At 43.1% G+C, this 71022-nt stretch overlaps 1 protein-coding gene across 1 annotated transcript; it reads right to left on the reverse strand.

The window, feature by feature from the left end:
• Window positions 1-50193: 50193 nt before the first annotated feature.
• On the reverse strand, window positions 50194-60673 carry LOC148019223 (L-tryptophan--pyruvate aminotransferase 1-like). The gene is made up of 5 exons (XM_087660782.1): window positions 59225-60673; window positions 58680-58980; window positions 54684-54967; window positions 51056-51405; window positions 50194-50962 (listed from the first exon to the last, which is right to left on the reverse strand). The coding sequence occupies exons 1-5, from the start codon at window positions 59719-59721 to the stop codon at window positions 50769-50771; spliced, it is 1626 nt and encodes a 541-aa protein (XP_087516908.1). The 5' UTR covers window positions 59722-60673; the 3' UTR covers window positions 50194-50768.
• Between the last annotated feature and the right edge of the window lie 10349 nt (window positions 60674-71022).

Raw genomic sequence — 71022 nt, forward strand, 5'->3', positions numbered from 1 at the left:
ATTGGCATGCTTATGCTTGAGAGGTCATCGATCTTATCCTCCAGTATGGGTTCAACGCCCTTTAGGTGTTCCTGGGCCTCCTTCACCCACTCCTTCACCTTCTTGATGGCTTGAGTTGGCGCTTCGGATTTGGGTACTCCCCGACCTTAACACTTCCCTTCTCAGCTGTCCGTAGAGCCGACATTTCTTCCTCAGCATTGATGACTTTCCTTCCAAACCGGCAGTGTTGTGGCACTTTTGGCTTTGAGGGTGACCTTAGCGTCTAGTCTTTTCTTTCTCTGTCTCCAGGTCTTCTTTCAATTGAGGTTGTGTCAAGGTTGCTAGGCCCTGGCAATGATATGCTGGCCTAGCTCGTCTGCGCATGGGTCATGACCTATAATGGGATAGGTGTTGCCTCCCCATCGGGTGACTTGACCCCGAACAACCCCAATGGAACCGATGGCTCATTCGCTAACTAGAGGAGGGCATTTGTTTAGGGAAGTCGACAAAGAGATGAGTGATTCTACACTCAGCGCATCTTAAATCAACCTTATCTCTATTCACTTGTCCAACACACGATTGGCTCTTGGGCTTGCCCTCCTAGGCCTTTGCCTCTGCCTCTCCCTCTTTCCAATGCCATCACCAATTCTGCTCGATAGTCCATGGGGATAGCATTGCCTTCCTCATCATATGACATGTATGGGTTTACATAAGGCTCATCGTTGCCAGGCTCGTCTACATAGTGGATTGGAGTATCACTCGGCGGATGGGTCACGTAGGGTCCAGGTGGTCTAGGGATACCTGTAGGATTGATTTCCATCCTAGGGATGGTCAGTTTAGCATCATTTGGTGCTGGAAGAGTCAATGGGGCTCCCCTTCCAAAGAAATTCGATGGCTTGTTCACAAGGTGGAGTTGACCATAAGTATGGGAGCCTCCGAGGTAATCAACAATGCATGGTGTCATGGCCGAACCTACCACAATTAGCAAAGGTTGTGACCTAGGGTCGTGACACTCAGTTGGCTCCCACCGCAATGCACACATTGGACATGTGGGCACGTTGGTCTTCTCATCATTTCTTGCAGTTTGGCTATGTACATCCTAATCTTTGCTAGCTCTTGTCTCGACTCAGTGCCCTTTCCTTTGTCCTGAGTGCTTGGGTCTACTCTCTTACTCGACATTGAGGTTCTCTCAGAATTCATGGTACCAGACTCTGTCTGATTGGAGCCTCTAGAGCCTCTTTCCTTGAGCTGGTCATCCACTCTAATAGATTCTTCAAAGACCCTTGCTAGTGTGTCTTGCTGCAAGCTTGAGTTGTCGGCCAAGGCTTTGTAGACCTCTTCGCCTCATATTCTATTGATGAATACCATCGATACCGCCCTTTCGGTTGGTCTCTCTCTCATGGGAATTCTCTTGAAGAGGCTTCTCACATGGGTCACATAATCTCAAATGTCCTCTCTCTCTTTTTGCTTGACGTTCATAAGTCACCACACTAACAGGTTATCAGAGTATCTTGGTTTGGAAAATCTCTTAATGAAGAGGTTTTTCAAGCCATTGAAATTGGTATGCTCCGCTATATCTAGACTTGTGTACCAAGTCCAACCCTTGTTGCCTAAGCATAGTCCAAAGGATTGGGAGAGTTGAGTAGGATCAGTGAGGCCATTGGCCTTGCAGACCTGCTCAAACTACTCCATGAAGATGTATGGGTCATCGGTAGCTTGGTATTTGTCTATCTGCTTTGCTACCATAGGGATTTTTGACTAACTCTTAGAGCCTTGGTTGACTCCCAGCCCCATCAGTAGTGATGTTGCCAATGCTGCAGGGCTTTGTTTTGTGATTGTGTTATCTAGCAGATGCTTTATCAGGAGCTCACTCAGCGTGAGATCTCCTTCTAGCACTCTCTCACTCTCTGACCGATTCCTGCCTGCTAAGGCTAGCACTCTCTGGATCTCTTGCATTTCTAAGCTCTGGCGTAAGTTCCTAGTTTGTTGATCCTCTAGGTCTCCTATGATGTCCTCTACCGGCCTATCGTGGTGTTCTAGTCAGGTTTTAGTATTGTATTGGTTCACTAAATGTTGGATAACCTTAGGAAAGTATCCTAGGTTAAGCTCCTCGTTGCGTCTATCGCATGAGCTGCCCTCTTCTATGTCTAGGACTTCTTGTTCTGCTAAGTTGTCGATCAAGTTGATAAGGCCAGGTAAATCCACTTCCACAATAGTATGCGTCTAGTTTTCAGATGTATTCCTCGCTTGGTCCTACCTTCGGGGATTTGATCGCTTGCCTGTCTTTGGGTCTTCTCCTACTAGTGGGTTCCTTCAAGTTCTTACGTCTGGGTGAGTTCCTTATTAATTACAACTAGTCCTCAACTTACCCTCACTCTGTGCATGTGTGCGTGTGTGTGCTCTTTTCCGTGCACTGTGCGAAGTCAGGCTTTTAGCTTTTCTCAATTCTGCTTAGAGGGCTGGAATTCAAAGTGAGTGAGAAAACAAGTGCCTAGATGACTCTATCAATCTCGTCATGGGTTTAGCCTAATAAGCTTGTATGTCAGCCGTCCTCGCTAGTTTATAGGGTTCTCTGCTATTCTCTCTGCTCCATCAAAATTTGATAGTGCTCTAAGATTCCACTTGCTACTACTATTGGGCTGAATCGCTAGATGGTTGACTAGCATCGCCTCTATGCTCGGGTCTCACTGATCCCTTTGTTCCTTATGCCAGGAAGGCTTCTCTAGCGTCTGTATGGTCTTCGAATGATCGAACAGTCGATGTCTAGGTGGTTTGGTCCAATGTTAAATTGTTTTTGCAAAAATTAGACTCGACTCAACATGTTCAAATTGTAGGGGCCGAATGTCTGATTCGGCCCGTTCGAATGGCTGAGGGCTGAATGAGAAAGGCCGAATGCAACTGGTTTGAGTGTCAAATTTGGCTAGTCCAAACGAGGTTGTCCGAGGGCCAAATGGCCGAACTATAGTGGGCCAAATTTACTGGGTCGAGGGCTGAGTGGACAGGGTCGAGGGCCGAATGCCAAGTTGGTCAAAGGCCGAGGGCCGAGTGGATAGGGTTAAGTGGACAGGTCTGAGACAGATGGGCCGAATGGCCAAATACAGGGTGGGCTGAGGGTCGAGTCTGGGACTCGGGCCAAAATCCTCGTCGAACGCAACGCGTTTTTACCGAGCTGACACAAAATTCACTGCGTTGAGTGATCGAGGTCTTCCCACTAGTAGTCGGACACCTCCAGATCCTAACTACACATGCATGAGGAGGTGTAGGAATACCTGTAGTGGACAATGAACTCGTCGACAATGGGATCGAAACATGTCTATGCAAAGAAGCTCTCTCTCACTCTCTCTCTCAAATAGCTAGGGTTTCAAATGAGCTCCTCCCTTGTCTCTTGCTATTCAACCACTCCTTCACAATGTTCTTGCCATGCCTACCCCCTCGCTTGTTGGTCTTGACCCCCTTCAGCTCTCCCTCCCGTTTTTCACAAATATGTGCTCTGTTTGGCTTGTTTTACAACATCCCTACACTTTTCCAACCAATTTTCTAACCTTAACCTACTCTAAATGCAACAAGAATCAAAAGCAAGGTACTGAACTAATTTCTCCTACTAAACTAACCATCAAAGATAAAAAATACTTACTTGTAGCATGGATTAAAGACCCAAAATCTCCTATCTATCTTAAGCTTCGATTCGGGGATGAAACCCTTACTTCGAAGCCCGATTTGAAGCGCTCAAGCTTGAATCCATTAGTCCCGATAATGGAACTAAAATGTAGAGGTGGGCATAAGCTCAAATGCCAAGACCCATGGACTGCTTATTGTTCAAGCGTTTCAAGCGAGCATTAATGGCTACCTCTCACATAGCCGATACGCCATCCCTTTCTACGAGTGTAGTGAGCTTACCTTGATGCCCAATTGAGTTGCTTTCTCTCTCAAGCACTTCGGTAGCTCCATGATTCTTGATGCAAGCTCAAGTATCCTCAAACCTCCATCTCCAAGCTCCATCCTCCATGGCTGCAAGCATGACAAGAGAAGACAAGAGAAGAGGAGAGAAGAAGAAGAGAGGAAATGGTGGAGAGCTTCACCTCCTTGATCCCTCACCCTCACACACTCACTCCCTCACACTCTCACACTCCCTCCCTCAAGCACACACAAGCAAGCAAAGAGAAGAGAAGGAAAGAATAGGATGAGTTCACTTTGCCACACACCAAAGAATGAGCTCTCATTCATCTTTTGAACTTTATATACAAAGCCCTAAATCACATTTGGGCAGTCATCCCCTTTTTACATGGCCGGCCATAACCTAGGTCCTTTTTTCCATTGTCCTCCTATCTTCGTAGCTTCCTTCCTACCGCTCTTACCTTTACAATTTGGCACTCTTAAAATAAATTATGGTGTGCCTTGCGCTCTTTTACAAAAGCATTGACTTGCACTTTTTCTTGTGCGCCTTTCTCCTTGATTCAGGACTTTTCTACACTTCTTGTGTTTCCATATTTCTCCTGGTATGCCTTCATCTCCTATTTCACTTTTGCCTTGGCCTTATCTTCTACTTTAGATTTTCTCGATTTTCCACCTTTTTTTTCTGAGGGTTAACAACTTTGCTAGATTTGTGGTTGGTATTGCAATGTCCTCCACCACCTAGACAATTACTAGCACGAGAGGGTATGGAGCATGAGAAAACAATTGCACCACACATCACATCCTACTACTATAGATTAGTCTTACTAGACAAAGTGTTGCCTCCAATGTGAATATCTAATATGCCACCAACTAAGCCAACAATCCATTGCTAGAATATTGCAATTCACAACTTTCCCTAAGGTGCACCAAATGCAAATGAATTGATATTGCACTATTACATCATCTTCCGTGGTTGCACACCTCCTTGTAGTGGTGATCAACCGTCGAGACCCATGGACCGCTTATTGCTTCAAGCGTTCCAAGCGGAGTACTAATGGCTACCTCTCACATAACCGACGTGCCATCCATCTCTATGAGTGTAGTGAGCTTACCTCCATGCCCAATCAAGTTACCTCTTCTCCTGAGCACTTCGGTAGCTCCACGATCCAAGTGCAAGCTTCAAGCAAGCTCCACCCTCAAGTTCCCCGCTCCAAGATCCATTACTGCAAGCAAGAGAAGAGAAGAGAAGAGAAGAGAAGAGAAGAAGAGAGGAGAAGATGGAGAGCTTCTCTTCCCAGGTCCCTCACCCTCACACACTCACTTCCTTACAACTCTCACACTCCCTCTCTCAAGCACAAGCTCAAGCAAGCAAGAAGAAGAAGAAGAAGAACAAGAGAGTCACTTTTGGCCATACACAAGAATGAGCTTCTCATTCACTTTTCAACTTTATATACAAAACCCTAAATCCCTTTTGGGCGATCATTCCCTTATTCCCTTTTTAACATGGTTGGCCGTGGCCTAGGCCCTTTTTTCCATTGTCCTTCTATCTTCCTAGCTTTCTTCCTACCACCCATCCACCTTTACAAATTGCCGGCACTCTTAAAAATAAATCATGGTGTGCCTTGCGCTTTTTTACAAAAGTATAGACTCGTTTTTTTTCTCGTGCGCCTTTTTCCTTGATTTAGGACTTTCCTGCACTTCTTGTGTTCCAGATTCTTCTTTGTCATGAAGGAAAATACAACATTAATATTTGCACCTTGGATTAATTCCAGCCTTTGTAAATTTAGCCCTAGCCTATGTGTACATGTGTGAACAGTCCTTAAGTTTGGAAGAGGGTTAGAATAAAAAGGGACTAGAGGCCAAAGGCAAGACATCTTTTGATCATTCAATAATCTGGGCTTTACCATTTTCTTGGAGTTAGCTTCTTCTTAGCTTTGAAGCACTCAGCCATGGCCGTCATGTATTCTTGAATCCCCAACCATTAATACATGATGAGGATGTCTTGGTGCAATAGATTTGTTAATTCTTTGTTGTAGCTTAGTTAATTTTTCAATTTCAGTTAGATTTCATTCCATGGTTGATTGCTTTCTTACATTGGTATCAGAGCTGTAGCTTAGATCCTTGCAGAAGTCATTTTCAAGTACTAGATTCAGTTTCCTAGGCTAGAGAGAGCAAACCATAGTTGGAAATTTGAGTGACAGGACTTGACATGACATGAAGGCTTCAAACCGGAGTTACATGTGAAGGTCAGCTACAAACGCGGATGAAGATGGTGATTCTTGGCATTACTAATGGAAGAAATGGAGGGCTCCAGCCAAAATAGCAGGATGTGATCAAGATTTGAGCCAAAAATTTGGGTAAGTGGACAAACTAATGGTTACAGGATTTAGAGGAAGGAAAAGTTAGAGTTACTTTTCATGAAACAAAGGGTTTCTTCTCTTTTCCTTCAAGCTGTCCACAAGAATCCATGGCCAAGACAACATCAAATCTTCTCCTTCTCACTTCTATCATGAGAATGTATTGGATGACCTTCTTTCCTGCTTCAAGAGCTTCAAGGGGAGTAGCTAATATAGCTACTTAGCTTCATCATGGATTTCTGGTACATGAATATGTACTCACGCTGTTTGCACCGCCTACACATACTCCATTACTGCATGGAAAAATTTCAGAGATATGATGTCTCTTAAGCATTGCTAATGATCTTCAAACCCTGGGCAAGAGATCTCTCACAAGTTTCTTCAAGGTTCTTACTATTTTGGAGTTTTCCCTCTTCTTCAAAACCCTAGCTATGGCAGTTTGGAACAGCATCAAAGATTCCTGAAATTTTTAAAGTAAATCATGGGGCTTTTGTGGGCAAAGCATCTCTGAAGCTTTCTCAACCATTTCCCCTCAAGAATCCATCAACATTGGACCGACATTGAAGGAGATTGAAGCCAATGGAGGTCTAGGTGTTCAATGGACAGCATGAAGCTTTCATGCCATTAAATTTTGGCATTCCCTCTCAAATTTCGGGATCTCTTGGACACATTGAAGCCCTCTCTATTACCTATTGCAACCTACTTCAAGTAGAGAAGGTAATTGGTCTTCATCAACCCTCATTTGGAGCATTCATGGAGTCATGGAGCTTTCATGGGATTAATGAAGCTGAAGCTTATCAAGGAAGGGATTATTCTTGAAGATTGAAGATCTCTTGGACTGATTTTAGAAGGATTATCAAGCTCAACTCACCTATGTCAAGCATTATGGATTGAAGGTCATTCCATCAACAATGCTCTTCTCCAATCAATTAAATGAGGTACTCTAATCACTCTTAATTTCTCTTTACATCCAATTGCTGATCTCATTTCCAATTGCTGAAGAGAAATAAGAGGATTAATGAAGCTTTCATTCATAGCTTAATGCATTACATGAAGCCTATAGGTTATGTCAGTCATTGTCTTTGCTAAACCTTTTCAATTTACTGAAATGGCCATCTCTAAATGTCTCAAACTCTTCCATAATGAATGAGCATTACCCATCTACTTTCATTTACTGAAATCAATAATTTCTTGAGCTTCATTACTCAATCTTTATTGCCTAACCCTGACATGAAATTGATTGCCTATTTTGCCTCTTGATCATAAGAAAATCATTACCCAATTAGTAAGTGAGAAAAACTTTGTAAGCAGTGAGTCACTGCTGAGGTAAATACCTCTCCATTTCTCATTTACATTTCAGCCTTTTCAATTCCAATCTTGCATACCATGAAAGGGCAAATGAAAGGCAATTGTATTTATTTACTATTCCGTGCAAATCATATTGATTTTTAGAGCTAGAATTCACTTGCCATGTACATGCCCACGAGGAAAAGTGGATGCCGGGCGAGTCGGTAGGACAAAAGAGAGGTGACCCTCCCCTACTGACGAGGACCCTGAAGGGGAGCACAACCTGGCTCGAGAGGGAACTTTGCAAACCCCTTGGGTCTCGGATCCCACGCATTTTCAAATTTAGGTGCAGGTACAAATCTCAAAGGCACTTGAAATCAGCCTACAGCATGAGTTTATGGGCAGTGAGTTCTTGAGATATTGGCAAATGTATGGTACTCATGAATGTATGGCAAATGTATGAAGACATATGGCTACAATAAAATGTCTGCATCCTATGGAAAAGACACTATGGTTCAGCATTAAAGTTTGGAACAGAGTATGTATACATACCCTCATTAAAGATTGCAGTCTACATTGAGTTAGACAGCCATTTTACTGGTTACAGAGGTCATTTTCAGTATGGGCAGACGTATGAGACTCTCCTACAGGGTTATGAAGTTGGTACATGCTTGGTATTGATGGTACAAGCCATTAATTGACTAGAACAGGGTATTCACTGCCTGCAGGAATTTTCAGACAGCAACAGAAAATCCCTTACAGAAATTTCTGTACTCATCCATTTTCTACACTTGATAGATCGTTGGATAGAGGGCTCTTCAAGCTTTGAACAGAGCCAAAGATCTCATAATTTGGAGCTCTAGAAGTGAAGATAATCAAGTTTTTCTATTGCAAGAAATTCAGGATAGAAATCAACCCATGGCTAGGAATAAGAAGAGAGACCCTGTTTTGGATACTATCAATGAAGAATTGAAGGAATATCAACAGGAAAGGGATGGACATCAACAGGAAAGGGGTGAACATGACACTTCTCAAGATGCCATTTACCGAATGCATTATGAGAATGAAGAGGTCGAGGCAAGTTCCACCCACTCCCCTACCAATCAACCCATAGAGACGTCTCATATCTCAATGAATTCAAACAGTTTTCAACAATTGTCAAATGACATAAAGGATATGAAATCAGGTTTCGAGGGTATGAGGTTGGGTATTGACAAGCTTGTAGCACTTCTTGGTGAGAAAATGTTGCCTACAGCTGGTCTTAAAGTCCCACATCCTCATAGGGCTGAAGAACCACCTAAACCACTTACTCCTAAGGTGGTAGGTCAATTTGAATTTGGAGAGTCATCTAAAGCTAAGGATTTTGTTCATCCCACTTCATTTCAACCACAATTCCATCAACAAAAGGGTCACTTTCAGCCACATGGGCAGGATCTTCAAGAAAGAGTGTAAATAAACTCAAAGTATGATGAAGACATCCATGGGTGCAACTCTTTCTACAAGCAATTTTACCCTCAAGCAAATGTTGGTGGCTATGAGCAAGGGCATGTTAATTCAGCCCCAAACTCTTATGGGCGGCCACATGGACATGTGAATTCAGCCCCAAATGCTTTTGGACAGCCACAACATAATTTCTCTACTCAAGTGCAGCCCAATAGGCCAAGTCCCATGTTAAATCATGGTTGGAATCAGCAAAATAATGGGCAGCAACCACCTTTCAACTCACCTATGCATGGACAACCTCCCAATGTGAGCAACACATACTTTCAGCCTCAAGGACATTGTTTCCAACCACAAAGTCATGGTATGCATTATGGACAGCAAACTCCTTATGCACAAGGGCATGGAAATAATGAATATCCTAGGCAAGGACCTTTTGGCAATTCTTTTGGGCCACAACACCATAGTGGGCAGCAGCACCCTAATGGAAAACCTCCTCATTACGAGAGAGAGTACAAGGAGAAAATAATTATCTCAAACTTCAAGGGAGAGAACCCTTCACCCAAGAGTGGTTTGACAAGTTAGAGATGTATTTTTCCCTTTACCCAAGGCCCGAGAATGCCAAAGTAAAATTTGCAGCCCTTCATCTAGAAGGCTATGCTCACACTTGGTGGAGATATATGGCGAGCATGGGACATGACTTCTTGTCTTGGAATGCATTGAAAAATGCTATGATTGAAGTCTTTGTTTCCCCTATTGAAAAAGAGCGGTTAGAGAAAAAGTGGTATGCACTTGAGCAACGTGGTCTCTTGGTTAGAGAGTACTCAAATCAGTTTTTGAACCTCTCGATGTATGTTCATGGGGTCTCCGATAGTGCCAAGTTGAATAAATACATATTTGGTTTGGAACCTATTCTTTCTTCCGAAGTTGGAGCCATGAATCCTACATCCCTACAAGCTGCCATTCAATTGGCTGAACATTATGGACAGAAATACAAGGGTTTTCAGCCAAAAACAGGGCATTCTTTTCACCCTACGCAGTTCCCAAGGACATCAGGCCATTATGGGCATGCTAAAATTGATTTTTAGCATATTGGGAAGCCATCAAATACTTTCAGCAATACCTACAGCAAGATACCCACTTTTCCTACTGTTTTTGGGTCAAAACAAAGCAATAATTTCAGACCTAATGCTGAAAATAGATTTGATGGAAAGAGAACTGATATAAGTGCCAAAACTTCAGCCCCTACTCAAGGCAAACATGTATCGAATGACAAGCTCAAAGATATGTATGCTAAAGGTCTATGCTACAAATGTGGAGAGAAATGGCCACCCGATCATAAGTCCAAAGGCAAGGCCAAAAATATGAAGATTAGCATGATCATCGAGGATGATTCCGATGTTGAATCTATTGAAGGAAGCTTGGCTCAGCTTGATGTCACAACAACTCAAGAAGAGGCGCATGAAAATGAAGAGAATGTACATGATGAGTTCTATGATCCGATGGATGGGTTTCCTTTCGACCCGGGCGGTCATTATTTGGATGATTCATGGACTGATTTACATCCATCGCTATGTGCCATATCAAGTGATACATGGAGTGGTTCAAGAGGAGATAATACCCTACGCCTTAAAGACCAAATCAAGGGAAGGACCGCTCATATACTCATAGATACGGGAAGTACACACAGCTTCATTAATGCTAAGTCACTCAATGGGCTGAAATTGAATATGCATGAAATGCCTACATCACTCAAAATCCAAGTGGCAAATGGAAATTTTGAGAAGAGCAATCAATACCGTCCAAATGTACCTAGCACGCTTTCCCCATTGTGCACTACATCGGTGAGCCTAATTGCATTAGAAATGGGTCCCATTGATATAATACTTGGCTGCAACTGGCTGAAATCTTTGGGCAGATTTACCATGGATCTCAACAACATGGAAATGGAGTTTAAATGGTGCGGACAACAAGTAACACTACATGGAGCTGAAAAGAAAAGAATGGAGATGATCAGCCCCAAGAAGGTTAAGAAAGAGATAAATGCAAAGGCATGTATGTTCACCATTCTTCTTTCCAAGATTGAAGAGGATCATCCCTCTTCTCCTACCAACAACATGGACCCATGTCTTTGTAAATTGCTGAAAGAATATGATGATATTTTTCAGCCACCTACCTCTCTTCCTCCCAAAAGAGAAGTGGATCATCCCATTGACTTGCTGCCCAATACAAAGCCCATCAACAAACCACCATATCGCCTCTCCAAAGTGGAAAGAGAAGAGGTAGAACGCCAAGTCAAAGAGCTTTTGGAAATGGGTCTCATTAAGGCAAGCCAATCACCTTTTGCTTCTCCAGTCCTTCTTGTGAAGAAGATAGATGGCTCCTTTCGAATTTGCATTGATTACCGCGATCTCAACAAGGTCACTATTAAGAATAGGTATCCAATACCTAGAATAGATGATCTCTTAGATGAATTGAAGGATGCCAAGGTGTTCTCCAAAATTGACTTGAGATCGGGATATCATCAAATATGCATGAAGGAAGGGGATGAATTCAAAACAGCCTTCAGGACGGAGAGGGGTCTTTATCAGTTTATGGTTATGTCTTTTGGGTTATCAAATGCTCCAGCCACATTCCAGTCTCTCATGAATAAGATACTTCATCCATTGCTCTTTAAAACAGTTTTGGTATTCTTTGATGACATTTTGATCTATAGCAAGAATAAAGAAGACCATTTGCAGCATGTAAAAGAGGTCTTTGACATATTGAGGATGCACAAACTGTTTGCCAAGGCCACTAAATGCTCTTTTATGACAAAGGAAGTTGAGTACTTGGGTCATATAGTGGGAGAAGATGGAATCAAAGTGGATCCTAAGAAGGTTCAGTGCGTCAAAGAATGGCCTACACCAACCAATGCCACTTCATTAAGAGGTTTCCTTGGTTTGTCATCTTTTTACCGACGGTTTATGAAGAACTATGCTCATGTTGCAGCTCCTCTTACCGATTGGCTGAAAAAAGAGGCCTTCTTTTGGGATGAGATCGCTAACAAGAGCTTTAATGAGCTAAAGCAATTGCTTGTTCCAGCATCCATACTAGTTTGCCCTGACTTCTCCAAGACTTTTACCATTTATGCAGATGCCAGTGGTAGAGGTTTGGGAGCAGTTTTGGTACAGGAGCATGGTGTCATTGCATTTGAGAGCAGAAAATTTGATGACAAAGAGAGAGAGATGCATGTTTATGAGCAGGAGATGCTTGCTATTTTACATGCAATCGGGAAATGGCACCACTACCTCTATGGGACACACTTCAAAGTCAAAAGCGATCATAGGGTCTTGAAATATTTTCTCTCGCAGCCCAATCTTTCTCCCAAGCAAAAGAGATGGTTGGCCACCTTGCAATCATATGATTTTGAAATATCATACATGGCTGGCAAGGATAATCTGGTGGCTGATGCGTTATCAAGAATGTGGGCATGCAGTCTATCTACTGTGTCTACCATCTATAAGGATTGGATTGAAGACATTCAAGAGGAATATGTGCTTGATGAGCATGCTGCCCATATTTTACAGAAATTACAGCAAGGGTGTGATGCTGAATTTCCTAATTTTAAAGTGCATAATGGCCTCTTATGGTTTAAGGGTAAAGTGTACTTGAATCCCAGCAGTAAATTCAAGCTGAAGGTGCTTCAAGAGATGCATTCATCGCCAATGGCTGGTCACTTGGGCCTTTTCAAGACATTTGATAGAGTTCATCAAAGCTTCTATTGGAAAGGTCTATGGAAAGATGTTAAAGAGTATGTATCTCAGTGTTTGGAGTGTCAGCAAAATAAGGATTCTACTCTATTACCAGCCGGCTTACTTCAGCCTTTACCCATACCTACGGGCAAATGGACAAATATTTCCATGGATTTCATAACGGGATTACCTACTACCAGTCATGGATGGAACAGTATCTATGTGGTAGTTGATAGATTGACCAAATCAGCCCACTTTATCCCAACTAAAGTCCAATATTCAGCAAGGCAAGTCGCCGAGCAATTTATGGAAGGTGTGTTCAAACTACATGGTATGCCAATGAGAATAGTATCAGACCGTGATTCGAAGTTTATGGGCAACTTCTGGAAAAGTCTATTCTCATCTATGGGTACTTTCCTCACTCCTAGCACGGCCTATCACCCTCAGACTGATGGGCAAACGGAGAGAGTCAATCATTGGGTGGAAGTGTACCTTAGGCAGTATTGTCATGACACACAAGCTTCATGGGATCGTTGGATCCACCTTGCTGAATTTTGCTATAATAACATGCATCACATGAGCATTGGGATGTCTCCGTTTGAAGCTCTTTATGGGTATAAAGTCCAACTTCCATCAGTTTTATTCCATGAAGACATCAACCCACAAGCAAAGGATGAGTTGGACAGAATGGAGTTGCTCATGAGGCAATGCAAGGACAGCATAAGGAAAGCACAAGACGTAATGAAGGTCTATGCTGATGAGAAAAGAAGACATTTAGACTTCAAGGTTGGAGATTGGGTATTTCTCAAAGTGCCCAAGACGCATTATGCTTCATTAAAGGGTGGGAACAACAAGCTTGCTCATAGGTTTTATGGGCCATACTTGATTTTGGACAAAATTGGAGAGCTTGCTTATAAACTTCAGCTACCATTTTCCACTAGAATACATGATGTATTCCATATTTCACAGCTGAAGAAGTATGTTGGGCCCGATGTACAAGTATTGGAAGAGTTACCACCATTGGATGAGGCAAGACTGATCATATATGAACCTGAAAGTATTATTGGAAAGAGAGAGAAAGTTCTCAGAAATCGTACTCTCATTGAGTATCTCATTAAGTGGAAGAATTTGCCCATTGAAGAGTCTTCTTGGCAACCATCCACTTATGTCAGTAACTTTCCTTGGTTATTACAGAATGATATATGATGCAGTATGCAGTGACTGTGCAGAGACAGCTTGCTGTATGAAATTTTTGCAGACAATAAAACTGTCCTGGCTTCATCAAAATTTGATTCTAATGTTATGGGGTGATGCTTGGGAGTGAATACTTCATTTCTACACCTCATACACCTCATTTGGACCAATATATCAAAAGTTACGGCAGTTTTAGTGAATCAGTCCTGTTTGGACAGCAGCCAGTTTTCTCACAGTTTGGCATGCAAAAAGGTCTTCTTTTCATGGACAGTGCTTTCTTATCACTTGGAAGATGAATGAGCATGATTACTATCATCCTTGACTTGGATTTAGTCCATTACTTCTTGGTTTTGAGGACAAAACCATCTTCAGGACGGGATGGTTTGTCATGAAGGAAAATACAACATTAATATTTGCACCTTGGATTAATTCCAGCCTTTGTAAATTTAGCCCTAGCCTATGTGTACATGTGTGAACAGCCCTTAAGTTTGGAAGAGGGTTAGAATAAAAAGGGACTAGAGGCCAAAGGCAAGACATCTTTTGATCATTCAATAATCTGGGCTTTACCATTTTCTTGGAGTTAGCTTCTTCTTAGCTTTGAAGCACTCAGCCATGGCCGTCATGTATTCTTGAATCCCCAACCATTAATACATGATGAGGATGTCTTGGTGCAATAGATTTGTTAATTCTTTGTTGTAGCTTAGTTAATTTTTCAATTTCAGTTAGATTTCATTCCATGGTTGATTGCTTTCTTACATTCTTGGAGCACCTTCGTCTTCTGTTTCACTTTTTCCTTGGCCTTGTCTTCTACTTTAGATTTTTCAGCTTTTCCACCTTGTTCGTTTGAGGATTTTGTTTCACTTTTGCCTTGGCCTTGTCTTCTGCTTTAGATTTTTCAACTTTTCCACCTTGTTCATTTGAGGGTTAACATTACCCCCCTCCTAGACGAGTGCCAGTCCCATGGCACTCATCATCGTAGGTAGTAGGCTTTGGCATGCACCGAATACGTGGGTGGAAGGGACAATTGTGGTTTGCCGTGGAGGATTTTTTGTGGTGGTGAATATGAAGGTGGTTAGGGGCATGTGGTTGGTGATAGGGCTAGGAGTTGCACTCAAAGGGTGGCACAAGTGTTGATATTATGGGGATTCTGTGGTGGCTGACGATTCTTGGTGGACTTGCATGATGATAAAGTATAAGAATTCAGAGTTGAGTGTTGATGAAGGGTGAATGACACTTTCGTTGGAGTCTTCAATACCTTCAATTGAAAACCTCTCATATGTGGTCTCTCCCTCGGGGTAGTGCTAGTCTTTTTATCATGCACAAGATGTAGTTTGATTAGTTTGGGAGACATGTCGAACTCTAAGCAAACTGAGATTACTGTCCTGCATTTGAGGACCCAAACTATATATATATTTCGGTGCAGATATGATGTGAGTACTCGTACATACTTAGATATTACGTAGTTAGAAGATCGTGGATCTGGTTCCTCATAACAATGTGTGGATGAAGCAAAGTTTTCCATGTTGAGTACACATGAAGGTGTATGAGACATCCTTTGCATTGTGACATCATGATGTAGCATAATTGAATACATCGACACCAAACTTTTGGTACCTGGTAGCTACTAGGCTTTGCTAGACGAGTACAGTGTACTTTTCATGGCCATTCGTGCAATGCTTACCACAATAAATTGCAATGGTATTAAGGCAGAGTGCAAAAAGGAATCGTGCAAATGGGTCAGGGTGACAGGTCTAACCATAGGTGAGACAAGCTCCCTAGGTATGTCCTGCCCTTGATGTGTCCTGAACAATTATGGGGAATGTGTAGAGAGCTAGGGGACTAGGGACGAAGCCAGCCGACCAAGGTCACTGGCGTACCTAATTTGAGGCTATTAGCCAGTCGTGTTGTGATGCTTTTTTTGAAAAATAACATGAGTACAACCATTGCAGTACCTTGAGGCTATCAGCCTTTCAATTGGATTGGAAAATGTTGAGATTCAAAGGCTGTGAAAATGGATATTACAGCGATGATTGTGTCCTAGCCTCGTTGCTAGAGGAAGAGTTGTTGAGATGGGGAGATACACTGGAGATTTTGCAAGACCTCTTTGTAACGTGCGATGTTGGTACAATTAAGGTAACAGCTGTCGTGAGTGCCAGGTGTAGAGTTTGACCGAGAAAGAGAGAGTGGCCCCATTGATCATGCTTTGGGCCATGCGATGTGGGCAATCGATAGGGGTGATTTTCACTTTTGACGGCGGTGAGGCTTTGTTATGGCTCTTTGTGAGGTTGGTGCTCTTGTGGTGACTTGGGCATTGAACACTTTCATACAAAGACCTGTGCCATCTTGCATCCACTTGATACTTCGTGAGAGTATATGCAAGTCACATGTATCAATTATAATGAATAGATGCAACACAAAAAGATATTACTTTATCAAAATCCTATGGCGCTAACTGTGATGCATGTCATCGGTGCTTGTTAAAGACGTGACATGTATTAGTAGTAGGTAAGGGAGGTTTGTACAGTTAGGAAGCTTGCCCCTTTAACCACTTAAGGACAAAAATTTATGGCAAGATGGCCTTTATTAAGCAGCTTATACAACATAGGGACTATTCTATTTGTATGAGGTGGGGTAATTTCGGGTGGTCAGGTGACTGGGGCTACCGGTGAGGGGCTTTCATCAGGCTGGGCAGGGAAGATATCGGCCAGGACCTGAATGGCGTAGTCCTTGGCCGCAGCTATTTCAAGAATGCTTTTAAATAATTCATCAAATTCCCTCTTGTTTCTAGTTGCCTTCTCCTCTTTTGAGCACTTGGTGCCCGAGCGTCTAGTAAGGGCCTGCACGGCTAGCGTTGCTACCCCCCGGGTGTTCCCTTGAGCCTTCGTTTTCATGGCCTGGGAAGTTTTTAGCCTACGTCTGGGGCGGTATCGTTTAGGGCCTCTTTTCAGTGCGTACCTCTTAAGGGTGGGCACATAGTGCTCTAGCGAAGGAGCTTGTGCCGTATGCTCCCTCTAACGGCGAATAGCGTCCTTGCAAGCCAGTTGCATTAGGTGCTCCATGACGGCTATTGTGAGGAAACCTGCAAAAAGTGAACCAAGGATTAGGGCTTGAGGCGGGATGGAATTATTTGCATGATAGGGATTAACTAGTAGATCATCAAGCGCATAGTAGTTGTTGTAGAGGGATGGCCCTCGTGATAATACTCATCCTGCTTTGACTGTGGGGCGTATTCCGACCAGTAATAGATCTTTGCTCACCCCGAATCACATGGATTGGTTATGATGAACTGGGGCAGGACTCGTCCCCGGAAGGGGAGATTAGAAGCGAAGGGAGAGCCTATAGAAAGGAACGATGCCCCGTGTACACCCTCAAGGTGTTGGTTAGGGCTTCCCATGGGAGTCATGAGGTCTACCCGCCCTGTACCCGGAGGTGAGAATGGTCACACAACTTCTAGACGTGTGGTGAGAGGAGAACCCTAGGAGCTCAGCCTGTCAAACCCAAAATTTTCTCCCTACGCTTGACTATCATTGCTTGTGTGTGTGCTCACTTGGGTATTATTTATTCACAATCACAAAACACATTGTTCTTTTATGTACAATTTATGCATCCATGTCACTTCGTGAGGACAAAAACCAGTTGTAGAACTCAGGATTATACTAGAGTGTGGTACATTCATCTAGTACTCATGGTAGCCTACTCAATAACAATAGATATTTTGCAACATCGAGTAGCATGGTACCTTGTTTGAGTCTACTCACAACATGTAGCTCCTCCTCAGTGAGAATCTTATCAACCATAGCATTTTCTTAGCTAGTTTCGGCTAAGTCCATACCCCGAATGACAGTCAGCACTCGAAAGGAAGTTGGCGCCACATTGTTGGGTCTCTTTGAGACCGCCATTTGGCCAATCGCTCCTCTGAGACTATCATAATCTGGGCTCCTAGTTTGGCCATTGTAACGCGGTTTTCAACTTCAAATTGACTTCGACCCTTTGATTATTGCTTTAGTTGCTCTATCTCCAAGAGATTTGGTTGGCATAGTACATCATTGAATGTCACAGTTAAGCATATTTCGTTGACTTCCTCATCACACAGATGAGTCATATGTGTTCATGCATGAGCCTGTCATAGTGCTCATCAAGATTTTGCGTAGGCCTCAACTTGTGCCTCTCCTTCTTTACAATCTACACATGGGGTTGTTGAGAAGGTGGACCACATTGGGCATGCTCTATGAAGTGAGTTCAGGAGGTTGGTGATGGTGAAGATAGATGAGTTGTCGACAAAGGACTTTGTAGGTGTTGGTTTGTCGCACCGCTATACAACATTCCTAAAAAAAGAGTGTACTTCTTAGGGGATTGGATCATACCTACCTTACCGTGCAATGCATTGTGCAAGTGATTATGAAACTGGGAGATGGGTCAAAGCCTAAGGTGTTGTCCCACACTTAAAGACCTAGTTTGTGTACAAGGGGAAGTGTTGTTGTGTGATTTAGGGAGATAGATCTACCATAGGTGAGTGGAAGTCCCCTAGGTGTGTCTTGCTCTTGATGTGCCCTAAGTATGTAAAGTGGGGAAAGGGGCTAGGGTGGTCTCTAGGTGCAGTGCTTGTGATGCTTGTAGAGTACAGATGGGTTGATTTCATTGTGGTGTTTCTTTTCTTTCCACTTCTCTTCTTGTTGTCCTCCTTTTTCTTTTTCTTTTCTTTTTTTTTGAATTGTAAGGGGAGCACATTAAGAAGCATCCCATTGATGAGCAGGGTCTAGGTTGCATGGCAAGTTAAGGCCATCTTCTTCCTAGTCTTGTTGAAAGCTTAACGTTGCCCTCCACCACCCTAGGAGATAATACTTTGTCCAATGTACAAGGGAAGATAAAGGAGAATTGAAAGAGGAGGCCAAGGTTTTCCCATTGCTCCCACATTGCAAGTTCCTAGCCCCAGTTATTAACAGGATCGTACTGCTCACTTTGAGGGATGGCCACTTGTGGAACTTGCAATATCTTAGCTTAAAACTTCTTGTGGGCATGTTCCACTTACTCTATGTTCTTGTGCCTTATCTCCACCATTCGTTCAGGTGGCCTAGCTTCCTACCCTTTCTCTTCTAGTTGTACTTGTAGCTACAAAGGGGGACTTGGTTCCTGCACTTATTCTCCCTCTTGTTGGTTTGGTTCAAAGTCATGCCTTTCTTCCTAGATCGACTTGAGTGGCTGCTATTGAGGTGGCTACACGTTGTTTGGGCTCTCCAAGCCCTAGTAAGGAGAGTTCATGTGTGGTTAAGCCAGTTGAGATAAGGTTAGCATGTTGCTCCTCTACTCTCAAGCTAATACTAGGCTTGGGTGTCCTAGCATGAAGTGCATGTTGCAACACCCTCCTTGTTAGTTCTAGCTTTCTTCTTAGTTTTTCCAATGTCTCTTCTTCTCTCAATTGCGTGACATTTAATATTGTGCTCAAGAATGTGTGTTGTTGCTCCAGGTTTCTCTCGACAACCACGGCTTTGCTTTCCGCTAGGAGGCATTCACTCTCAAAATGGGCTAGCTTGTAAGTTAAGTCTTTGATTTTGTTATCATTTTTAGCTGCCCATTTCTCTGTTTTTTCCTTCATCTACTCTAGCCCTTGATTTTTGTACCAGGCTAGGGTGGTAATCACCTGCTCCTGCTCCTACCACAGTGTGTGCATTTATTCTTCCTCCTAGTTTTTACATACTACATATTCTCTCGATATGGCTTGCTCATGAAGAGTTGATTGAAGCTGGTTGTCTAGCTCCATCAGCTTCTTTGTGGTCTCCTCATCTCTCTAGTTCCTTGCCACCTGCAGCTCTATCCTTGTCTCTTCTCTTTGCCTCTTCAACTCCTTTGTTTCTAGCTCTAGATGTTTGTTTTCCCTAGAGTTGAAGGCGCACATATTTTCTAGGGAGATAGAGTTCTCTCTTTCTTCATTATAGAACTCCTTTAGACTCTCTTCTCCCTCCCTTGACTTTAATGCCTCTTTTAGTGCAATCACCTCCCTGTTAATGATGGTCATCACTCTTGCTTGTTCCACCCTATAGGTTGCAAATGCAATCTCTCTTCTTCAAGCTTTGTAAGCACAACCTTTCTCTTCTCTTACCTTGTTGAGTTGGCTTACCAATTCGTCTTGATCTTTATTATTGCACATGGACGAAGGCACTGAAGTAGTTGACACTTCTAAGTAGGGGGTACCTTTGGCCCTTGGCATGATTCTGCATCGGCTGCTAGCCTCTTTGTTCCTGCACAAGGGGGCTCCTTCATTGGGTGTGCAGGTGCAATTTAATGTACTTTGTTAACTAAGTACTGCATGTAGGCCATGATGTTGCTTTCATTGGCCACCCCTTCCGCAGTTCCTTGTGTTGGGGTGATTGTTGGTGCCTCCATGATTAGTGGGATTGGGTGTACAGGGGCTTTACCGTTGCCTTCCACCACTGGTCTTGGTACTACCTCTTCAGCTATTGCACTCATGTGCCTGGCACATGCTCTAATGCTAGGCTCATCATTACGAATTCCTAAGATCGAGAGGGCTTCTCCACAGATCTCCAAATAGCCAAGGCAATCTCCTCCTCTTGTTGCCTTAATCATTCTTCCTACTCTTCTTGCACTCTTATTCTAATCTCCTCGATTCCTTCTCCACACTTTGCAAGTCCCTATTTTCCTCAAAGGTGAACCAAGTTCTTCTTATGGGCATTTTGAGGGTGATATTTTTCCTCTCCCCTTGGCTTGACAACTCTGAGCCTTATTGCTCACTTACTGTCCTCTCACTTGAGGCTTCTTGCTGCTGTTGAGAGGGTTGGTCATTCTCATTTAGCCTAGCCTTCTCTATAGGTATCTCAAGCAGTCCATGCTCTAGGACTTGGACTATGTCATCTGCCTAATACATCGTTAGATTAGCCTTGAAAAGGTCTCTCCCGCTAAGCATGCTAAACATGTGCGCATTGAGCAAGTCGTCTAAGTTGTCCTATCCAGCAACTTCTCCTATGGGTATGCAAGACATATGATCTATCATTTAATGCTGCTTACCCTTGTGTACAACCACAGAGAAGTCGAATTCTAGAAGTAGAAGTAACCACCTAGCTATGCGCCCTATAGCACAAGGTTTGTTTACTAGATAAAGCGAGGCTTGATGGTCAACGAAGAAGACAAAGGGCGTAGCCAAAAGGTAATGCCGAAATTACTTTACAGTGAGTATGGTACCATGGCTAGGCCTTTCCTCTCTATCGTGGAGTATTTTATCTTTGCATCTGTGAGTGTTTACCGCAGCACAGAGGAACGAAAAATGGAGCAGAAGTATGGGAAATCTAGAAGAAGGAGACAACCAAGAAGGCACGGGACAAAGGAAGGAAAAGGTGTCCTGGATGGAGGTCGGACCCTGAAAATTTGAATGATTTGAATGACAGTGTTGCCTTGAGGAAAGAAAAGAGTAAAAGCGCACCATTAAATATGAAGGCGCTCCTGAACCCTTGTAAAAAGAGCACTGGGCTCGCTCCTATGCAAATTGTATGCATTAGTGAGAATGGGATAAGTTAGAACGGTCGGGAATAGGAGAAAAGGGCCTAGGCTAATGGCCGGCCATGTAAAAAGTAGGGATGACTGCCCAAAAGGTAGGGCATGTATATAAAGTTCAAAAGTGAATGAGAAGCTCATTCTTGGGTGTGGCTAAAGCTTCTTCTTCTTCTTCTCTTGTCTCTTACCTTCATGCTTGTGCTTGAGTGAGAGATTGAAGGAGTGTGAGGGAGTGAGGGAGTGAGTGTGTGAGAATGAGGGATCCTGGAGAAGAAGCTCCCCATCTTCTCTCTTCATCTTCCCTTCTCTTCTTCTCTTCTCTTGTATCACGTGGCTATGGAGAATGGAGCTTAACGGAGGAGGCTTGAGGTTGCTTGAGCTTGCCACAAGGATCGTGGAGCTACTGGAGTGCAAGAGAGAGGAGGGAACTCGATCGAGCATCAAGGTAAGCTCACTACACCCGCAAGGTAGGCATTGCGCGGCGTCGACTATGTGAGAGGTAGCCATGGCGGCTTGGCTTGAAACGCTTGATCAATAAGCGGTCCGTAGGTCTCAGGGTAGAGCTCCGTAGCTTCCCTACATTTTGGTTCCATTGCCGGGACCGACAGAATCGAGCCTTGAGTGCCACACGCATCGGATCGAGCATAGCAGTAGGGTTTGCAACCTGAATTGGTGCTCGAGATAGTTAGGAAATTTAGGAGGTTTAATCCCTGGAGCAAGTAAGTATTTTGATTTGCTGTTGAATGTTAGAGTCGGAACCTCATGGGCAATCTACAGTGCAACGCGTCATGACTGAACCTACCATAGTTCGAACATGGCCTAGATCTAGGATCTTGACACTCGGCTGGGAGGTGGTTTCTACCACAGTGTATACACTGCACGACGTGAGTTCGCGTAGGCTTTCTTATTTGTTCTTGCAATCGTGCAAGCTCCATTCTCACCTTAGCCAGGTCCTGGCCTTGGTCAACACCATTTTCCTTATCCTGTATGCTAGAGTTCTCTCTCTCTCCCGATGTCGTTGCCCGCTCTGAAGCTCTCTGGCTTGTACCGTCCCGACTGGAGTTCCTCATGCTTCGCTCCCTAAGCTGATCGTCCACCCTTATTGCTTCTTCAAAAACCCTAGCTAGCACATCTCTGTGTAGGGTGGAGTTACTAGCCAAGGCCCTGTAGAGTTCCTCGCTTCGGATTCTGTTTATAAACACTGTAGACATAGCCTTCTCGCTGGGTCCCTCATTGGCCGGGATCCTCTTGAAAAGGCTATGTACATGAGTGATGTAGTCTCTTACGTCCTCCTTGTTTCTTTGACTGACATTTATCAACCGGACGATGAGGTTGTCAGAGTATCCTGCCTCAGAGAACCTCTTGATAAAATGATCTTTAAGATGGGCAAAGTTCATGCGCTCGGCTGCATCTAGACTAGTGTACCAAATCCTCCCCTTATCACCTAAGCACAACCCAAAAGCTTGGGAGTGTTGTGCAGGGTATGTGAGGCAGTTTGCTTCAAAAACTTGTTCAAATTGCTCCACAAAGCTATATGGGTCATTGCTAGGTTCATACTTGTCTAGTTGTTTTGTCACTATAGGGATCCTAGATTGCCCCTTTGCCCCTTGCGTGACCCCTAATCCCGAGAGTAATGCTATGGCTAAGGCTGCTGCGCTTTGCTCAGTGGACGTGTTGTCCATGAGCCACCTAGCTACAAGTTCACTTAATGATAAGTCAGCCGCCATTGCCTGCTCTCTCTCTGCATTTGGTCCTGCTTTGGCTGCTCCAGCCAGGGCTAGCACGTGGGCCTCGTACATATCCACATCTTGTTGGAGTTTCCTAGCCTTTTGCTCGTGGTTATAGGTGATCATGCTCTCCAGTGCCCTTCTGGTCGCCTTTCTTTCCTCTTCTAGGGTTGCTACCACTTCCTCTACTGGCCTACCGTGAACTACCATCTTAGCCAACAAGCCATACTCATTGACTAACTCCTGCACCATGACTGGGAATTCTCCCAAGTCCAGTCGGTCCTCTCCTTTTGTCCGCCTTTGTGATCCTGATATTGCTCCCACTTCCAGCTCCATAAGGTCGTCGATCAACTTGAGTAACTCCGGCAGCATCCGATCCTCTATGTTGTTGCCTTCCGGACCTTCGTGTCCTCTTAGAGCTTGCTGATGGGGTTCTCTAGTAGCTAGCTATGTTTTGGGATCTTCTCCTAGTAGTGGGTTCCTTGATGTTATTATGTTTCCTGATGAGCTCCTTGTTATTGGAAACCGTCAATCTTATCCACAACTTGTGCTTCGTGCTTTCTAGTGCTGTGTGTGAAAACAGGCTTTTCCTTTCCTTGTAGTGCACCCTAGGTGATGAAATCAAAAGGTGAGGTGAGGATGCAGGAAATGCCCAATGCAGACTCCACCCTACCCCTTACGTTCATATCTTGATGTGGCTCTAAGCGCAGGTTCTGGCCGATCTAAAGTTTTACCGAACTTCACATCCAATTCCAATTTTGGTCCAGTGTCCAGTTGTTCGGGGTGAATCTTCAATCACCCTGTCTGGCCTCTAGCTTACAAGGCTAAACTGGGTTTCCTGGGGGGTCAGAGATGTGACCAAGGTGCCGAGGACTGTGGGGCAGGTTTAAAACCCTTCTATTCAAACTGTGGTGAGTTGGTCCGATTCTGGGAATCGGACGGAATGGTCCGATTCTGGGAATCGGACTGAATGGTCCGATTTTGGGAATCGGATGGGTTAGTCTGATTATGGCGATCGGACGTGCGGGTCCAATTTTACTCAGGTCTGACTATTGTAATGGGTCGAGTGGTCCAAGTCCGGGACTAGGACACGTGGCCTGACTTTGATGGGCTAGTCCGATTATAAGAATCGGATCGGACCAATGGTCCGATTTTTGGCTGGTCCGATTATAAGAATCAGAGCAGACCAACGGTCCGTTTTTCAACTGGTTTGATTATGGGAATCGGATTGTCCGAGTCTTGAAATCAAACAATCCTATTCTGAGACTCGGACGCACTGGTCCAATGGTGCAGGCGATGGCCCGCAAGTTGCGCACGATGTGCGCAGCAATACAACCCTCCATACCTAGGCAACAGGCAATCTAGCTTCCTTGGCAGGGGAGCCCAGCTGGCGCTTCCAGCACCAAATGACTCAAGACCAGCCATCCCCAGGCTAGAGATGAACCCAACAGGCATATCCAGACCACCAGGACCCTACGTAACCCAACCACCAAGTGATGCTCCTATTCACTATGTGGAAGAACCTAGTGAAGAAGAAAGCTACGTGAACCCATACATCTCCTATGACGAGGAAGGCAATCCAGTCCTGATGGACTATCGACCAATATACCGGTGATGGCGCTGGGCAAAGGAAGAGGTAGAGGCTTTGGAGGACCAAGCTAGGATCCAATCTCATATTGGACTTGTGGTCATCCAGGCCATATCTCATCACGCTGCCCGGAAAGGGAATAGGTAAACCACGACAAGGCTGGCCTTCGATGCACCGAGTGTGGGATCACACACCTGTATCCTGACTGCCCTAGATGGAAACCATCAGCCAGTTCGGCCAACGTACCCTCCGTTTTTTGGGACTCTTTGATGTGGAGACCTTTAGCAGGGAGGACACGCCCATCCCACTACATGTCATGACGCGAGTGCAAATAAAATGAAGAGGCATCTCGCTGCCTGGGCCAAGTAACCTGGATGCAGCCTCATTGGGAAAGAAAAGCTAGAGGAGAAGGAGAAAGAGAACAGATACAAGGATCACCCTTAAGACTGAGGAAGCTACAACCTTAGTGGCAGGAAAGGGGGCCACTGATGCCGAGGCAGAGACCTCAGCTCCCAAGATGGCAGAACTAGGGAGTGCTAGGATAGGGGAATACCCTCATCCCAGATGACAACTTGATGCTATAGCCAAAGTTAAGGAGTGGGTCAAGGATGCCTAAGAACACCTTAAAGATGTAGAATCCATACTGGAGGATCCGATGGAAAACCTTTCTAGTGTGAGCACACCCGCTTCGCCATCGCGACCTCAATCGGGAAACGCGCCCACACCACGAGAGATGCCACAGAGGCAAGACCAGGGAGAAGCTTGTCAACAAGCTAACCACGGCATATGGCCAAAGAATGGCAACCAAGGAGGAAGCCAACCACCCAGCAACCTCCTCACCACCTTAGTGACCACCCCAGTAACTGTGAGCCTGGGAGATTTGCTTAGGCAGCACCCTCCATTATGGCAAGAATTAAGGCACTGGGTGGAGGGAAAGGGGGAGCATGCTGCCACTGACTTGCAAGAGCAGGACGCAGTCACGCAAATTCCAAGCCTAACGTTGCACTCAGCTCCAAGTTCACTACACATCAACGCTTTCTAGGAAGGCATGGAGATGCATGCAGTGCTACCTATCTTAGCCTTGGGAGACGCAACACGGAAAGGAATTGTAGACATCGGCGTCGGGGTCAGTGTCTTGAGCCACGTAGTTCTACAGGCTAGGGAAAACCCACCTATGGAAGCGGCTAGGTTTAATGTTACATTGGCCACAGAATGAAGGTTAGACCATTCGGGGTCTTAAAAAACTGGCCAGTGAAGGTCGCAGGAGTGCAGTTTTCCATGAACTTCATTGTCATGAAGGGTGCGGACTACGACATACTACTAGGCCAGCCCTGGATGAGAAACATGCGAGTGGTTGAAGATTGGGGAAACAACCTCATATTCTTGGGGAATAGGACGAAAGCGGTAAGGGTTGAGATGGACACATGGAAGACTACCCTAGCCAACCTCGATGCTATCTTGACCATGCTAAAAGGTGATGCCCAAGCAAGCAAGCCCTATGGGACACTGACCAAGTACATCCCCCGCCCTGAGGACGAGAGGGATTGGATGCATGTCTTGGCAACCGTTGACCTACCATTCCCAGATGAGGAAGAGTTGTATAAGCAAGCTATTAAATCACCAAGCATGCCAGCAAAGGAGCCCATGGTGCCACTCTGCATGATGGCAGGAAGCTCACGGAACCCAGGGAGACCGATCTCATTCCACATCTCCACCAACAAGCTTGAGCTTCAGGAAATCGTAGAGTTCCTGACCAATAAACTGAAAGGCAACAAGGCGGCTAATCTAAAACCCCTAAGTGATCTCTTGGCTCGGCCTAAATGGAAATGGATCAAAATTCACAATCTTAACCTATTATACAATTGGGCTTTAATCACTGACGAAGAAGAGATTGGAGAGGAAAACTTGGGGGATGATGAGCATTCGGAGGGGCAAGATTTCAATGATAAGGGGTACGAGCATTGTTGCTCTGAGACGGACGAGAGAGAAGAGGAGTTAAACACGATAGAATATGACACTGAAGGGAGAGCAATCGAACAGATCAAGGCAGACTCTAGGCCTAAAAGGGAAAGGGCAAGCATGAATGAAAAAGGAGTCATGTGGATGGAGTGTGATAGGACCTGGCTGGAGCACATGGGAGCCATGGATTATGAGCAGACAAGGGTGGCGCAATCGTTGGTAGCCCCAATACTGAAGATGGATTCACCTACTGAACTACAATCCCCTGGCGAAACTCCTTCCTTAAGCGAGGGATGTGAGTTTAACTCGAGGTCTGAAGTCAATACAGAGAGTGATCCCAAAATACCCCAACCCTCTAAGGTCAGATGCACCAAAGGGGACTTGCTAGTCCACTTAAGGCGTAGACGGATAAAGGAGGAGGCCAGGAAGAAAACTAAAGACTCAAAAGTAGAGAAGCAAAAGAAGCCGCAGGACCTCCCCAAACACTTCACAAAGTTTAAAAAGGGTGATAGAGTGGTGGTTTTGCTAGTGTGGGAGCTTTCACTCAACCGTCGAGACCCTTGGACCGCTTATCGTTTCAAGCATTCCAAGCCGAGCACTAATGGCTACCTCTCACATAGCCGACACGCAATGCCTACCTTACGGGTGTAGTGAGCTTACCTTGATGCCGTTCGAGTTACCTCCTCTCCCGCGCACTCCAGTAGCTCCACGATCCAAGTGCAAGCTTCAAGCAAGCTCCATCCTCAAGCTCCACGCTCCAAGCTCCATTGCCACGAGCAAGACAAGAGAAGAGAAGAGAAGAGAAGAAGAGAGGAGAAGATGGAAAGCTTCTCCTCCTCGGTTCCTCACCCTCACACACTCACTCCCTCACACTCTCACACTCCCTCTCTCAAGCACAAGCTCAAGCAAGCAAGAAGAAGAAGAAGAAGAAGAAGAGGAGAGCCACTTTTGGCCACACACAAGAATGAGCTTCTCATTCACTTTTCAACTTTATATACAAAACCCTAAATCCCTTTTGGGAGGTCATCCCCTTTTTCCCTTTTTTACATGGCCGGCCGTAGCTTAGGCCCTTTTTCCCATTGTCCTTCTATCTTCCTAGATTCCTTTCCACCGCCCGTCTACATTTACAAATTGCACGGGTGAGAGCCCGGCGCTCTTTTACAAGATTTCAGGGTGCGCCTTTTTATTTTAAAATGCGCCTTTCCCCTTTTGCATTTGCCTTGGACTTTTAAGGTTTCCCTTGCGCCTTTGGCCTTTCCTCCTCTTCTTTCTTTAGTCGAGCTACCTTTTTTCCACCTTTGCCATGCGTCTTTTTTATTTCCTTTTGCTTTCTTCGTGTTGGGGTTAACATTCCCCCCTCCTAGACGAGTGCCAGTCCCATGGCACTCACCGTCGTTAGGTAGCAGACTGTAGCATGCACTGAAGACGTGGGTGACAAGGACGTCTGTGATTTCCATGGAGGAGCGTTGGTGGTGGTGTGGAAGAAGGTCCTGGGGGCATGTTGGTGGCCAAGGTGGCTGGGGGAAGGTTGTTGGAGTTGGTGGTAGGGCTATTCTATGTTGGGGATTGCATTGATGGCTAGCACAAGTGTTGGTTTATTGGGGATTCTGCACATGACGATTCTTTGCGAGCTTGTCGGATGGTAAGGGATAAGCATTCAGAGTTGGGTGTTGATGAAGAGCGAACGACACTTTTGTTGGAGTCTTCAACACCTGCAATTGAAAACCTCTCATGTGGTCTCTCCCTAAGGGTAGTGCTAGTCTTCCCTATTGTGCACAAGACATAGTGCAAGTAGTTTGGGAGACAGGTCGAACTCTAAGCAAGCCTAGAGTATTGTCCTGCACTTGAGGACCCAAACTGTGATATACTTTGGTGCAGATATTATGTGAGTGCTCGTGCATATTTAGGTATTTACTTAGCTAGAAGACTGTCGGCCTGGTTCCTTGTATAGCAATGGGTCAATGAAGCAAGGGGTTAAATTGATGGAAAATTTTATCGATGAAGACACGGAGTACACTTGAAGATTGCTTGAGACATCATTATGGTCTCGTCAAGGCCACGTAGCATAATTGAGCTCCTTGATGTCTAGCTCTTTGTAGCTAGTGATTACTTGTAGTGCTTGAAAAGTATGGTGTACTTTTCCATTGTCTTTCATGCCTTGCTTACCACTATTGATTGTAATGGCATTGAGGTGAGTGCAAGAGAATTGTGCAAGTGGTTCAGGGTGACAGGTCTAACCATAGGGGAGGCGAGCTCCCGAGGTATGTCATGCCCTTGATGTGCCCTGAACAATTGTGGGGGATGTACAAAGGGCTAGGGGATTAGGGACGGAGCCAGCCGACCAAGGCCACTGGACGTACCTAATTTGAGGACCCCTAGGTGCGGTGCTGTGATCGTGTGTGCTTTTTTGCTTCTTCTTTTTTTCCTTTTCTTTTCTTCTTCTTTTTTTTCTTTTTTCCTTTTCTTTTCTTTTCTTTTCTTTCTTGCTTGCTTTCTTTCTCTCTTTTTTTTTTTTGGGTGGAAAAAAATGAATACAATCAATGCCATACATTGAGGCTATTAGCCTTTCATTTGGATTGAGAAATGTTGGAATCCACAGGCTATGAAGAATGGATATTACAGAGAGGATTGTGTCACCAGCCTTGATGCTAGAGGAACTGTTGTTGAGATGAAGAGATACACTTGAGATATTGCAAACCTCCTTACGACACATGTGATGTTGGTACAATTGAGGTAACGACTGCCGTGAGCCAACTATAGAGCTTGACCCAGAAAGAGAGCCTAGTCCATGAATATGCTTTGGGCTGTGCGATGTGGGCGGTCGACAGCGTGGCTTTGTCACGGCTCTTTGTGGGGTCGATGGTCCTGCGGTGATCGGGCATTAAACACTTTTGCACAAAGACCTGTCTCATCCTGTATCCACTTGTCACTTCATGAGAGTACATGCATGGTATATGCCGCAACTATAATAAACCAGTGCAATGCAAGGAGACATCACTTATCTGAATTCTATGGTGCTGACTTAGATATTTATCACCTATGCTTGATTAGCTTTTTCTTTTGCTAAAGACATGAAATATATTAAACGCAGATATGAAAAGTTCATATAATTCGGGGACAAAAAAAGAAATGTCAACACTTAACCATTTGAAGACAAAGAGTCCTAGCTAGGTAGCTTTTAATAAGCCTTTATACAGCATGGGGCTACTCTATTTGTACGAGGCGGGGCGAGTCTGGGTGGTCGAGCGATTGGGGCTCTGCTGGTGCGGGGCTCCCGTGGGGTTGGACAGGGAACATGTCGGCTGGGACATGAATGGTGTAGTCCTGGGCCGCGACCATTTCCAAAATGTCTTTAAACAGTTCATTAAATTCTTCCCTGTCCCAGGCCGCCTTTTCTCTTCGTGGGCACCTGGTGCCCGAGTGTATGTTGGGGGTTTGTGCCACTGGTGTTGCCACATTGTGTGTGCCTCCTTGAGCGTCCGCTCCCCTGGCCCGCAGATTCTTCAGCCTTCGTCCGGGGCGGTGTCGCTTGGGGCTGCGTTTCTTGGCGTACCTTTTAAGAGTGGGCACATAGCCCTCCGGTGGAGGGGCACGTGCCACATGCTCCCGTTGTCTGTGAAGAGCATCTTTGCATGCCAGATGTCCATGGTTCTCCATGTGTTCCATCTGGAAGCCTGCAAGATGCAATCCAAGGGTTAGACCTTGATACAGGATACAACTGTTCGCATGGAAGGGATTTTAGTGTGGTTTATCAAGCGCATATGACAAGAAGGGGAGGGGTGAGGCATGCAGTGTTTGTCGTAAAGGGATGGCCCCCATGATGATGTTCGTTTTGCCTCCAGCCATTAGCGGATATTGGCTTATGCTAAGTTGTGTGGACTGGTTGTCATGGAGTGGGATAGAGCACATCCTCGGAAGGATAGACCAAAAAGGGAAGAAGGTGTATAGAAAGGGGCTGCACCCAGTCTACACCATCAGTGTGGTCAAGGCTTCCTATGGTGGTAATGTGGGTTGCATGCCCTTCACTTGGAGGTGGGGATGGTCACACGGCTTTTAAATGTGTGATGAGAGGAGGACTTGAGGAGCTTAGCCTGTCAGACCCAACTCTTCTCCCTGCACTTGACTATCATTTCTTGTGTGTGTTGACATTGTTTATACACGGTGACACAAAAATCACTGTTTATTTATATACATATTTATGAATCCATGTCACTTCACAAGGATAAGAACAATTGTAGAACTCGGGGTTGTACTGGAGCGTGGCACACGCATCCAGCACTCATGGCAGCTTACTTAGTACTAATAGATATTTTGCTACATCGAGCAGCATGGACCCTTGTCCGAGTCTACTAGTAACATGTAACTCCTCCTCTGTGAAAACCTTATCAAACAGAGAGTTTTCTTGGCTAGGTGGTTCAGCCAAGTCCCTACCCCGAATGGCAGTCAGCACTCGTAGGGAAGTTGGTGCCACATAGGTTGGGTCTCTTTGAGACCGCCATTTGGCCAATCGCTCCTCAGAGACTGTCGTGATCAGAGCCCCTAGTTCGGCCATTGCAACGTGGCGTTCACACCAACGCTGTTCAAATTGACTTCGGCCCTCTGTTAGTCGCTTTAGTTGCTCTATGTCTATGAGATTCGGTCGGCAGAGCACTTCATTGAACGTGACGGTTAAGCGCAGTTTGTTAGCCTCCTCTTCAAAGATGAGTTGTATGCATTCATGTAAGAGCTTGTTATAGTGCTCGTCAAGATGTTCTTGCTCTTCCCAAGATAAGGGGAATGGCAAGTATTCTTCAAGCTGCTCCTTAGGGATGCGCCCATGTCCGCCAGGACGTAGATACGTGCAAACACTTTGAGCTTAGCATCCAACTCAATTAAGCATTCTGCGACACTTCTATGTTCAGCCAGGGCTTGCTCGGTTGCCATCTCATGCAAGGTTCTAGGAGTTTGCATGGGCTTTAGCATATATGGGAATTCAGGCCTGTATGAGCAAGATTGGTCAATGCCAGGATTGCTCATGCTCTTGGGGTTTCCTTGTTTCTCTAGAGGCTTCGTTGTTGCGTTATGGTTTTTCTTGGATGTGACTAGTGTGAGTTCGTCACCTTGTTGTGACCGTGTTGTATCCACTCTTGATTGGTCGATGTGGGTTCTATTGTCAGTGGATTGAGTGTTGAAAGAAGACGTTGATGGCAACGACTGCTTTGATTTTTCAGAGCACACAGATGTGTCTGAGGTTTCATCGCTATTAGGAGAGGCATTAGTGGGCTCATTGGTGGATGGACTCGATGCTTTATTCATCGGCTCTCCGGCGCTCTTGGTCTCAATGTTCTTGGGGTCCACAACCACCTGCAACTGTTGTTGTTTTCGTTGTTTCCTCCTCTTTTTCTTGGTCAGTGCAGGTGCATCTAACGTCTCAGGACCCTGGGCTACATCAGCCGTTGATGTGCTTGGCCGGGCCTCAGCATTCTCTTTCTCTAGTGTGTCCTTATGGGACATGGCCATGGCCTGCTGAATAGCCTCTCTAGGTTGTGAGAGCACAACTACCTCCCTTTTTGGAGAGTCTAGATCTTCAGCCAACTCCCTTGCGTGTAACTCCTCCAGCCTAGGCTTTAGGCACTTTGGAAGTGCTGGAGTTGTCAATGAAGTTGGTTGTGACACCTCCTCCACATGTAAACTACTAAAGACATGTTTCACAAGGGGTATTGTCACGACCAAGGGCTGTGACTGCTGTGATCCCTGATTGGAAGTAGTAGCAGCTAGTTTAGTGGGCTGGCTACCCTTGGTGGATTGCGGTGTCAAGTCCTTAGGCAGATCAGAAGTGGTCGTGCCTTTTGTTGCCCTTAGAGCATTCACTTGCATAGATCGAGTATTCGTTGATCTAGCCACGGTGGATTGCACAGGCATATCCTTAGATTGAGAGCTAAGGGTGGTGTCGTGTCCTGCCTCTTGGACATTTGGAAGCTTTGATGTAGGTAGAGATTGGGATTGAGTAGCCTCACTTGACGAGTGTTGTGCTTCACGTGTCCGTTTAGGGGAAGAGGGTGTAGAAGGCTTGGAACTCCTAAGTGGCTTTGACACTGGCTGGGAGATTTGCTCGTGGCTATTAGATGATTGTGCTATTTGCTTTGTTGAGCATTTAACCTTGCCCTAAGCAATGTTGTGCCTATGATGCTTGCTATCCTCTTGGGGAATCAAACGCTCCATGGGCACTAGCGGCTTCTGCGTATCCTCAACGATTACATCTGGCATGTGCTTGTCAAGCATGCTAGGCCGAGGATCTAGTTTTTGATAGGTCATGTCTGGTTTCTTGACTTCCATCGTGTGGGGCTCAATCACTCCCATATTTTTGGTTCGAGACTTGGATTTTCATTTAGGTTTCCTTCTACGCCTCCTTGCTTTTGACATAATTTGGGTGTCTGACAGAGGTGGTTTAGCAGGGGGTTTTGGTACCCAAATCCATCGGTTGCCTGCATAATACCCTTGAGCACGAAGCAACACCTTGGATATCCATCATGGCGTTGTGTTAGCTCTCCATCGATGCCTTCGCCTATAAGGCTTGGGCTTCTTTCGTGGTCTTCTACGATATTTGTGAGTCCAAACCCTATCCTTGGCCTTGTCTCCTAACCTTTTTGTTTCAAGCATGGCCTCACTCACTAGTTCTCGTTGCTCGACTTGTGCTTGTATCAACTCTTCCAACAAGTCCTTGCTCTTGTTAATGGGCTTGACAGCTACGTCAACACCTTCCTTGCCTTTCCCTCGAGGTTTGATGAGGTCACCCTTGCTAAAGGTTGTGACTATCCTCACACCCGGTAGTGTCAAGTGTATCCTCTGTGCCACATAGTCAGCCTCACACTTGGTCGCCCTTTTGAAGGGTCTTCTTAGGAGGGTTTCTTTCCCGTAGCTAGCACTATTTGGAGGAACATGAAATAGGATAGGCAAGCTTTCCGTTTCAATTGTCACAAGGATTTTGCACTTCCCTATGAGTGCTTGTGGGTGTCCCCCATAAGGGCTAAGAGTTGCACTAGTCAGAGTGAGCTCTGGTTGGCCTAGTAGGGTCCATGATTCATAGGTCAAGATGTTAAAATCTGCTCCTTCATCAATCAGAGCATCAATAGTATGCTCTCTTTTCGCGGTGAGTTTGACCCTAAGATAAGCAGGTGGTACTATGTCTTCATCTTCCGGGTCTTGGCTCGTAAACTTAAGCCTTCTGACAGATTCCCTTGAGTCCTCACTTGCATGACCAGAAGTGGATTCTCCACCAATGTCTTGGGTTTTCTGTGCAGTGTTGCTCAAGGTACATCTCTCATCAAGAGCGTCATGTCTAGTCATCTTGGCATTTGTAGCTTGCTGATGTTGCATTTTGCCCTGACTAGATGTGGTCTAAACACAATGTCTTTGTATTCTCGTGGTGTGGCCTTTTTGCCCTTGATGGCTAGATTGGCCCATTGATATTCTAGGGTCTCCGTTTCTCTGTATTTGGGTATGGGCTTTTGGTTGCTCTTTTGCAAGTGAGAATCCATGCTCGTATAGAGCCCTTACTCCACTAGGGTCCAATTTGGAGGACTTGTCACGGCACAGGTTTTCTCTCCAACCTACTTGGGGGAGGTGCAGAGGGGGCAGAGCCCCCTCTACGGGGGTCCGGGGGGGGGCAGTCCCCCCCGGCCCGCAGGGCCGTTACGGTAGATGCCATATGCAATTTGGAGGACCGTTTATAGCCAAATTTTGAACTACGTGCTCTAAATCTTAGCCCAGTGAGGATATGTAATGTGCCTTTAGCTCTATGCGGTCTTTGGGGTCAATCTTGGGGTTTAGATGTGTCAGAATTCGTGTTCTAGATACCTGTCCAATTTTGATAGCTTTCTGTCTGATTCTCAGATGTCCGATTTTCAGGAGTCCGATTATCAGAATCGAACGTCCGATTTTGGGTTGGTCCGATCAAACCAGTGGTCCCGATTCTGGCTGGTCCGATTTCGAACTGGTCCAAGTGTCCGAGTGTCCGAGTCGGACGGGTTGGTCCGAATCTGAGTGGTCCGAGTGCCACGTGGCACGTCCGATTGGGTTGGTCCGATTTTGGGAATCGGACCAGACTGGTCCGACTCACTCTCAGTCGGACGGTCCGATTCTGGAAGTCGAACGGTCCGACTCCAGAACTCGGGTGGTCCAATTCTGGGAATCGGACCACTACGAGTTGGTCCAACTGCGTCAGCGGCGGGCGCAATTCTCGCCCGTTTGAGCCGCGATTCCGGCGTGTTTGACCCCTCCTTATTGTCTGCTGCACACAATCACCACAGACTTCCTAGATCTGATTAGAGCACTTATTGGAAAACACCAGACTCACCTGGAGCAGCACGAATCACTGGCGCCTAGAAATCGGGGTAGCGCTTCCTCGTCCCGTGAACCAGAAGCTCTCTCTCTCTCTCTCTCTCTCTCTCTCTCTCTCTCTCTCTCTCACACAAGGCCAACCGAGGAAATGTGGTCTGTCCTGGCCTCCCAGGCCTCTTAAGGTCCTTTCCCAGCGCTGCAGAACCTTACAGCTAGTTCCCTGTCCCTATCTCACCCAGAAACTTGAATCTGGTCCCCTGTTCCCCTGTTTTAGCATGTTATACAACAACAAAAAACCCTACTGTTTGCTTGTTTTTTTCTTTGTTTTTCCTATCCTAAATGCATCCAAATCACAAAATAAATACCTACACTACTCCATTCCACAACATAAATCTCAAGAAAGCAAAAAACCTACTTGCCAAGGAGATCGAATACCCTCTTCAACCCCCTCGCTTCCTACCTATCTACCTCAAGCACCGGTTCAGGAAAAACCCTACTCCAATGCTCGATTCGAAGCGCGCAAGTGCTCAAGGTTTGAATCCGTTGGTCCCGGCAACGGAACCAAAATGTGGGAGCTTTCACTCAACCCCGAGACCCTCGGACCGCTTATTGTTTCAAGCGTTCCAAGTCGAGCACTAATGGCTACCTCTCACATAGCCGACGTGCAATGCCTACCTTACGGGTGTAGTGAGCTTACCTTGATGCCGTTCGAGTTACCTCCTCTCCTGCGCACTCCGGTAGCTCCATCATCCAAGTGCAAGCTTTAAGCAAGCTCCATCCTCAAGCTCCACGCTCCAAGCTCCATTGCCGCGAGCAAGACAAGAGAAGAGAAGAGAAGAGAAGAAGAGAGGAGAAGATGGAGAGCTTCTCCTCCTCGGTCCCTCACCCTCACACACTCACTCCCTCACACTCTCACACTCCCTCTCTCAAGCACAAGCTCAAGCAAGCAAGAAGAAGAAGAAGAAGAAGAAGAGGAGAGCCACTTTTGGCCACACACAAGAATGAGCTTCTCATTCACTTTTCAACTTTATATATAAAACCCTAAATCCCTTTTGGGCGGTCATCCCCTTTTTCCCTTTTTTACATGGCCGACCGTAGCTTAGGCCCTTTTTCCCATTGTCCTTCTATCTTCCTAGATTCCTTTCCACCGCCCGTCTACATTTACAAATTGCACAGGTGAGAGCCCGGCGCTCTTTTACAAGATTTCAGGGTGCGCCTTTTTATTTTAAAATGCGCCTTTCCCCTTTTGCATTTGCCTTGGACTTTTAAGGTTTTCCTTGTGCCTTTGGCCTTTCCTCCTCTTCTTTCTTCAGTCGAGCTACCTTTTTTCTGCCTTTGCCATGCGTCTTTTTTATTTCCTTTTGCTTTCTTCGTGTTGGGTTAACAGCTAGGAGCAAAGAGACAAGGGCAAGCCAGTGAACCAATTGAGGGACCTGCCAGGGTCAAGGAAGTCGACCTGGCAGGGGAAGGCAAGAAGCCTTGGCCTGTGTTCATTGCTCATGACCTGACCAAGGAGGAGGCGGCTAGATTGGTTGCTCTCCTGCAAGAGTATATCGATGTGTTTGCCTGGTCCTTGGAGGAACTGAAAGGATTCGATCCTAGGGTTGTGACCCATAATATTCCAATGGTTCCAAAAGCGGTGCCAACGAAGCAGCGACCTTACCCTATGAATCCCAAATACGCCCATGTAGTGAAGGAAGAAATCGATAAGCTCATGAAGGTGGGATTTATATATGAGATCGAGCACACGGATTGGGTATCGCCCATGGTGATCGTTATGAAAAAGAATGGTAAAATTCGGGTGTGCATGAATTACAAGAAGGTGAATGCCACTACGAAGAGGGATAACTGCCCCTTGCCATATACCGAGCACATGCTGGAGAGGGTGGCAGGCAAAGAAGCTTACAGCTTCTTGGATGGTTTCTCTGGCTATAATCAAGTGCAAGTGCACCTTGACGACAAGCACAAGACTACCTTCACCATAGAGTGGGGTGTGTTCGCCTACATCGTTATGCCCTTTGGGCTAATGAATGCACCTGCAACCTTCTAACGATTAATGTGCACGATCTTCAAGGATATGCTGCGACTCAAGCTAGAGGTGTTCGTAGATGACTTGTGCATACACTCTAATTGGACCGAACACTTAGAGAGGTTGAGAGCTGTCTTCGAACGATGTCGGTTATACAAACTCTTGCTGAACCCCTTGAAGTGCCAGTTCTGGGTGAAGCACGGATGCATCCTAGGCCACGTAGTGTCAAGGAATGGCATTGCCACTGACTTCTCAAAAGTCAAGGCCATTATCGACCTCCCACCACCCATCAACTACAAGGGTGTCCAATGTTTCTTAGGCCACACAGGATACTACCGACGCTTTGTACTGAACTACGCATTGATTCCTAGACCATTGCACAAGCTGCTAATTGTATTTGAGTGGACTGAGGAGTGCCAACGCGTGTATGAACAGTTAAGGAAGGCTCTCACCACTACACCAATCTTGCGAGCCCCAGACTGAAGTGTAACATTCCATGTACACATAGATGTCTCCAAGTTTGCTATTGGAGCCGTTCCATGCTACCTGGTTCAAACTACGACGCCTACGTGGCTGAGCTCCTGGCGTAGTTGGATAAAGCAAAGGAAGAGAATAAGGTGGCCATGTTGGAGCTGGAAAAGGAAAGGGAAACTTCGGCAGCCCTGAGGCTCAAAGTTTCGAGGCAAGGAGAATCGGCAAAGGGAGGTCAAGGCGCTGCAATATCAGCTGGAGGTAAAAAAGAAAGAGGCCCAAGATAACGAAAACCGCCTGAGAAAGAGGCTAGAGGATGAAGAACAAAACTTGGTGGCCGATTAGTAGAGCTTAAAGTTGCTAGTGCAGCAATATGCTGACCTAGAACAGAGAACGGCCAGACTGGAAGGGTATGGACCATTGGCAACTCAAGAGGGTGAGCCGAGCGAATGGCAGGCAATACCATGGCAAAGCTACAGTATGAATTCGAGGAACAAGATAGGCTAGAGAGAGAGATAGAGTTCCTAGCATGGGAATGGCTGGCAACCCTCGCCCGCAGAAGCATAGGAACAACAACAGGAGGCACAACGGCTGCAAGGTGCATTGGAAGTTGCCAAGGAAGACACAGAGGCCCTCATGGCCATGGCCTTCATGCGACGAAGACTGCACCTTGCGGAGATCCAGAGCCACGAGAGTAGCTAGTGCAAGAAAGGTCAGAACTAATTGCTGAGGCAGAAAAGAAATTCAGTATTGCAAATCAAGCGAAAGAAATCGCCGAAGAATAGCTAGCTTGGAAGTCCAGGGAGTGGCACCAACTTTGGGCCTTAACGAACGAACAGCACAGCAGGTGGTGACCACACTAGCAAGTGAGCTGGAAGAGGAAAGAAGAAAGATGGATGAAAGGGCCAACGCATGGGAAGCAAACAACTTTGAAAGAATCACTCGGAGCGCTTGGCAGTGGCCGAGTACGAGAGAGTGCTTGCCGAATCTAGGGCTGAAGCAGCCGATGTATGCACCAACGCATAGAGGCAATCCTTCTCAACACCGTGCTACATGTCACCTAAGCACAGGGTGATGATTCAGTGGAGAGGGTGAAAAGGAAGCTGGAGTTGACTACCCGGGCGCTAAGATATGGCCTTCAAGAATGGGAGCTCCCCAGTGGCACGGGACTCACCAAGGAGCAGTAGTTCCACTACTTGTGCCATGCCGGCCTCTCCACGTTGAGCTCAAGGAACTGGGGTTCAAAGAATAGGAGCAGCCCGCACCACCACCACCAATGACCCCAGCAGTGGCCGAACAGAATACCGAGGAGGGCCCGGACTTGGAGCAGGAGGCCGAAGAAGAACAATGAAAAATGCCCAGTCTGCCTCTACGAGACCTCCCGCCAGACAAGCCTGAAGATGCCCACATGCCTGAGCGCATCGTGGCAGCCAGAAGGAGGAAGGAGTGGTAGAGGACACACAACGTAGAGCACGGTCACTACCCAAACAATTCTCTGACAAGTCAGTACCACTACGAGGGGACCCCAACCCTATTGATTGGCCTCAGGAATTGATCATCTGGCGTGACCAGGAGTTCCAAATGAGACCATTTGAGTTGTCATTTTCCTATCCACGCTCACTGGACCGTGCATTGCCTCTCAGCATTCTATCCAAGATCAAGGACCTGGCCAATGACCTAGCGAACAGATGGATGGAAGAGAGGAGTCTTATTACAACCAGGTGGAGGCAAGAGCTCGTAGATTACTGGCAGGACAAGGTGAACCAGATTCCCAAATCCATCCAAGGCTATGAGGTGCAGCCGAAGTGGCGGAGGAGGATTTGGGACACCAATTTTGATGCCTAGACTGCCTTCTACAGCTCACTCCCCGAGGAACAAAATGACCCCACCTACATACCCTACCCCCGCCGGCATGGAGTGGATTATGACTGCACTATTCATGGGATTTTGATTTTCCTAGAATATATAATGTAAATATCCTAACTCCCGAGGAATGCCTAGTTTTTAGAGTAGAGGATATCCTTCCCTCCATCAACCGCTTTCTCGCGGACTTCTCCTCTTGCCCGAATCCCGCCTTTCTAACCACTTGCAATTATCTTAGGCTAATCAAATTCCTATTAATACAGAAGCCTACCGCTGAGGAAGCCCACCTTCCTCCCCTCTTTTTTGATATCAATCTAGGAATAGATAGTAGGGCTATAACTAGATTAATGATGAGGGCAACCCTACTTCCCTCTTTTTGCTTAGAACTCTTAGAAAATATGAATGACACCCGCTTCAAGAGGTGTAACTATCCCTTTTTGTCATCCACACCTCTGAAGACCCGGGCTGCTATTAAAGAATACCTCCAAAGCCGTGCCTTTCTATCCCAATGCCTACGACCACCCCGCGCTACGGCTGAAGGTGATCGGCACTAGCCAAAATAACTTCTATGTATATAGTCTTCCAAAAAAAAAAAGAACAACAACAACAAAAAAGATAAGAAAAGGAAAGGAAAGAAAGGAAAGAAAACAAAGCAAGACAAAGGCACAAAGCCTCACTTTGCTCACTGCACCTAGGGTTCACCCTTAGCCCCTCTCCCCACTTCATGCTTAGGACACATTAAGGGCAGGACTTCTAGACCTGTCACCCTAAGCTCTGCACTGCACCTACAACGACACATGAACTGGGTCCTCAAGTGTGAGACATTACCGAGGGCTTGCCCAAGGTTAGACCCATCTCCCAATTCTGCTACACGTGCACTTACACCTCACCGGGAGACAGACACACCCCTTAGGGAGTGCACAACTTTCTCTTGCAGGCTGTTCGTAACTCAGTCGGGGCCCGCCATTGGCATAGATCTTGGAACCACGTACTCTTCAACGGCTTATGGAGCCCCGGTTTTGATAGTCATCACCGACGACAAATTCCAACTATGTAACAAAGGCCGAGAACCTTCATGCAGATCAAAGCAAGCCAGAATCTCTCCAAATCATCAAGAATCCAGACCCCATCATGTCTCTCTCACAGCACCACCTTTTTTATTGTGGTCATCTACCCGCCAATTCCACTTAGCACCAATCTCAACTTCCCTGCTGCTCCCCACCCCAGCGCCATGGGACTGGCACTCCGCTAGGAGGGGGGCAATGTTTATCGCAGCACAGAGGAATAGAAAATGGATCAGAAGTGCGGAAAATCTGGAAGAAGGAGACAACCAAGAAGGCACGGGACAAAGAAAGGAAAAGGTGTCCTGGATGGAGGTCGGACCTTGAAAATTTGAAAGATTCGAATGACGGTGTCGCCTCAAGGAAAGGAAAGAGTAAAAGCGTGCCATTAAATATGAAGGCGCTCCCGAACCCTTGTAAAAAGAGTGCTAGGCTCACTCCTGTGCAAAATTGTATACATTAGTGGGAACGGGATAAGTTAGAACGGTGGGGAATAGGAGAAAAGGGCCTAGGCTAATAGTCGGCCATGTAAAAAGTGGGAATGACCGCCCAAAAGGTAGGGCATGTATATAAAGTTCAAAAGTGAATGAGAAGCTCATTCTTGGGTGTGGCTAAAGCTTCTTCTTCTTCTTCTCTTGTCTCTTACCTTCATGCTTGTGCTTGAGTGAAGGATTGAAGGAGTGTGAGGGAGTGAGGGAGTGAGTGTGTGAGAGTGAGGGATCATGGAGAAGAAGCTCCCCATCTTCTCTCTTCATCTTCCCTTCCCTTCTTCTCTTCTCTTGTCTCGTGCGGCTATGGAGAATGGAGCTTGATGGAGGGGGCTTGAGCTTGCTTGAGCTTGCCACAAGGATCGTGGAGCTACTGGAGTGAAAGAGAGAGGAGGGAACTCAATCGAGCATCAAGGTAAGCTCACTACATCCGCAAGGTAGGCATTGCGCGTCGGCTATGTGAGAGGTAGCCATGGCTGCTCGGCTTGAAACGCTTGATCAATAAGTGATCCGTAGGTCTCGGGGTAGAGCTCCGTAGCTCCCCTACAGTGATTTTTTTGCTAGCAAAGCTCACAGGATAATTGAGATTTTATTCACCAGGTTGACACAAAACGGCTCCCACATCTAACTTCGAGGCATCAATGTGCATGTCAAATGTTGTGTTCCAATCTAGAGCTCAGAATCAGTGCGGTCATGAGAGCCTTTAGTTCCTCGTAGGTGCATTGGCATTCCTCGATCCACTCAAATACGATCAACAATTTGTAAAGGGGCCTAGCGATCAATACATAGTTCAAAATGAATCGTCGATAGTATCCTATGTATCCCAGGAAGCATTGAATTCCCTTATAGTTTTTGGGTGGTGGTAAATCGACAGTGACTCTGACTTTGGAGAAGTCAATGGCAATGCCATTCTTAGACACCACGTGCCCTATGATACGTCCATGCTTTACCCAGAACTAGCACTTCAAGGGGGGGAGGACCGGGGGGGGTTCAAGGAGAGGTTATACAACCTACACCACTCAAAGACTACACAAAGTTTGTCTAGGTGTTCTCTCCAACTGGAGCAAATGTATAAATCGTCAACAAACACCTCCAATTCTCACCTAAGCATGTCTTTGAAGATAGTACACATGAGGCGCTAAAAGGTAGCTGGTGCATTCATCAACCCAAATGGCATGATGATATAGGCAAACACGCCCCATTCCATTACAAACGATGTTTTATGCCTATTGTCAGGGTGCACCTGCACCTTGTTATAACCTGAGAAGCTGTCTAGGAAATTGTAGGCCTCTCTTCTTGCTGCTCTCTCGAGCATGTGCCCAGTGTAGGGTAGTGGATAATTCTCTCTCTTTGTTGCAGCATTGACTTTTTTATAGTTTACGCATACTCAAAATTTTCCATTCTTCTTCAAGACAATCACTATAGGTGATACCTAGTCCGTGTGCTCAATTTTGTAGATGAATTCGGCTTTTATCATCTTATCTACCTCCTCCTTGACAACATGTGCGTGCTTTGGATTCATCAGGTATGGCCGTTGCTTAGTAGGTGTTGCATCAGGAGTCATAGGGATGTTATGGGTTATGACCTTAGAATCGGCTCCTTTGAGTTCATCTAAGGACCAAGTGAATACATCTATATACTCTCTCAGGAGAACAATGAGATCATCCTCCTCTTGCTCAGCCAGGTTATCAGCCATAAACATGATCGATAGGTTCATTTTCTTGTCCTTACCTCTTAGCTCCTAACAAGATCACTACCTTGTCACCCTTTTTGAACTTCATGAAGCGCTTAGGTAGGTCATCAGGCTTCCATTGTTCTTCAGCTTCCAATCCCCTTGGTTGCTTCCTCTTGTCCTCCTTCAATCGCATGCACATTAGGTGGATTGGGAGGTCCCCTTTGGTGCATTTGGCCTTAGGTGATCGTGGCATTTCCAAGTCGCTCTTAGAGCTCACTTCCGACTTAGAGTCAAACTCACAACCTTTGCTAGAAGGAGTTTCCCCTCTGGTGATTGCAACTTCAAGGCCGATTCTGTTCTAAGGAGTGGTGCATCACTTGGTTGAACTAATCCAACTTGCTCATAGTCTATCACCCCTAGGTGGTCCAACCAAGTACAGCAATCACATTCTGTTCTGAAGACTCCTCTTTCAATCCTAAAAACATTGTGTTTCTATGGCTTGGAGTCTACTCATATCTGTTCAATCACTTGGTCATCCATAGTATACTCTATTGTGTCGATTTCTTCCTCAATTTTCTCTTTTATAGAGTAGCAGTCTTCATACTCATCATCCAAATCATTATCTTCTAACTACTCAGTGTGCCCTAGGCTTCTAGCCTCAACCCTCTTCTTGTCTATGATCAGTGCCCAATTGTACATCAGGTTCAAGTTGTGCACTTTGGTCCATTGCCACTTTGGCTTGTCCATCAAATCCTTAAGGGGTTTGAGATTGATAGCTGGGTTACATGTCAGCCCTCTTAAGTTATTCAAGGGTCCCCTGCAGTTCGAGTTTGTTAGATGAAATGTGGAAAGGGATGGGCATTGGTTGTCTACTAGGGCTCTCAGTCATCATGCAAAGTGGTACTACAAATGGGGTCTCTACCGGGATGTGGGATTGAGGTTCAGTGCCACAATCATTTTCTGGGCTATTAGATCACGATTCATGAGTCTAGTGGCCCTATGAGCCAGTCCATGCATTTGAAGGCTACAGAGGTGTTATCTAGATTGGGCTTAGCCTTTACTTACCCTGGGTGGGTCCAATTTGCTTGAATCTGGCTTTTGTGTAGTCTGTCTAAGTGACAATGCCTGAGTGCCTAACTCAGACCATTTGAGTCCGAGAGGCCTATCCAACTCCAAGTGGTTTGTCCGAGTCCAAGTGGCATGTTTGAGTCCGAGTGGATTATGCAAATTCCGAACTTGGACGTCCGAGTGTTAGGGACCCATGGACTCTCGACCTGCCTAAGTCCGAGTGGTCTGGTGCACGATCATATGAGTCATCGAAATCTGACAGTCAAACTATTCGAGTCTGAGTGGTCTTTTTCGTATCGGAGTCCGTGTGGATGGGTGTCCAAGGTCAAATTAGGTCCACGGTCCGAGTCCAAGTCTCGGACTTGAACGATTTTGTGGTTGTCTGAGTGGACTTGTGACTTGGACTATCCGAGTGGTAGCGGGACTTGGAAGACTCTGGAATATGTCCAAGTGCGGCAGCTAGGTTACAAAATGACAAAAAATCCATTAAATACTCATGGCACCTATCCTAACATTGCAACCATGATCTTAACTAGGATCAACAAGCATCTGTTTGACACTCAAAGCATAGCTGCATGGCTCGGGAATGCGGAAATGTGAATTGATGAACAAACTTGTGCTCCTGCCCTCATGTAGCTCTCTCTCTCTATCTAGCTCTCTCCCTCAACTCAGAAATGACAAGTGAGCCCTCTTCCTACCCTCTTAGCTTCTTAAACCCCTCTCTTTGCTTGATCTTTTACCTCCCCCTTCTCTCTCTTTGCCATCTCAATGCCTTGAAGCACTCTTTTCCCTGTTTGTTCCATGTTTTGGGCTTGCTATTACAGTAGAAACCCTACTGTGAGTTTCTCTGTTTTTCTTTTTTTCTTACCTAAATGTATCCAAATCACAAGCAACCACTTACACTAATCTAATCTACTTACATAAATCCAAAAAACTAGAAAAACTTACTTGCAAAGGAAATTGAGTACCTCTTCAACTCCCTCACTTTCTACCTATCTTAAGCACCGGTTCAGGGCAAACTATACTTCAATGCTCAATTTGGAGTGCGCAAGCACTCAAAGCTTGAATCTGTTGGTCCCAACAAACGGAACCAAAATGTGGAAGCTTCTCACTCAACCGCCAAGACCCGCGGACTGCTTATTGTTTCAAGCATTTCAAGTCAAGTGAATGGCTACCTCTCACATAGCCATATGCGCTCTCACATCTATGAGTGTAGTGAGCTTACCTCCATGTTTGATCGAGTTGCCTGCTTCCTCAAGCACTCTAGTAGCTCCATGATCCAAGGTGCAAGCTCGATCCTCAAATTCCATACTTCATGCTCCATTGCCACACACAAGACAAGACAATAGAAGAGAAGAGAAGAGAAGAAGTAGTAGTAGAGAGGAGAAGATAGAGAGCTTCTCTACCACAGTCCCTCACCCTCGCACACTCACTCCCTTACTCCCTCACACTCCCTCTCTCAAGCACGAGCTCAAGCAAGCAAGAAAAAAAGAAAGAAGAAGAGGAGGAGACCTAGTTTTAGCCACACACAAGAATGAGCTTCTTCATTCACTTTTTTACTTTTATACAAAACCCTAATCCCCTTTGGACATCCATCCCTTTTTTATATGCTCGACCATTTTAGCCTAGATTCTCTTTTCTTGTTCATTTTTTATTTGCATTGTGCCTTCACCCATGTCCATCTATATTTACAAATTGCACAGGAGAGAGCCTGGCACTCTTTTACAAGGATTTAGAGTACACCTTTATATTTAAAATGTGCATTTCCTCTTTTGCACTTGCCCTATACTTTTAAGGTTGCCCTTGCACTTTTGACCTTTTTTCCTCCTATTTCTTCAATTAGGCCGCCCTTTTTCGCTTTTTCCTACATCTTTTTAATTTTCTTTTTGCTTTCTTACACTAGGTTAACACTACCATTATGACTTATGAGGCACTGAAGTCTATTGCTAAATTGATTTTTTATAAGTGTCAGATTTTTTTTAAAACGAGACAATGTCTCATTTTTCCTATCGATAGTGGAAGCCCGCACTTTTCCTAGTTGCATTGTCAATGAATGTGATAAAATAGGATACTTTTTTCCCAAACTTTGTAGTATAGACCAACGTATATTGCTATGCACTGAGTTAAGCGTCACACTCATTTTTATATTTAAGTTTTTCTTATGGTCTGAACATGTATGCTTTTTGTATATACAATGCTCACAAATAGAAAGATCAAAAACATTAAGAGAATGCAAGTGACCCAAATAAGATAGAATTTGCATTTCTTTTCTAGATATATGTCCCAAATGGTGATGCTACAAAGATACATTTGATTGCTTAATTACTATAATTACATGACGTTTTACAAAAGATGTAGGAAGGAGATACAAATGGCCACATTTGGCTCCTTTAACAGTAATAAATGATCCCATATGGGCTTTCGATTATTGGCTCCTAAAAGTAGTAGAGTATTCCAAGTCATCTAATTAATTCGGTATATATCAAGCTCTTAGTAAGCTTAAGTACATGGTGCACATTCCAAAGAGTAAAGGTAGGTCCATTATGAAAAGCAAACTGCACATCATCTACATCAACTATATCACATACATAGTCATTATCAAGATGGACTAATCCATGCCTTTGCTACTATCATATAAACAAAACCACTCATTATGAAGAGTCATATAAAAAGATGTGCTAGAATCAAGAATCCAATCTCAAGCTAGTTGTCTATCTACTCTACACAACTAGCATATGTGCATGAAGAGTAGAAGTAAATAGCACCTCACCATCATCATTATGTACAAGCGTTGCATTGATTTCTTCAATCTTTACATTTCCTTTACCTTCATCTCATCCTTTTGCTCTCACCTCCATTCATAACAATCCTTAATATAATATGTTTTACCACAATGAGAGCCATTAGTGTCTTTCTTAGACCTAGATTTGATGTGTGATTACCTATGGTCTTGCTTCTTGCATTTGTACTAATTTTTGTCTCTTTCTTCCTAAGTTGCTAAAACCTAACCATTTCTGCCTTGGTCCATGGATTTCTATGTATCTCTTCAACCTAATAAACTACCTACAATATCATTATATTTCAACTTACCATTTGAAGAGCTAAGTTACTGATGGTTATTCTAAAGGTGCTCCATGATGTAGGCAAGGAGCACAATAAAAATATTGTCTTAAGCTCATCTTGGAACTTCAACTTTTAAGCATGCATCTGACTTGATATAATATTGAATTTATTAAGGTGGAAGGTGATAGTAGAGCCCTCCTTCATCTGCAACTCAAACAACTTTTTCATGAGAGACACCTTGTTAATGAGTTTCTTTCTCATAAGTGTCGCATAGCTTCTTCCATAAGTCATGTGTAATGATCTCATTCACAACTGTAAAATACACAAATTTTGCAAGTGCGGCCTTATAGTGGATTTGGCCAATGCATCAAGCTGACAAGAAACCAACAAACTGCACCGCAAAACTGGCAGACTTTTTGCAATACCTTCTTAGTATAACCAAAAGTGAGAGAAAATAAAAAAAGAACCTCTACTTAGTAATAATGCATACATCATTATCCAAACACTATGAAAATCATTGAATATAGTTAAAACATGATACTACAACATCAATGCTTCCTCACAATTATAGTAGTATAACCCCATCCAAAGGTTCAAAAGTATATCAAAAGACTAATCTCCACGAAACAACTACAATACATCAATGAATAATGTTCTTGCTCATTCACAAGCAAGTATGTATGAATAGTAAGAAAATATATATATCTCTAGAATTGCTACAACATATATATCAAAGTCTCTACTCTAATAAAACTTGCTACATACACTAGCACCTAATAGCAACCTCCAAAACTAAGAAATCTGTAATCTACAAGTTGTCACTACCTACAACCTGAAACTACTTATTTCTAGCAATCTATCACTAGTTACCAATGCTCAATAACCTATATACACCTTTACAGTGGACATTGTAATCCTTGACCTGTTTTGCAGTTTTTGAACAACTTGTATAAAATTACCACAAAAAAAAAGCACGTGCAACACTTACAAGACAAGAACAAAGCCCCCAAACAGCCTCGAATCGAAAAACACAACCTCAAATCTTCACACACATCAAATCTCACACAAAATAGAGGCCATGAAGATTTCTATTCATGATCCTGACTGGAGACTCCCCCCCCTACCCCCCTTGTTACCTACTAGTTGGAGCTACAAGAAGAATGGAGATTACTATATATATATATATATATAGAGAGAGAGAGAGAGAGAGAGGGAGGGAGGGAGGGAGGGAGAGAAAGAAAGAAAGAGAAGACCGTATATTTGTGGTGCCTCATATAGCTCTCTGAGTATCAGCTTATTGTTTTATCACTCCATGAATAAATAATGTGTGTGTACACATAGTTAGGGTTAGTAAGGTGGGCGACCGGTCGCATTGTCCTTTATCTCAACACACCCTTATCCCCCAACTTGACACATCAACCCCCTATCCCCTTCCCCCTTAAAAGTACAAGTGACAATGGCAAACACTAAAAATCCTTAAGTAGCTAGATATTGAGGCAACGAGTTTAGGCAATAATCATTGTGTGCAAGAAGCCAAATGATAATGACACTATTCATCCACTAGCTATCCTACTACATATGTTGCCAAAAGGTCTTATGAAAAAGCACATGTGATGATATGGTCTTCCCAATGCTTATTGTGTGAGGGTGCCTAATCCATATCGTCCTACGTCAAAACATGTATGCTAATCCTGGATGTGTAGGCCAAGCACTGTAGCCTCTTCGCAATTGTAGTGGGCTAGCTACTTTCACTCTCATGGATCCCCCTACTCAAGCTCATCTAGAGGGAGTCTAGAGGTTGGCTCTCCCAATCCAAAGGTGCCACTCTTGGATATCAGACTAGTGTACCAACAAATCTAACTACCAAGACTTCCCTTGGAGGCTAATGACATGAATCCTCCTCTAAGGGATATCAAGGAAAGTTGTATCCGGTTGTCCTCTATTGATGGCTAGTTGGCCACCCTCCTAGACAAAGAAGGCACATGGGAGGTACCACCAAGTTTGCATGCCACCTACAACGAGAAGCCCATAGGTGAGAACTTTGTTGCACACATCTCTTGGTTGCACTAGCTGTCTATGAGCAAGTAACCAATCTTGAGGGATTGTTGCATTGATCTCTCTCCCCACCTTTGCTCCTCAATATCATGTAGCTTGTAATAGAGCCTCCCAATCCACCAACCTATAAACACCCTCCAAACCACCTTGATCCCGACTAGCCCACTAGATATGGAAGTGCTCTTCTAAATGCAACTTGTCATGATCTTGGTTTTGTGGGTTCCAAACAACAAGATTTTTGTCAATCTCCTCTAGTATATTGGGGGTTATTGCTCCATGGCCTTACGCAAACATAACAAGTTGCAAACGAATGAAGATCTTAGTGTGTTTGGTGTTGCAATGAAGATCCATCTTAAATATGGTCTCCACTCCCTACTTAGCAAAGTTTTGCACTCCTTAAAACCCTCCTAGAGGAGGGCTTTCCATTTTTGCCTAGCCTACAATGAGGCCTCCGAGCATTAGCTTACCTTTTCAAGGCTCGACTCTATTTCAATGATCCCCAAACCCCCCTTAGAGCAACGATAGATGATGAACTCCCACGCCACCTTAGCATAAGAATCCTTGGACCCATTCAAGCAAACCCATAAGTCCCACATCAAATGGCATAGCTAAACCGCACATGACACTAGTAGGAAGCAATGTACCAAGTTGTTGCCAAAAGAACTTGGTTGACTACTAGGGTCTTGCTCACAAAGGAGAGGCAGACCATACTCCAATAGGTCAACTTCCACTACATGGAGTCAAGCATCAACATGAACTATTGGGTTGCTATGATGTGAAGTCCCACCACGAAACCAAAGGTACCTGACTCTTTCAACTTGCTCACCCATGTAAACACAATTGGATGCCTCGTTTGGTGCTAGAATTTGGATCTATAAGAAAATTGATTGACTTTCGCATATTGATTTTTGCACTTGTATTTGTGTAGAATACTTCTAGTGCCACCCTTACTCTCTCTAGCATCAACTCAACATTCTCGATGTAGAGGGCCGAGTCATTTGCATACTTCAAATCTAGCAACTTTGTCTCAACCCTCACTCATAACCTGAGCCTTTGCAAACTCTGCCCCTCTTCGTCCCTTGATGATCACTCTGCTAGTGGTGGCTGATCTGTATAAATAAACATTCGCATAGGACAATTGGCTTTGCTCCCTAGGTTGGCGATACATCTCTCTTCCATGGTTTCTATCCCCCCTAGGGCAACTTAAGGGCTTGTATTTATTTTGTTTATTGATTTTTAGAAAGCTCCAGCTAGACTACTCTTGAGCACATGTACTTCATTGAAATTTTCTTTCGAGTAATATAATTAGTCACACTTTTTCTTTTTCTTTTGTGTGTGTGTGTGTGTGTGTGTTGTTGTTTGGGGGTGGGGGTGGGGGTGGGGGTGGGGCGGGGTGGGGGCCCGGAAACCGCAGTTTGGAAAAATGCCAAAACCTTTTTTCTCTGCTAAAAGTCATAAAAGATTACTGAAGATTACATGAATTCAGTGGGTTGAAAAACCTCATTACAAAAAGGTGCCTGTGACACCATGTTTTACAGTCTACAGCTGCTGTGCAGACAGTGACAAAGGTTAGCATCGATGGGTCCTAAGGACCACTAGCTATCATAAAGCTCTATATATTTGGTAGTCATTTCATGAACTAATTGTAGCTGAGTTCAATAAAGTGGCCTTGAAAACAGATGAACATTCTCAAATCTCATACAGCCTAGCACTTCAATTATCTGGAGCTTGGAATTCAGCAGGAGGCACCAAACAAAGTTGGATTAGCACAGTGGTTCGTATTCTGATGGAACCATGGAAAAGGCTGTCATGCTATCTAAAAGGCAGATAGAGATCTCCCTAAGAGGGTAGGAAATATGTCCCCACATAAAACTTACAAGGTCTTAGCTGCACATTGCTCATCTTGATGGGACAAGAGGAGACAAAAGACAACAGCCATCCATCCAAGCCCATAAAAAAAGAATGCGGCATCCCCAGTTGCTTGGGTTAAAGTCCCTTGGCAGTGAACTTTTCTCTAGCTACTGGTACAGTCTGTTATATTCTGAAGACGGCTTACGAATAAATCAAATACCTTTTCATGGTCAACCATGCTAATCCTGATATATTCAGAGCTGGAACCAAAATGTATGCCACTTCTTGTCACAATACCATGAGCCTTGAAAAGAGCATGACAATCCTTGTGCTTGAGACAACGCAGCCATGCAAATGCTGCAAATAGACAAACAACAGGTTCTCAGAAACAGCAATTATTTTCTAGATCTGACTTGCAAGACTAAACTTCTAACTGTAATCTAGCATTACCAGGATGAGAACAAGTCTCTTGTGCAAAAAATCTGCAGTATGCAGACAAAAGTTTCTCTACGGAAAAGCAGCTGCTTCCATTGACAGCAGCTAGCAATTTCTTCCATCTTGATTCCATCTGCCAATAACCGAAACTAAAAAAGTTCTGCAGATTGGCTGCATCTTCTGGGCTTCCTAATGTCTGCTTAGGAATGCTGCTGACTCCATCAACCGGTTCAGAATAGCCACTTCTGATGGACTTGATAATCCGGGAAGCTCGAAGTTGGGAGTCTTTGGATACACCTATAGTATTTAACTCAATATACTTGGTCATTCTTTTGGCAACATTTGTATCCCGGACAAGTGCCCACCTACATGTTTGCAAACAAACTGTTTGTAAGGACCGAAGTCATGGAAACAACAGACATAAAGTCAAAGAATGGACCCATTTATACAGCCCCACAGATTGAAACCAGACATCAAAGTAATCACTATTGATGAAGGTGCCAAAATACAATGACAGAAAGGAATTCTTATTTCCACACAATATGCTATACAACATCAGGTCAGCATTGCAATTATACAAATGAAGGGATGGCAATATAAATATCTCGAAATGCTAGAATAGATGCAACATATCTGCATAATCACCAACACGAACACCAAAACCATGCCTGATTTGTGTGCTTTTAAACCAACTGAACTAGTCCCAGTTTTTCAATTTTCCTTGTGTTCTCACCTACTGTGTGCTTGTTGACTGATCTTGATAGCACAAGTAACATGAAACTGCAGATTCTCTGATGCTCTAGGCTTGAGTTCTAGAAAACTGACAAGAGAGTTATTAGCGAGTTAGGACTAGGCAACACTAAAGAATGTCAAATGCAACACACACAGACATGGGCTAGATTTGGATTCAGAGTTCTGCATGAATAAGTGCTCTAGCACTTAGTCAATAAAGTAATCATGCAGCTTTTCATAGCCAAAAGTTTATTTATAAAAGGTGCTAAGCCCCCTCTATAGATGCGTATCTAGATCCAGCCATGCAGTCACCCAGGACCGATATCGGCAAAACCACAATTTTTTGCAAGTGAATTACTTGCATAAAGGAAATGAATTTCAATAAGATGCTTGAGTAAAATGCTTACATTAGAAGCTCTATCCACTTCTACAGCCTGGGACACTTTACAAGTGTGCCCATTTTGATCCTATCTAAGTTTATCAGGTCTCCTACATATGTTGCCTGCATATAAGGAGATATAGCTTGTTCTTTGCTCTACCTAGCAAATTGCATCTGTATGACACCTTATTGACATGGATGTGCACTACACAGGCTGCCAGTGTATCACAGCTTTTGCCATCTGTAGTTCAGTTTCTTTACTTACAGCCTTCATGCCTCACATTTATAGATCCATTCACACTGCTTCCACTCACATCTCTGATGCGGTGTAGAGTATTGATTTCCTTTCAGCAGATGGAGTGTTTTTACTACAATGAAGTGAAGGATTGTGCAGCACACAGAGACTCTACACTGAATGGAGCTGCATTTTCAGCCCCACCCTTTCACAATACACCTATATTCACATGGCTGGAGTTGAATAGCTACCCTGAGCTACTTGCCAATAATAGTGCAGTGAGCTACTTGCCAATGGACAGTACTTGCAGACTGCAGCCAAATTGGTCACAGAGACAGCAATTACAAGCTTAGCGGGAGGACATGTGCATTCCACTTGTACTTGATCATGGAACAAGGTAGAGGACATGGTAAAGGAGAAGTGAGTATACATTCCACTTGACCATGGAACAGCTACTAATGAGAAGCCTCTATTTGTTTGTACCTTGACCTCTACAGTTTCATCAGGCTACAGAGACTACTGCACCTTGGGACCATGCCATTGGCTAGGTTCCTCTACAAGTTTGGAACACAGATCTTTTGGAGTACTTATGTGACAGTCACAACATTTTTCACGTGTGACACGTTTGGTGAAGTGCTTCTGCACCAGCAGTCAGTCATTGAGCCTCCTTTGGCATGATATATTTTGGCATTTCCGATCTGTGTTGTGTTTGGTTGGAGGAGCCACTAACCTCAATATGTGACATGACATGTATAGAGAGGGACGGAGTACTCTGACACAGTCAAAAGACTTCTCCAGCTGTTCTTGGTTCAAATGGTGTTTCCTTTGAGCCTTACACACTAGAATTATGCACACTGCTACAAAGGCAGTCTACATAATCTCTATGGAAGGGGAACAGCAGCAAAGAAGTTCCAAGATTCTGCTGTGCAAGTTCTTTCTCTACAAAACACTTAATAACATGCATGTGCACAACACAACCATTGTGTCACTGCTTTTCTTATCCATGCAATCTTGTTTATTGCTCAATGCTCATGCCTTACATCTAAAGGTCCATTCCCACTGCTTCCCTTCCCATTTCTGACAGTCTTAGAGATCAAGGCTTTGTAACAAACTCATGACTACTTTTTTGAGTGAGAATTGTTGAAAGCACCTCATTGTGCCATGCTTAAGTAATCCAAATAACTCAACGCCACACAGTTCAAGCGGCTCATTCAATCCAAACAACTACTCATTAGTAGCAAGATGCAGGCAATGTCCAGCTGTAACTACAGAGATTGAGATCAGTTAATCATCAAAAGGGTGTTGCATGCAACAGAAGGTGTAGCATAATTCAAGAATGAAGATGGAATAGCAGGTTGGTGTATTTACTAGAACAAAAGCTATTGCATGGTCACATTGGAAAACAAAAATTCAATCCAATGTGATTGCTTCCCGTAAGGTAGAGATTGAGTTTGGGAAATGAGAGAACTAAGATTCTGGCCTTGCTGCCTTTCAAAGCTTGACTTCCCATAAGGTAGAGATTGAGCTTGGAGCAAATTCTGGACACTTCGAGGAGCATTATGAAGTCAAGGCACCTAAAAGCTTTTAGTTTACAGCTTGGAGTTTCACCTCAAAGGCCTTACAGAGGTAGCTGCTGTAAACACTGGAGTTTGATACACATGGCTTGGACATGGAGACATAGAATAACTCACATATACTACTTAATCTATGTTTTGTCACCTTTTGACTCGAATTTACAAAGGTGTAAGTAATTTCAATTGAAATGCTCAATTTGGACAAAAAGATCCAAAAACTGCAGATTTCAAGGCCACCATGAACCAATACTTACCCAGAAAATTTGAACAAAGCCACTGACAACTGGAAGAAGTAGAAATAAGGAGAGTTCAGGCTTACAGACAGAATTTGTGAAAGGTCAACTCAGTATTCAGCCTCACAAAACTGAAGCTTAGAGATGAACCCCCAGACATGTTCCCTCTTACATTAGTTCATTACAAAATATGCTAAAAGAACTTCGGAGATGAGAGAAGGCTAAAATACTCTTCGAGCTTCAGTCTTTTACTGAATGCACATCTCTTGTCCATAGCTGAATCTTACCACTTCGATTCTTTTATCAAATACTTTCAGCTACGAAACAAAGCTAGAAAAACCAAAAGTATGACATCCTTAAGGTGCATACTAAAATTTGGAGCCAAAGAACAAACCATACATTTTATTGCAACACAAACAAGGAGTTCAACTTCTTCATTTCATATAACCAACTCGAATAGATTACGAGCAGAAAAAGAATCTCCACATACCCTATACGTGTGCCAGCATGACCAGTGCCTTTGGACACTGTAAAGAGCATGATGTCATGATCAGCAGCTCTTATGATGGGTGTATAATGGGGCCAATAATATGCCAGATCATGTATGAGTTTTCCTGTTCCATTTACCACGGCAACATGAAGTAAACCATCAGGATTACCTGGGGACGTTACAAACTCTATATAGGGACTAACATGATCCCACATATATTGTAAAGCATCTCCTGCCCACTTATGTAATCCTGATTGAAGGTAATCAGTCATAGGAGGATACGACTGTAATAAGCACAGAACTGTCAGTAATGAGCACAGCACTGTCAAAATACTCCCTCCCTCCCTATCTGAGGTGCGTGTGTGTGTGCATATGTGAGTACAAATAAGTGCAAATAATAGGTCTCTTGGCCTATGTTTAAACAACCTATTCATCCCTCCAGAGAACTCTCTCAAATTTGGCTACTGGGTTAGCCATATGCTTCAGAAACAAGAGTTTTGAAAGGGGCTTCTTGTGTCCGTAAAGACCTAATTCATAACAGGTATAGATACAAATGAAATGGATACTTTTCACTGTTTGTAGGCAAATAAGACATGTCTTAGCCTTCGACAAATGGGACTTTTTTCTTTTTGAAGCATCAAACCTTTTTAAATGGGTGTATTTAGAAAAGCACTACCTTCAAAAATGTTTCAGATGTAAAACGTCAAGTATGATATACTATGGTAACATAAAATACCATACTGAATGGCACCTTAAAAAAATTTTAATGTACAATATGATAAAACTATGTTATTCTCTCCTAAAAGTTACTTACTAGCAAAAAATTTAACCCATCCCAATGTGCGAATACATACAGTATGGTCTAGTATGAACCCTTTCATACATGGTACTGTTGCAATTATGCCTGGAGGAGCCATCACCTGCTGTTCCATCCTGCCACTTGCCACATCATCATCATCTAGAGGTGCTCCTGCCTGCATTTTCTGCACAGCAGTCTGTGTTTACGGCAGCCAGAAGGACAGCTGATATCATCATCTTCTCCGTTATTTGATTAAGATTGGGCTTCATTTCAGCCTGCCAACCTGTGTTTTGCTGCCCTGGAGTCTTCGCCAATATCCTCCTACCTGGAGGACTGTGTTTCACTTGCTCCATTGCTACCCACATCATGAACATTGGTGAACTGCTACTCCCAAGGTCCATCCCTCAGCCCGCTCCCATGAAAGATAGTGGCTGTTGGGCAACTTCTGCTCCTTGAGCTACCCAATTGCATCTCATTCATCATTATTCATTCATTCTCTGAGTTTCTGAGTTTTTGAAATTTTTTGTTGTTGTTGTACCAATTTGTGTTTTCCCTTCAAACACAGTCACCATGACATCATTTACTGCATCATCTGGCCCATAGCTGCTGCTTTTCATCACTGTCAGCTACATTCCACTGCCTCAACATCATCATCAGTGGTTCTGCTGCTCAGTGCACTATGATCCAGTCTCAGAGGATGACACTCCCTCAGTCTGCCCGCCAAAGTCACAAGTGACAAGGGGACGGACCTTTTGGATGCCAAGACAGCATCACTGTGACAGATCCATGACGGAGTGTGTCACTTACATAAGTGACATCACTTCAACAGCTGTCACAATGTGACAGATCTGGGACACATTATGTAATAGGACACCTGTTTGTGATGGGGCTGAGACGGCATTTGTGATGGACTTGTCGAACATGTCCAACATGCTGCTTGTCCACTGACCTGTTTGTGGCAACTTTAAAGGGCTGCATCCAACCTATTTCTGGCTGACCTGTTTGTAAGCATGGATCAACTTTAGCCTTTAAGAGTATATTAACCAATCAATGAGTGAAATTGACAACCCAAATTACCTACATCAAGATTCTCGGTCCTATCCACAGCCAACCCCAGCCCATCTTCTCACCTGTCCACCAGCCAATTCCACAACTATTTCACAGCCAAGCATCCGTCCAGTGCAGCCAGCCCCACAACTTCTCAAGACCCACTTGTGCACAACCAGCCCCACTACTCTCACCACTGCCAGCCCCATGACCTCTACCAGCCCAATTTTGCTAGTAAAATTTAATTAGCTTTCCCTTGAGCTAGCCATAATTTGTATCGTGTTATTAGTATGTACTAGTATCCAATTACACCTTTCTATGTTACTTTGATGCTGCACATTCTGAATTTCAAATTTAAGGTAAAAAATCTGCTAGTTTTTAAAGTTTTTTTTTTAAATGACATCCCAGCCCCCCATCCCCTATTTTTGGCCATCCCCGTCCCCATGCTCTTCACGTCCTAGTCCCTGTTGCCCTCCCCGTCCCCCATCACTTCTGATTATGCCGCTTGCATGTGAGACAATGGTTGTTGGTCATCCTCCGCTCCTTTAGCTCTATATATATCGTATTCCTTCCAGCTATTCACTCATTTAGCATGCATTCTCTCATTGTTTTCTTCCTTTTCTTTTGCATTACTGTCCAACTCCACTATGTTTTGCAACCAACGCTCTTCTAAAGAGTATCACGTGCCTCTTTGGTGAAAATGCTTGGTTTGCATGAACGACATGAATCTAACTCATGATGGCTTAGTCTCCTTCATATTGGGATCCTTTTATGTCATTCAAACTGCTCCTTCATTGGAGGTCCTAATGAGGCATTATGCTCTCAATGTGGAGGATAATGCTCCATCATCTTCTTCTACTTACTTTTCATCTAGAGATCGTTCATCAAAGCCCAACTCTTCTTCCTTTCATATTCCTTCTTCACAAGGTGCTTCTTAGTTGGGGCACTCAGCTGATACGGCTGGCCTCCTCACATCACCTTCGTATGCAACGTACAGAAAGTTGGGGCACAACCTTGCACTAACCAACTGATTCACAAGATGAGAATTCCTCAGCAAGGCCTCCTCACCTGCTTTGATGGAGAATCAGCTCATTCTTAAACTTCCCTTGCTCGAGATCTCCTTATACTAACAAGGAGGGTCAAATTAGGCTCAATTAAAACGAGCCAGGATACAAGAGTACCTCCTTCAATGTATTTATGTCAAAGATCCTCTCAGTAAACCCACCCGAACTACCTAGGTTGATTCTGGCCAAGAATACCTTGTCAAACATAGGGATTCCCTAGACTTCCACTTGTACACTTCCTATACATTGTATAAGAAAAATGTATTATTTGTTAGCTACATCACAAAGATAATCGATAAATGCTTTGTTCCTGTGGCATAGAGCTGGAGGCATCTGAAACTTCCATTTCAATTACCACGCTACCATAGGAGAATACAAGCCATCAATGTTCCCTACTAGAGGACTTTCACCTGACACCTTGTCTTCTTTAATTCATGCACATTGACATATACATTCAAAGAAAAATTGAGCACACAGCATCCAGTGTCAGTATTAGGTGTATAACGGTCAGCTCAATTCCCATGCAGTATTCCATGAATGTGCCTTACAGCTGCAATACAGTTATTCTGTGTTTTTGCATCTATATAATATTGGCTCTGTTCATGTCTATGTCAAATGTATACTTGTACCCAGATCTGCAACATATCTGCTGCAACATTTCTGCCTTGCACACATTTCCTTAAAGGAACATCACACACAGCACAGTTATTTCTGTGTTTTTGCATCTATATAAATATTGGCTCTGTTCATGTCTATGTCAAATGTATTCTCGTACCCAGATCTGCAGCATATCTGCTGCAACATTTCTGCCTTGCACACATTGCCTTGAAGATCACACACAGCACGCCTGAGACAAATGGTTGCAATTTATGTACTATCAGAACTTGTAAGCTAGATATATCAAGAAGCTAGTGTCTCTTTGTATCTTAAAAGTAAATTGCAGAGAGATCCAAAAATGGCATTAAATGAATCACATACTTTACATTGACCAATCAGAGCCACTATAGAGACACTCAACCACATACTAAAGGAGCCCAACGCAGCAGAAACATCCATAATTCTTGGTAGAAAAGACTGCAAACCTACTGAATAAAATGGTGCCGCAGATATCACATCAACTGGTCCTTGATATGTAGAGGAGACTGCATACAATGCAGCATGGATGAGCTGGGAAGATCCAGTGCCAGCTATGATAGTCCGTCCCTCAGTAACTGCATTGCCCACCAGTTTATGCAATAGCTTTATTTCAGATGCCAAAGCTGGCTCTAAGAACCAACAAACAGAATCAGTATTTGAAAAATAGCTCATTCTTTCTCCTCCCAGTAGTACTGTAGCAGTTGCATCTTTATTTGCAGACCAGTAAGTCTCAAACATCTTTGGATCCCCACTGGAAAGAGCATTGATAAGAGAGCTAATTAGGTGTGATGATCGCCCCAAATGACCAGTCAAAGTTAAAGGTGAAAAACACAAATTAGGAGAAACAGCAGACACGGGGGAAGAACCGAAAACAAACGATATTTGAATCCTTTAACATCATCTATTCCGCTCTCAATTATCAAGGTGCATGTGTAATTGAGAGTGCATATGTCATGAACACTATAACACATGAGCAAGTATGGAAAGTGTCTTACTGGTCAAAGTTAATAAGGCAGTCAGTAACAAGCTCAGAGCAGTCCTCTCCTCTGAAGCATGTGTGGCACCTGCATCTTCCAGGACCATGCCCACCGTATTCGAACTCGTACTGGCCTTGGCCAGAACAGGGAAGCTGATGGGATAGTGGCACAGGGGCACGTTGGACCTCGCAATGCATGCAGCCCAATGGATGTTGCTGCTGCTGCTCGATGTGGGGGCGCCATAATTGCCGAACTGAAGCCGGAAAGACAAAGAAGGCCGACAGGAAGAGGGCGTTGAGGGTCACTGAGAAGGCCAACCAGCTGAACGTAGCATGGCCCTGCTTCCTGGAAGAGGGGCAAGGGAAGGAGTGACTGTGCTGTGGGTGGTGGTGATGATGATGATGATGATGAAGATTAGGCTGCTGCTGCTGCTGCTTGGAAGGGATGGATGCTCTGTTGTGAGCGACAGCAGCCTTTGTCCTGAACTGCGGCACGGCTTTGCCACTCACCGCCATGGTGCTCTGCTCTGTTTGTAAGACAGCTCAGTCAAGCATGCTGCTGCACTGGCTAACTATGTACATGCATATACACATATGTTGATGATGATCAGACAACCTTTTGGAAAGGAGAGGCTGCCCACATTCTTTATCTTCCTCCTCCGCCTCCTTCTCCTCCTCCCCTGTTGCCTCCCCCACTCCCCTGACCCTTATCTATGCGGTAAATACAAACTTCTGCTTCTTAGTGGTGCGGTGCAGGCTCCACTCTCTGCACACAGCTGCATGCGTGGAAAGAACCCACAAAAATCATAAAACCCTAATTCTTTTGGGTCCATCAAATTTTTATAAAATGCTCAGAATATGTATCCCATCTTTGCACATCGAGGCGGTCTCAGGGAATGACCAGGAAAATCCATCGGATCTCTCCCACAAAATCTTAAACAATTATTAGTATTGTTATCGGTACATAGGATATATTAGACTGGGACTGATAGACACCATTGTGACTCGTGAGCTCAGCCTCTTCGATGTACCCTCACTACTTAAAATATATTTCTTTTTCTTTTTTCATTATTAAATCTTTTCCTCGGCCTTTAGGCACTTCTGCATTTGCCCGGTTGAGAGAGCTTGAGTTGTCGGGCAAAAGTTGGCTGGAAATGCAGGCATTATTTTGTGTGTGAGAGGAATGAAAAGAAATTGAGGGTTTGTCGAGAGTTTTCTTAGCAGGCGGCACAGAAAAGCACAGACAGGGGCGGAACAGGAGCGACCGGCTGGTGGCTCAACTTGTCCTGGGCTGACTGTGTGTGGGTGTGGGTGTCACTGTGTCTTGCAAAGAACACTTGGTATACGAGAGAGAGAGAGCGAGAGAGAGAGAGTCGACTGTGTCAATGTCTTGCTAAGAGCACTGGATACTCTTTGGGAACACAGTAGTGAGTGAGAGAGAGAGAGAGAGAGAGAAGAGAGTGTGTGTGTGTGTGTGCGCTCCCTGCTCCTTTGCTCATTTTGTTCCACTTTTTGCTAGCTGCCAAATATCTCCCGGCTCCCACCCCATCATGAGACAGTTATTAAAGGACAAGGGCCAATCATCGCCAATGTATTAAAGGCCAATGATTGTGAAGTTGCAGATAATAATATTTCACAAAGCCTACAGCCTACAGGTCTTTTCTTCTTTTTTTTAAACCCTACGAAAAGCTAAGTGAGATCGTATCATGTATCAAAAGTAGAAAGAAAGATTTGCAAAATGAGGACTCTGCCCATTTCATATTTCCAACATAGCTAACTTGAGGGGTTTCACACATTGTGGTTGAAATGCACCTTAAACTACCACACAATTCATGGATGAACATTCTCACGTGAGCAAAAGATATTGGATGTTAAAGGCCAATTGTAAAGTACACTCAAGTCTGAAGAGGAATATATGCATTGTGACCCATTGTGGTAAGTCAAACATACCAAATTATCACCATAGTTTTGTAACTTTTGCCTACAACACACAAAATAAGGTCTCCAGCGATAGCTATATTCTATAAATTTCCCTACAAATAGCTCCTGTGCGTTCCAAACACTCATGAGAAGGCACTCTAAGCACTTTAGTTTCCAAAAGTCTTGGGCTTTTGGTTCCACAGATCTAGACTAGCGTTCCGTGCGCGCTTCCACAAAACGCTAAGCCACTTCACAGAAGCTTTGCTACCTCAAAGCGGCAAGTGAAGTTACTGTACTATCGCACGACAACTTCGCTCAACAATCCATTCCTCATCTTTCTCTCTCCTCTTTTTCCTCCCTCTCTCTCTCCCCCAAATTCCCTATGTCTAATTCTCTCTCTCTCTCTCTCTCTCTCTCTCTTTGCCTTCTATTTTAGTTTATTTTTTCTTCTCCTGGTTCTCTCTCTCTCTCTTTTTTCTCTCCCCGCTTTTCTTCTCTCTCTCTCTCCTTTTATTCTTCCCTCTCTCTCCTCTCTTTTCCTTCTCTCTCCCTCTCCTCTTTTTTCCTTTTTTTTCTTCTTCTTCTCTCTCTCTCTTCATTCTCTTTTTAAATTTTTTCTTTTCTCTCTCTCTTTCTCCTTTTCTTCTCTTTGCACTTTCTCTCTCTCTCTCTCTCTCTCTCTCTCTCTCTCTCTCTCTCTTTTTAAATTTTATCTTTTCTCTCTCTATAATTATCTCTACATGTTCTCTCTCTCTTCTTCTTCTTCTTTCACTTTCTTTCCCCCCCTCAATCTCTCTTAAAGTATGTAAATTTTATATTTTCTCTATATATAATTCTCTCTTTATGTTTATATTCTCTCTCTCTCTCTCTCTCCGCCCTTTTCTCCCCTTTCTCTTAATTTTCTTTTTTTTCTTCTCTCCATCTCTCCCTTTTAAATTTTATATTTTTCTTCTCTCCTCTCTCTTTTAAATTTTATCCTCTCTCTCTCTCTCTCTCTCTCTCTCTCTCTCTCTCTCTCTCTCTCTTTTCTTTTTCTCCCCTTTCTCTTAATTTTCTTTTTTTTCTTCTCTCCATCTCTCCCTTTTAAATTTTATATTTTTCCTCTCTCCTCTCTCTTTTAAATTTTATCCTCTCTCTCTCTCTCTCTCTCAAAAAATATTTAAATTTAAAAAAATCTCTTTTCTCTTTTTTCCCATCTCTCTTCCTCTTTCTTCTTCTTATTTTTCTTCTCTCTCTCTCTCCCCTCTCCTCTCCTTTACTTCTCTCTCCTCTTTTTTTCTTTTTTTCTTCTCTTTAAATTTTTTTCTTTTCTCTTTCTTTTAAATTTTATCTTTCCTCTCTTTATAATTCTCTCTATGTTCAAATTCTCTCTCTTCTTTTAATTTTCTCTCTCTCATTTTCTTCTCTCTTTGTCCCCTCTCTCTCCTCTCTTTTCTTTTTTTCTTTTTCTCTCTCTCTCTCTTGAATTTTAAATTTCCTGTCTCTATAATTCTCTTTCTCTCTGTCCCCCCTCTCTCTCCCTCCCCCTCCTCTTTCTTTTTTGCTCTCTCTCTCTCTCTCTCTCTCTCTCTCCTTATTTTAATTAAAAAGAAAGTTTCTCTTTTCTCTTTTTTCCCATCTCTCTTCCTCTTTTCCTCTTTCTTCTTATTATCTCTCTCTCTCCTCTTTTTTTCTTCTCTTTTTAATTTTTTTTCTTTTCTCTTTCTTTTAAATTTTATGTTTCGTCTCTCTATAATTCTCTCTGTGTTCAAATTCTCTCTCATTTTCTTCTCTTTGTCTCTGTCTCCCCTTTCTCCTCTCTTTTCTTTTTTCTTTTTCTCTCTCTCTTAAATTTTATATTTTTTCTCTCTATAATTCTCTTTCTCTTTGTTTCCCCTCTCTCTTCCTCTCTCTCCTTTTCTTTCTTTTTTGCTCTCTCTCTCTCTCTCTCTCTCTCTCTCTCTCTCTCTCCTTATTTTAATTAAAAAGAAAGTTTCTCTTTTTTTCTTTTCTCTTTCTTTTAAATTTTATCTTTCCTTTCTCTATAATTCTCTCTCTATGTTCAAATTCTTTCTCTATAATTCTTCTTCTTATTTTCTCTCTCTCATTTTCTTCTCTGTGTCTCTCTCCCCCCTTTCTCCTCTCTTTTCCTTTTTTCTTTTCTTCTCTCTCTCTCTTAAATTTTATACTTTTTCTCTTTATAATTCTTTTTCTTTCTTTTAAATTTTATCTTTCCTCTCTCTATAATTCTCTCACTGTGTTCAAATTCTTTCTCTTCTTCTTCTTATTTTCTCTCTCATTTTCTTCTCTCTGTCTCTCCCCCTCTCTCTCCTCTCTTTTTCTTTTTTCTTTTCCTCTCTCTCTCTCTCTCTCTCTCTCTCTCTCTCTTTTAAATTCTCTTTCTCTTTGCTCCCTCTCTCTCTCCCTCCCTCCCTCCCTCCCTCCCTCTCTTCTTTTTTTTTTTTTGAGAGAGAGAGAGAGGGGGAGCAAAGAGAAAGAGAATTTGAGTGAGAGAGAGAGAGAGAGAGAGAGAGAGAGAGAGAGAACCTGGGCCCTACACATGAGAGAGAGGGGGGAGGGGAAGAAAAATGTTTAATTAAAAAAAGACTATTCTCTTTCCTCTTTCTCCCCCTTCTCTATCTATCTTCTTCTTTTTATCATTCTTCTTCTTCTTCTTCTCTCTCTCTCTCTCAAAGTGTGTGAAAAACTATGCTAAAAAAACTTTAAATTAAAAAAACCTTTTAAAATATTTAATTAAAAAAGTTTAAATTGAAAAGTTTAATCTAATTGAGAGAGAGAGAGAGAGAGAGAGAGAGAAAACCTAGGCCCTACACATGAGAGAGAGGGGGGAGGGGAGAAGAATTTAATTAAAAAGGAGATGGGAAAATGAAAGAGAGAGATTATAACTGAGAGAGAGGGGAGCGGGTTTTAATTTAAAAAAGGGATGTGGGGGGGAGAGGGGGGAGGGAGGGGTTTAATAGAAAATCGGAAGGGGAAGAGAAAATGAGATATTGCATATGAGAAAGAGAGGAGGAAAGGGGGTTTTGATTGAAAAAGGGAGGTTTGGAAAAGGGGGTAGGTTCGGGAAGCCCTTTGAAGGTTCGGGGCTTTTCAAACCTATAGCTAAAATAATATAGCAGTAAGATTCTCTCTGTTCCCTCTCTCTCTCCCTCCCTCTCCTCTTCTTTCTTTTTTGTTCTTTGTATATTTCTCTCTCTCTCTCTCTCTCTCTCTCTCTCTCTCTCTCTCTCTCTCTCTCTCCCCTTATTTTAATTAAAAAAATCTATTTTCTCTTTTTTTCCATCTCTTTTCCTCTTTCTTCTTCTTATTCTTATTCTTCTTCTCTCGCTCTCTCTCCCCCCTTTCCTTCTCTCCTTTTTTTTCTTTTTTCTTCTTTTTAAATTTTTTTCTTTTCTCTTTCTTTTAAATTTTATATTTCCTCTCTCTATAATTCTCTCTGTGTTCAAATTCTCTCTTCTTCTTCTTATTTTCTCTCTCTCATTTTCTTCTCTCTCTCTCTGTCCCTTCTCTCTCCTCTCTTTACTTTTTTTCTTTTTCTCTCTTAAATTTTATATTTTATCTCTCTATAATTCTCTTTCTCTCTGTTCCCCTTCTCTCTCCCTCCCTCTCCTCTTCTTTCTTTTTTGCTCTTTGTATATTTCTCTCTCTCTCTCTCTCTCTCTCTCTCTCTCTCTCTCTCTCCTTATTTTAATTAAAAAAAGTTTTTCTTTTTCTTTTTTTCTCTTTCTTTTAAATTTTATCTTTCCTTTCTCTATAATTCTCTCTCTATGTTCAAATTATTTCCCTATAATTCTTCTTCTTATTTTCTCTCTTTTATTTTTTTCTCTCTGTCTCTCTCCCCCCTCTCTCCTCTCTTTTCCTTTTTTATTTTCTTCTCTCTCTCTCTCTCTTAAATTATATATTTTTTATCTCTATAATTTTCTTTCTTTCTTTTAAATTTTATCTTTCCTCTCTCTATAATTCTCTTACTATGTTCAAATTCTCTCTTCTTCTTCTCGTTTTCTCTCTCATTTTCCTCTCTCTCTCTCTCTCTCTCTCTCTCTCTCTCTCTCTCTCTCTCTCTCTCTCTCTCAAATTCTATTTCTATAATTCTCTTTCTCTATGTTTCCACTCTCTCTCCTTCCCTCCCTCTCCTCTTCTTTTTTTTTTTGCTCTCTCTCTCTCTCTCTCATTTTAATTAAAGAAAACGTTTACATTAAAAAGTTTAATATGAGAGAGAGAGAGAGAGAGAACCTAGGCCCTACGCATGAGAGAGAGGAGGAGGGGGAGAAGAAAAATGTTTAATTAAAAAAATATTATTCTCTTTCCTCTTTCTCCCCCTTCTCTCTCTATCTTCTTTTTATCCTTCTTCTCTCTCTCTCTCTCTCTCTCTCTCTCTCTCCTCCTCCTCAAAGTGTATGAAAAACTATGTTCGAAAAACTTTAAATTTAAAAAATAAAATATTTAATTAAAAATCTAAATTAAAAAGCTTAATCTAATTGAGAGAGGGAGAGAGAGAGAGTTTTGATTTAAAAAGAAGTTTGATTTAATTAAAGGAGAGAGAGAGAGAGAGAGAAAGGGAGAGAGGGAGAACCTAGGCCCTACGCATGAGAAAGAGAGGGGGGAGGGGGGGAGGAAGGTTTTAATGAAAAAATGGAAGGGGAAGAGAAAATGAGATATTGCAAGTGAGAAAGAGAGAAGGGGAGGGGGTTTTGATTGAAAAAGGGAGGTTTGGAAAAGGGGGTAGGTTCAAGAAGCCCTCTGGAGGTTCACGGCTTTCCGAAAACCTATAGCCAAAATAATATAGTAGTAAGATATTGCACATGAGAAAGAGAGGAGGGGAGGGGATTTTGATTGAAAAAGGGAGGTTTGGAAAAGGGGGTAGGTTCAGGAAGCCCTCTGGAGGTTCGGGGCTTTCTGAACCTATAGCTAAAATAATATAGCAGTAAGATGTAGGTTCACACAAGGGCAATGGATGGTTTCAAGACGACTTCCAACGAGTCAAAAAACCAACAAGGTCACATGTTGATTTTGAGAAATCGATGTTGGAAGTGGTTGCATTTGCAGCCATTTAGGCTCATAAGGGAGCCGGTTGTCTTGAGTGCAACCAGGCCCAAAAAGCACATGGGATGCGCATGGGGATCGTTACTCATACCCTTTAATTCAATGCCATAAAACCTACATGATATGACCGATGGTTGTGTGCCTCCTCCTCCTCTTCCTACTCTTAAGTCTCCTCTTTTCTATTCTAAGCTAGACATAGTTTCCTTCACTTAAAAAGTTGAGTATATCTATGCTCATTAGCTTGAACTATGTAATGTTCTTAAGCTTTGAGTAATGTGATGTGTAAATTGGTCAAGAATAGTGTGTTGGTCTCCAATAAAAGACCTAGGTGCCTTTCCAATAAATGTAGTGATAAGATTTGGTAGTGTAGCACCATGCAAAACCTCAAAGGAGCTTTACATGTTGATGCATAAGGAGTGTTATTGACTAGTAAACTATAAAAGATGGAGCTATCAATCTTAATTGGATGGGTTGAAATTATCTAAGAGTCAACAATATAAAAGGTAGCATTATTAATTTATTCCTCATTTCTTCGGTTTGGTTGTTAGATTCAAGATGGAGAACAAAAAAGAAGTCTCTCTCTAGTGCTTAGAATTTGGAGATATAAATCCAAAATTTATAAACAAATCTAGTACACAATTAGGCACAAATACTTTAGGTATTCCACAATGAATGAAAATTGTTTTAATGAAGAGTTGCACCTTGGGACTAAGTTAATGTCTTCTCAAATGTAATAAAATAAGTTTATTTGCTAAAGCTATATACAATTATCCAACGCATACTATTATGTGCAGTTGTAGATGGAAGACTAATAATGAAATTTGTTCGAATACATTTCATGGACTTTTTGGAGTCACTAAAGGTATCACTAATTCTTACTATTTTCCATTGTGGCATTTGACATGCTAGAATGATGCATTTGGGATATAATGTCACAACCTCTTTCTTTAAATCAATCCAATAGAAATCTTCCTTCAAAGTACTTAGTGTGCATATATGACCAACATAAGGCGTCGATACATATTCCTTAAAATCTTTGGGTTGATACCAAATCAACAATATCATTCTTTACATTGAAAATGATTTGTCTAAATTGAAATTTGTTTATACATTTCCCCAAAAGCCATTAGGTTGATACAAAAACAATTATTTCTTTCCTTAAATTGAATATCATTTGTCTGAATGCATTGAATATGCAAATGTTTCTTGAAAACTAACAGTCTGTTGAACACAATAATCGATTGAAAGTAATTAAATTTAGAATTCCCTATTTATCCAAATATCTAAGAAATCAAAATCAAATGCATGAGTATTAATTGGGGCAACCAACTGGTGGTGCAACTTGTCCTAGGCTATTGGGGAGAGAGAGAGAGAGAGAGAGAGAGAGACTATGTGCATGTGCATGCACGCACATGCACGCATAACATTATCTTGCTACAGCACTTCATCCTCTATATATACACACATACACACTATACACACACATACACACACGCACGCATGCACACACACGCACATACACACACACGTGCACGCTACATTATTATTTGAGCTATAGGTTCAAGAAGGTGTCGAAACACTAGGGAGCTCCTAAACCAAACCAAAGTGCCATTAATTGCTCACATGATTGGGGGAAGAGAGAAACATAAGTGGCCATTTATCTCTCGCATGATTGGGGGTAGAGAGAAACGTGGTCTCTTTCCACCACCACCTCCTCTCACTCTCACTCTCACTCTCACGGGCAGCAAGTAGGAGCCAAATAGGAGGACATAGGAGTAGGCAGGAGGATCAACAGTGCGCATAGGGTCAGGAGTAGGTAGCAGTAGGCAAGTCAATCCTCTCTCTCTCTCTCTCTCTCTCTCTCTTAGGACGTATGTCCGTCATCAGGGTCTCTCTCTCTTTCTCTCCAGTCCCGAGGTCTCTAGTTCCAGTCCATAAGTCTCCAGTTAACTGCCATGCAGTCCCTCTCTCTCTCTCATCGTCAGCATCATTGCAGTCATTGGGTCAACGTCAGTCCTCTCTCTCTTAGCAAGAACAGTCATTGGGATTGTCTCGGCAGTTAGGTAGACTGTGGCTCTCTCTCTCTCTCTCTCTCATTGTTGGTGTCATTGCAATCATTGGGTCAACGTCAGTCATCTCTCTCTTAGTGAGGACAATCATTGGGACTGTCTCGACAGACTGCCAGAGTCGCCGGATGAGAGAGAGAGAGAGGAGAGAGAGAGAGAGAAGGACGTCAACAGCAGTCCGTCAGCCTTGCAATCCCGGCCGTCAATGGTCAAGGAGAAAGTAGTAATATGTTCATAAATATATATTTAGTTAGTTAGTGATAGATATATAGTTAGAGAGATAGTAGTAATATGTAGTTAATATATATAGTTAGAGAGTGATAGTGTGTGTGTTACTTAAGAGAGAGAGAGAGAGAGAGAGAGAGAGAGAGAGAGAGAGAGAGAGAGAGAGAGAGAGAGAGAGAGAGAGAGAGAGAGAGAGAGTATTTTCCTGTTCGTAGGGTGTGTGTGTGTGTGTTTTTTTTGTGTTTATTTATTTAGATTGGTAAGTTTTTCATGTTAGTTAGTTTAGTTAGTTACATTAGATTAGCTAGTTTAGTTTAGTTAGTTAGTTTAGTTTACGGTTGGTTTAATTTTGTTGTTTTGGTTGAGTAAGTTAGTAGGTTTTAATTGTTTGTGGTTAGTTGATTAAATTAGTAAGTTAGTAAGTTAGTACATATAGTTGTTTAGGGTTAGTTTATTTTTTGTTTTAGTTTACTTTAAATTATAAGTTACTTTAGTTAGTTAGTTAGTAGATAAAGTTTAGGGTTAGTCTAATTTTTTGTTTTAATTTACTTTAAATTGATTAGAGAATGGTAAGTTAGTTTAGTTTAGTTAGTTTATTTGGTTTTTTATGTTATTCTAAAAATTTTTAAATTGGATTTACGAATTTGTTTAATTTTATTGTTCTAGTTTATTGATTGTTTAGTTACTTAGATTAGTTAAGTGAGATAATTAATTAGTAAGTTTTAATTATTTTTTTATTAAATTGATTGGATTAGTAAGTTAGTAAGTTAGTTAGTTATTTTCTTATGTTATTTGATTTTTTATTTGTGGATATAGTATAGATTAGTTTAGTTATATAGTTAACTGGGAGTTAACTTTAAATAGTTAGTTAGTTAGTTAAATAGTAAGTTAGTTTAGTTTGTTTAGTTTAGTAAGTTTTTTATGTTATTTTATTTTTTGGTTTGATTTTATTTAATATTAGTTAGTTTAGTTAGTTACATTAACTTATTAGATTAGTTAGTTTAATTTAGTTAGTTAGTTAAGTAATCTATTTCTTAATTAAAGTAGTAAGCTTTTTATGTTGGTTTAACATTGTTGCTTGCCTTAGATTAGTTTGCTTATTAATAGATAATTTAGTTTAGTTAGTTGATTAACTTTAGATTAGATAATTTTATTTAGGGTTCATTTAATTTTATTGTTTTGGTTTATTGATTGTTTTTGTTACTTACCTTAGATTACTTTAGTGAGATATAGCAAGTTAGTTAGTTACTTTAGATTGTGTCTTATGTTAATTTTTTATTTATGGATATAGTTTAGGGTTAGTTTGATTTTTTGTTTTAGTTTATGGATGTAGATTAGATTAGGTTTGATTTTTTATGTGTTATGGGTTAGTTATGGGAGAGAGAGAGAGAGAGAGAGAGAGAGAGAGAGAGAGAGAGAGAGAGAGAGAGAGAGAGAGAGAGAGAGAGAGAGAGAGAGAGAGAGAGAGAGAGAGAGAGAGAGAGAGAGAGAGAGAGAGAGAGAGAGAGAGGTATTATTTGATTGGATTAGTAAGTTAGTTATTTTCTTATGTTATTTTGATTTTTTATTTGTAGATATAGTATAGGGTTAGTTTAGTTTTTTATTTTGGATAGTTAACTTTAAATTAAAAGTTAGTTTAGTTGGTTTAGTTTAGTATTTTTTTCGTTTTGGTTTGATATAATTTACGATTAATTAGTTTAATTAGTTACATTAGATTATTAGATTGGTTAGTTTAATTTAGTTTTGTTTTGGATACTTACCTTAGACTAGAATAGATTAGTTTAGTTAGATAGTTAACTTTAAATAGGAAGTTAGTTAGTTAAATAGTAAGTTAATTTAGTTGGTTTAGTTTAGTAAGTTAGGTTAGTTTAGTTAGTTACATTAGATTATTAGATTAGTTAGTTTAATTTAGTTAGTTAGTTAACTAATCTAATTTTTTAATTAAAGTAGTAAGCTTTTTATGTTGGTTTAATTTTGTTGTTTTGGTTTAGTGAGATAATTAGATCGATGATTGATGATTGATTAGTAAGTTAGTAGGTTTTACCTTAGATTAGTTGCTTACTTTACTTTAGTTTGCTGATTAGTAAGTTAGTAGGTTTTACCTTACATTAGTTACTTACCTTAGATTACTTTAGTGAGATATAGCAAGTTAGTGGGTTAGTTAGTTACTTTAGATTGTGTGTTATGTTAATTTTTTATTTATGGATATAGTTTAGGGTTAGTTTGATTTTTTATTTTAGTTTATATATGTGTTATGGGTTAGTTATGAGAGAGAGAGAGAGAGAGAGAGAGAGAGAGAGAGAGAGAGAGAGAGAGAGAGAGAGGTTTGCTTGGTATGGTTTAATTTATTGGTATTTTGGTTTATTTGGTGTAGTTTGTTTGTGAGGATTGGTTGTCTAGCCAATATTTGCAACTATTATTCAGGTCGGTGATCTCTCTCTCTCTCTCTCTCTCTCTCTCTCTCTCTCTCTCTCTTCGTGGTTGTAAATTTGTTTTGATGTATTTATTGGTTTATTTGTTGTTGTTACTGGTTTGATGAGTAGGTTGGTTGGTTAGTTATTAG

This window comes from Lygodium microphyllum, chromosome 20 (genome assembly GCF_053477565.2).
Source record: "Lygodium microphyllum isolate KBCC chromosome 20, Lygodium_microphyllum_v1.1.10, whole genome shotgun sequence".
Taxonomy (NCBI): domain Eukaryota; kingdom Viridiplantae; phylum Streptophyta; class Polypodiopsida; order Schizaeales; family Lygodiaceae; genus Lygodium; species Lygodium microphyllum.

What these genes read in the sequence shown, in the direction of transcription:
- LOC148019223 (XM_087660782.1), bottom strand. Translation starts at nt 59,721, where the DNA reads ATGGCGGTGAGTGGCAAAGCCGTGCCGCAGTTCAGGACAAAGGCTGCT. An exon ending in TGCCTTATTAACTTTGACCA is followed by an intron (nt 58,981 to 59,224) that starts GTAAGACACTTT and finishes TGCTCTTTCCAG; the next exon opens with TGGGGATCCAAAGATGTTTG. An exon ending in CATGCTGGCACACGTATAGG is followed by an intron (nt 51,406 to 54,683) that starts GTATGTGGAGAT and finishes GCAAACATGTAG; the next exon opens with GTGGGCACTTGTCCGGGATA.